The sequence below is a fragment of the Apium graveolens genome, chromosome 1 (genome assembly GCF_009905375.1).
Source record: "Apium graveolens cultivar Ventura chromosome 1, ASM990537v1, whole genome shotgun sequence".
Lineage (NCBI taxonomy): Eukaryota > Viridiplantae > Streptophyta > Magnoliopsida > Apiales > Apiaceae > Apium > Apium graveolens.
Window position 1 is genome coordinate 60,107,514 of NC_133647.1, and position 72,089 is coordinate 60,179,602.

The window sequence follows — 72,089 nt, forward strand, 5'->3', positions numbered from 1 at the left end:
ACTTTGAATATTGATAAGAATCAAACTTGTAAAACAGTGTTTACGGAAATATCGTAAACCACCACAACAAAAAGAAGCAATGATTATGGATGAATCATAAACTTTACTCAAAACTCAACTCTTGATATTAATACTTATTTTGTTGTCATATCAAATTAGATATCAATACGAACTTTGATGCTCACAATACCCATACTGAAGTCAACATCAGTAATCTATACTAATACCACCTTTGATATTTAACAACAAACTAAGTATTCTCAAAATCAGAAACTGAATCAAAGCCATAATTCACTTTTAATCCAAAACAGAATCAGTACTTTTAATCCAAAAAAGAATCAGTTGATAAATCATTTATTCTATGATTCTCAAAACAATAAAGAAATTTAGATATCAATTTAGATTGGAACCAATAACATTTCATGCTGTTTCCGATGATCAGTCGCGAAACAACACCGGTATCCCGCAGCCATACCGTAAATATAGGTACTACCCGTATCCCGAAGACATACGGTACCTATAGGGCGCCAGAAAAGGCATAACAAGCCTTGAAAGATATTACAGCTGGACTGATATCTCGATCACCTACGCTGTAACCCATAACCAGTAACCATTCCAATCTTAAAAACCTTTTTATTGAGAAAGTAGCTGAATCCTTCGACATCCTAAATAACTTTTATTCCCCCAATCACTTAGGCAGGAATACTTGCAACAAAATCATCTTTCTCAAAATCCAAAACATTTATAAATCCGATAATTGGATAAGTAAAATCACTAACTATTTTGAATGTAGAATAGCAGATGAGTATTTGCATAAACAGAATTATTTATTGAATTTAGCGATATGTAAAACATTTATCTATCTCGAACTGAATAGGGAAAGTAATACTTGCATGATAAAATTTAAAATAAATATCACTTGAACAATAAGTGATGATAGGAATACTTGCATAAAATGATTCGAAATAAACATCACTTGAACGATAAGTGAAGTCAGGGGTACTTGCCTTTGGGTTTTTAGCAGTTAGCACACTCGCAATAACACAAATATCTCATGATGCTTTCTCAAGACGTCACCATTTCTTTTTCTTAATTCTTTGATATGCCGCTAATTCGGTTACTGCGGTCTGATACAAAATCTTATCCAACTTTAGTCTTGATCCCCAACGTCTGGTTTTGTTCATCACGAACCATCTTAACTACTGAACCACTATGCAACTCTCCCTTTATCTTTTCCTTTGCTTGGTCTCACGCCCTAAATGCCCGATCACTAGCATAAGCAAAAAGATACTACTTTAGTATCCTTCTGAAATTATTATCTTATTTCTACCCTTTCGCGATATATATGTATATATATACATATGGCACATTATATAGCATATAACAAGTAGCACACATTATAGTTTAAAACTTACTACCAACTCAGAATATTATTTAACACGAGAACGCGTAACTTATGATAATATTTCTACGGAAAATTCAGCATGACCTATTCGTAATATGGACAATACCCTGGATAACCACACCACAAATACAACCCACAAGTCATTTCAATGTTCTTACCCAGACATATCCTATACGTGTTACGACTAACAATCATAACATGCATTCAAATCATTGAAATCAAATAAGTCAAATAGATTTAGATACAGGGGAATTTTAGAAAATTTTGGCATGAAGTATTCGTAATTAGGACTATCCACCTATTTTTCAATTCCACAATTTAATCTTATAACCAAACAAAATAAAGTTGTCTCAACTTGCAGCAACATAAAAGTAAACAAGCAAGAAAAGTACCCGCCCAGACTTGTGGCACCTAAACAATTAAGTATACTTAATAATTTATAATATTTGAACTTACGGTTATATAATTTAGCATTACCAATTCAACTTGAGTAACCACTTAAATAAATCACCTTGCACATATATCATATAGACTAGTAACTAAACACATATTCAAATCATACTCTAATAATTAGCAAATAAACTCAATCTCAAATAGGCATATACTAACATGTATTTCCATAAAATACATCACTATATATTCTCATTTAATATCAAGTTGCAAACAAAAGCTTTGTAAATAATTAAACATATAAAAACACATAACAAGTATCTTGGCTGCCCGATTTCACAGAAACTAAGTTCGCCTCTGGATTTTTAATAAATTCATAAATAGGTCTGTTGTAGTGAAATTTGGTGGAGACTTAACTGACTCACATATCTAATTACCATAAAAATTTCAGATGAAAGTAAGGTGTTTAGAGCCCCTGAACAGAGTCGTCAGTATGGCCAACAAACCCTGTCCAGAAATTCTGCGCACCTTACACTAAATAGATTGTATCTCAATTTGTACAAGTCTGGTAGTAACCAAATTTTACAGACATATAATTAAATCATAAACGTACAATTCTTATGTTTTAACCATCAAGCAGTTAGGTCTCAAAACGTCTCAAAACAGTCATCCAAAACAGGACAGTTTCCTCGAAAATGCTGAATTTTCTGCACTTAAACTTCATTAACAACTTTAATCAATTCTTAACCATTAACTAAACCCATAATCTCTATTATGCAAATAATCAAACACTTAGCATGCAAATATTAATAGTTCATATTACAATTTCAATGATACATTAGACTCTCTTTTACACTTATAATTCTAGAGAAAATTTGTCATGACTCGTTCGTTAATATCTTAACCAATCATCTACAATAAATTACACATTAATTTCGGATTAAAACCTCAATCAACTAATCTATTTTCGAATGCTAACCAAAACCAACATATATATACATACACCATTAGTAATTTAGTATCACTAATTAACAACATCACAACCATCCATTATCGAATTCTCAAAATTTATGCCCAACTACTATAACCAATTTTTTTTATACATAAACAACTAAAATTTCTAAGACTCGGAATAAAATCCAATAAATCGAGTTTATACAGATCTGAAATTTTATAACTTTAGCACGCAATTATTTTATTTACATCACGAAAATTAATCAGAAATTTTTCCCTATAGAAAATTAAAACCAATCATAACTCGCATCAATAACCGGAGTACGCGATCAGAAAGAAAAAAAAAAACGGAACAATAACTGAACAGAAACCCCAGCATATATACACGCATATATGTATACATGTATAAACTGATCTTTGCAAAAAAGAAAGGCTTTATACCACTGATTATAACCGCAGGTGAGAGGGAAAAACTAATTCGCCGGGAAGAAGAAGAGAGGTGGCGACGTCGAGTTCGCCGGTGGAAAAGCAGTCCGGCGGCTGCGGCAGAGAAGCAAGAGGAAGAAAAGAAAATCAGAGAGAAAAGAAAGAAAAAAAAAAGAATAGAGGAAGAAGAGAGGAGAAACAGAGATGGAGAGAATTCAGAAGAGATTGAGCGGTGGAGAGATGTCGTTGAGAGGTTTTAGGCGAGGGGGATGATGGACAGGGGAGTGTGTTCCCATTTTCTGATCTGTTTTGTTATTATAAATCATCAAATAATTTATTTTTATTTTTTTCTAACAAAACACAGCAATACACGCGTCCAGTATAAACATAACATTTTAACACGTATCAGACTAAATGACACGTACCCCTGCCAGCCTGGTCTGCTTCGTTTTTCGAATTTAACGGACCGTGCACATAAAACAATTTCAAAAATTACGAGAATAGACTTAAAATGTTAGAAATAACCCGAAGTAATTAAAAAATATAATTTTCAAAATTTTAAAATAATTTCTAAAACACACTTTGTACCCGCTTTATCAATTAAACGAATCGACGCGCGGATGACATTAATCCCAAAAATTTCCAAAATAATTTAAAAATTCTCGGAATATTCCAAACTTAAATAATTACGAGTTTCATAATTTTTGAAGAATTTTGGAATTAAATACGGATTTTACAAATAAATGAAATCAGAAAATCATACCGGGCTAAATAATTGTTGAAATATTGATTTCTAAATTTTATAAAATCCCAAAAATAATTATTGTAATTATAAAGTCATAAAAATAATTTTAAGGATAATTTAAATATTTATGAAATTAAAATTTCAATAAAATCACTTTTAAAGATAAAAACAAAACGATATGATTCAGTAATTAATAATAAAAATAATCCTCAATCACAATTGAGTCCCACACAATTAATATTACATACAACACATAGCAGACTGAATATCCATCCAATCCCTAATATTACTAAAAGAACTCAATTTACCGATATCAATAAAATGATCGGTTTTCGAATAAACTTTTGAAAATAATACATTTAAGTAAATATTTTCAGAAATTAATAAAGATCGATATAACACTTAACAATTAGCACATTACCATTTAATAATACCAACTCATCCAACAGGAATAAAATATTCAAAATTTTATTCCTTATAAATCATAAAAGCACATATATAAATATTCAAATAATATTTATAATAATTCTAAAAATACTGGATATTACATTTGAGATAGTAAATTGATCTACCAAGCAGCTTCTTCTCATCAGGCTTGGGAGTCTCTATGTTCCCTAAGCTCATTTCATTGACTAAAATTGGTCTCAATTGAGAGAAATGAGAGAAGGCCTTGTCTTGCTTCTCAATTGGACCAAAATTCTTCTTGATGTCCTCATCAAGCTTTTTCCATTTCTCTTTCATCTCTAGCTCAGCTACTTCTACCTTGATCAAGTCAATGCTGTCAAGAACTGGTGGTTTAGAGAAAGTAATTGCTGGAACATTCAATTTACTGACTTATATATTGTGCACTTTCTCCCCCTCACTAGCTGACTCTGCCTTGCTAACTGAAATGATTGCAAATGTCTCCCCTTCACTAACTGTGATAACATCTTTCTCCCCCTTTTTGTTAGCATCAAGTTGAGCAGAGGTGGAAATTTGTGCACCCACCCATTTCTGAAGCAAGAGTGTTTGTTGAGCTTGATGGAGTTGGATTTGAGTGATAGAAGTTTCTAGGGTCTTTAGCCTAGTTTCCAAAGAATCCACCTTGCTATTGAGATTAGAGTTTTTCCTGAGTTGCCTATTGATATCTAACATTGTTGTGTTAGGAAGAGTAGAGTCTGAAATTTCAGTGATGTCCTTTTTGACTTGTCCAATTTCTGTTTTGATCTCAAACACATCCTGATTTTGCTTTAGAGATTGGATTTTATGCAGGTGAAGAGACTCAAAGTGAGCTTGAAGAAGACTCTTGGTATTGGAATCTGTAGTAGCTTGAAGAGCTGTCTGAGTCTGATGGATTATGTGAAATAGGGTTGATTTGAAGTGATGTTCACTGTAATCTTTGCTAAACATCCATGTTGGAGTGTTTGTGCTTGAGCTAGGACCTGCATCTCCCCCTATGTCCAACAAATCCTCTTCATTATTGGAAGCATCCCCAAATGTGCCACTAGAACCTAACTCAAAACCATCACCAGCTGCATGTGGAAGTGAGTTGATTGCATCCTTGGCCCTTTGCATTGAGGCTGTTGTGTTCACCAAGTTGACAATTATCTCAGCAGCCACACTGTCCTGTTCAGCCAAAGATTGATAACCTGGAACAGGGTGAGTAAATGCATCGGCTTCACAAGAAACAGAGTTTAAGACAGCTTGATAATCTTGCTGAAATAGCTGTTTCTTTTCAGCCTCATTAACATCCCTTAACTCACTAATAATAAGCTCTTCCCATTCTTCTGTGCCTTCTTTTCTCTCATGTACTCTCTATTCTTACATCAAAGGCTCCCCTTGGCTTCCCACCCTCACCTTCACCTTCTAAGGTGGGACTCCTCTCACTCACTTTTGCCAAGCTAGAAGAAATAGCTTGCATTTGTTCACTCATTTCCTCTACTTTTTCCTGAGAGCAACTCAGCCACTCACTCCGTTCACTCCCTTTCCTCAATCCTAGGAGTGATTGTACAACTACCAGATCATCTGCACTTGTAATAATAGCTGAAAGTTCAAGTGGTGCAGTGATATTCAACGGATGAGAAACATCCGTCCAGGTAGTAGTTGAGAGTTTCAAGGGATGATTGCTGTTAAGCACATCCGTCGAGATACAATCACTAGTCAACGGATGAAGAATATCTGTTGAGATAGTAGAAATGGCAGAGTTTGGAGTTGAAAATACTGTAGAATCTGTGATGATTGATTTGAGATTTTGCATAGATTTCTCAGTAGCTTCAGAAATGAATGGCAAGTGAGCCAACAAATCATTTAAAAGATGATGCTCACTTACTTGAGATTTTGGCTTCTCTATGAGTGTTAAAGATGGAGAATCAGGAATTGAGGTGTGAATCGTGTCCACATCCAGGGACTTAGTGGGTGAGTTTTGTGTGTGAGGTGCTTCTATTGAAAGAGATTTTGGCTGTGACTCCACATTTACTGGAGCCACGTCAACTGACTTTGAGAAGGTACTATAAATGAGTCTCTAACTGCAGTTTGCACTATGTGTGAACCCTGTGTATCTCCAAGTGTTTTATATTTTTTCTTTCTTGTGTAAGTTTGGGGTGAGTCTATGTCCCTAACCCTTTTGGCCTGTGCTCTTGGCTGAGAGCTTTGTTCAATAGTTACATCCTTTTGAAAGGATGTAACTAGTAATGAGCTAGATTCCTTATTAATCACTAGAGTTTGTTGGGAAACTGTAGTGTGTCTAGACTTGGTTACACACCTCTCCGTCCTTATCCTTAGGGTTTCTTTGATTTTCACCATGTCCCTCGCCAGGCTCACTTCCCTTTACACTCCCCTCTTGTTTTTTAGTAGATTTTAAAACTAGTTTCTTTTGAGAGAAACTAGAGTGGGTTTTAGTGAAGCCCTCCAAACCCGGGTCAGAAGTTTGGGGTTCACAACACACACACACACACCCAATATATAAACATGTTTATGAAAGTAATATATGTAAAGACCCTACTTACCATTACCATGGATCGCAACAGGTTAAAGTATGAAAATAAGCCACAACCTTAACTTTTATTCCATCGTACCAAATCCCAACTAGTTCCTCTTAAAACTGATAATTATATCATTCTTACAATCTTACATACTCATCTACATTATAAAGCTCTTGTTAACTCGGTCCATCTTATCCTGGAATCCTGGCTTGCATACTGGACTGGGAATCCTTGTTACCAATAATTTCCTTTTTCAACTATAAAATAACATAAACAGATTTGCAAGAGTGAGCTAACTAGCTCAGCAAGTCATAATAACAATAACTGAGGTTCAACAATGATCAATTGGAATATTCAGAAGAATCAAGTTTCTAGATAAGCAATGAATAGGATTGGATATTCTCTTTTCGTTTTTAAAAACCAAGGTTAGGCTGTTAATCAGTCACGCACTAACCCCGAGCAAGGCTCCCAGCTTTGCTCTATATACTGGATCCAAGGCACGCATTGGCCTAATATGACCACGAATTTGGTCTGACCACGAATTTGGTCCACATTTATAAAACCATCCACTTCTAAAATAATTCAATATGATAACCATTGCAATTCAATAAACACAGAATCATGATTATCATTGATAAAGCATTTATCTCAGAGCATAAAATATTTCACATATATCACCAGGGTGTATTAAGGTGTAAATATGAAGAACAACTTCAAGCCTGATAAAGAATCAAGTATCTGAAAAATAATGGTTCAACGATAATACAGGGTATTGATCTTTGATGAGATAAGGTATTCCAGGGTGTATAAGTTTCTATATGCTTAAGAAATTCTGTTGAAATACTTGGTTTATGGTGTGTATGTATTTTTGGAGTAGTATTGTATTTGTATGGTTTAATATCTGGGAAATCAACCGTTGGTGGTTTATAAGAAATAAAGCTTACAGCTCAAGTTCAGTGATATGCTCAGGGTTCAAGGTTGAATAGTTTAAAGCGCTTGCAATATAATACAAAATTTATTTTGAATACTAGCAAGATGTTATAAGAAGTTCAGGAATATTTGCAATATACCTTGAAGAAAGATTCAGAAATACTTGCCTTATCCCAGATGATTTCTAACTTTACTTGTACTCATCTAACAGTTTTACTTTTTAGTCACTTTCGTTCTTTTTCTATGTTTTGCTTCTATTCATCAATCACTTGCCTTCTCTTTCTACGCTTTAATTTTATTTACGGATCACTGGTTTTTTTTCTATGCCTCGTTTACTCTGCTAGGCATCACAAGTATCTATCAATACTCAATCTTATAACATTATAATCGTCACAAAGACGTCATAAGCTTTCATCTACCCTTCGTTTACCCAAATCCGATTTACGGATTGAAAGTTATGACTAAAACAGTCAAACAAAAACCACATAGGCATATAACACATCAATCAGATAGCACGTAGCACATAGCACGTAAGATATTCGATCAAAATAATTTTTCAAAGAAGTTTCGGGGTCAAAATGATTTTCCAGGTATTTATTACGAATTTTTAAACATTTTTCGGAGTTAAAATAGGTCTCTGAATCATTTATTAATAAAATAATAGGGTTCGAACACCCGAATCCGACTTTAAAATAATTCTATAATAATTATCGAGCCTTGAAAATAATTTAAAATAATATTTTAAAACTCAAAACTATTTTCCTGAATTTTTAAATCCAAAAAGAATATTTAAATCTGATTATTAAATCAATTAAAATCAATTAATAATTTATTAAATTAATTAATCAATTAATATTAAATTAATAGATAATTAAAATTTTTAAAATTAATTAAAATTAATTAATAAAATAAATCAGATTTATTTTTAAATAAATAAATAATAAAAAAGAATTTCTGAATTTAGAATAAGCAAATAAACATTTTTCTGATTTTTAAAATAACAGAATATTATTTTTGAAATGTTTTTAAACAGGAGGGAATGAATTGTAATTTGTGTGAAAGGTGGGTGATGAAACTGAAGTTTCACCACCACCTTCCATCTCTGCCACCAGCAGCCATGGCCGCCGCCATCGAGCTCGCCAGCGGCAACCCCCAAACAGCCCAGATCTGCACCAAAAGGTGAAGATCGCCTCGTCTGTTTGTCCTGAGTCCAAAACCGGTGTTAAAACATTCAAAAAGATGCTATATTCGCCGAAAAATCCGGCCGAACTTTACGCCACCATCACCGACTAAACTCCGGTCAAGGCGTTATGGGGCTCCTCTGTTAAAACAGCCACCACCAACAGAATCCTTATAACACGATCTATTTACTGATGTAAGTTGTATGTATCCAGGTTTAACGGATCAAATATCCAGCCAAAAATATGAACTTTCCGGTGAAGTTATTCAAGAACACCAAAAACATTCAAACTCGAAGATCAAACCAACTTTTATGCATGTTATTGAACTCCAAATTTGACATATAATATACCAAAATTACTAGGAATAAAAGATCTACGTGATTCTAGCATCAAATCACACAAACAACATCAAGAACAAAAATTCATATTTTAATTACTAAATAATTCGAATTAAAATAATTAAATAATAAAATCACCTTGATTTCTGTATTAAAATGGAAGATTGATTATGAAAGAACTTTTCGAAAGCTTCGATTTGATATATGGCACGCTCGAATCAGAGTTCGATAACGCCTTCGTTTGTGCGTTTGATTATGAAGAACGCGATGAATTTTAAGGTTTTTCTCTAGAAACTATATAGTTTTACTGTTTGCAAATGATTATCTGTACAAGTTATAATACTGTATTGGCTATTTATATTTATGGAATATTAATACGTTTTGGATCGTGTTGGATCGATAAATACATTTCTTAGCCGCTAAGTAACTATAAAAAGGATTTGATCGGATAACATTTTGGATAAACAATATCCCGTTTTGGATACACATTATCTTGTTTTGGATGAACATTATCCTGTTTTGGATAAGCATCAAAGGTTTTGGATAATTATCAAAATCGAGCTTTTATAAAACGCTTTGTACGAAGATAATATTATCGAAAATAGTTATCTTTTCAAAAATTTTGTGCCGGGCCGCGCACGGGTTAAACCGTAATCCGGATCAAAAAAGTCAAAATATGAAAAACTTTCGGAATTACCAGATAGGTTAGGAAGGAGTTTTCATAAGAGTTTCGGGTTGTAAAAACGTAAAAACGGTTGAAGTTGGACAATTCCCGTCTTTATAAAATAGTTTTATAATTATATAAAATATAATTAATAAATTCACAAATCAATATAAAATTATATAACAGTCCAAAAATTACCAGAAAATATTGAAATTATCTATATTTTATTCTGGTCATAATAAAATTAAAATACTTATACTTTACCATGTATAAATATCCACATATCAACACCAATCATCAGATAATTCACCAAAACTCACATAATAATCATTTATTAAGAAAAATAATTACACGCTATGTCCCGAATATTACATCCTTTCCCCCTTAAAAGGATTCTGTCCTCAGAATCACACTAAGGATCAGATAATGATATATTCCAGTATCTCACTTCCATTTTTCTCAGGTAGATCACTCAACCTTACAACTTTTCATGAACTTTCACTCGCAGCATCACTCATTACTTAACAGTCTCTCGCTGACATCATATTCTATTAGTTGCTCCTATAACTCAACTCAAGTCTCTATTTTATATATAATGGAGCTTAATTACTTTTCCTGAATATACATATATAAACACCCAATGATCCAGCTATACGTGTGGCGGTGAAGCCAACTCACTTACACTTATCTTGCCTATTTTACTGTTTCAAAAGGACCAGCATAATGCCTATTAATTCTCTTTTCTTTCTAATTCTAGTAATTCATGCTCATGAACATTTCCAATAGTTACTGGTTATTGAACCTCATTCCTACCTGTTTCTCTGTTCAATTAACCTACTTCATAATCGCTCCCAATCGCATTCGAGGTTCATTAATCATCCCCTTAATCTTCTTGTCCATCTGCGAATGATATATTAAAACCAGGGTGTATTCAATTTCCAACATTCTCGAAATTACTTTAGAATTAAGAGTTAACGAGAAAATCTTGAATGGATACAATTAGCGTAAAACCGTATCATCATACCTTAATTTCCTTGAATCACAATCAAGTAGATTTGCTGAGCGGAATTCTCTTACTGCTTAGAATAAAATATACTAATCTGGAGGCATCACCCCCATATTCTAACCCATTTTATTATTTATTTTGGTTTTAGGGAGTTCTCATACGAACTGACTGCAATTCTCTTTCCTGACGTCTAGTCACATATAACACTTATTATTTCTTTATGCCGTATTATTAGAAAGTTTTCTTTTACATCTAGCTCTTGTATCACATTTGAATCTCTTAAGTTATCGGTGTTTAACCAAATTCCTACCTTTTAGTTCCTCCTTACTTAATGCCCGTTCATCTAGGAGTGGTATATACTATTCTTGTTCGACATATTCATCGTATTCTGAATACTCCTGTTAAATCTCAAATCAAATAATATCGATCATTTACAGTTAATTTCTGGATCCAATGACGTACCACCATTTCTTCAAGCAGCAACTAAACCACATATTGGAGAACTTTCTATTAATAAAAGAGAATGATTAGGTTTGGATAACCCATCAATAATGATGCCATTAACGCTTTTCTTACCTTTGGTTCTCAGGTGACTTCACTACGATGTCTCCTGGAGAAATGTATCCATCTAGCCTTTGATGTCCCGCCTGTTGGATTTTAAACGCAGCGAGGGCATGGCAAAACACTTTTACACATACAAATCCAAATAAAAGCATATAAATCATGAATAAAAATTCGAGGGATCAAATCTAACCTTTTAAAATAATTCGGAGACAACAATCAGAGATCCTTAGCAGTTGCTCCTCAAGTGTGAAGCACTCCACCGGTATCCACCAAGAAAACGACTTTTAGGAGGAGGAGGAGGTTGAGAGAATTTGGTTTTCTAAAACTTTTGGGTTTCTGGGGTTAGAATAATATATGGTCTATAATAGTGTATTTATAGGCAAAATTTTCAGCTGAAATTTTTCCATAATTATTATTATTATTATCCCATTTATTATTCTCATTAATAATTAAACACCTTTTAATCATTAATCCTTTTTCTAAACAATTTAGAAATAATTCTCTCTCTTGATTTAATTTCCAAAAATTAAATCCTTAATTAATAATATTAAGAACTTTTCTTAATTAATTTATAATCAATTAAATCTCATTTAATCAATTATTAAATTTGCCAATTAATTATTTATTTCACAAATAAATAATTATTAGCCATTATTAATTAATTCCTCCACCATAAAATCATTCTCTTTTTATGGTGTGACCCTGTAGGTTCAATATTAAGCCGGTAGTAGAAATAAATAATAATAAAACTATTTTATTATTATTTATATAAATTCTCTAATTTATTAAATATGATTAATTAATTAATCACATTTATTCTACATCGTGAGTGATGCTTCTCAACATATCGCGACTATCCGGATAATATGAATTCACTGCTTAGAATACCAAGAACCTGTCAGTGAATAGTTATCGTACAATAAACTCCTTCTACCCTACAATGTCCCAATTAAATACAAGGCATGGATCTCGTGTCAAGCCTATCTAATTCAATCACTTGCTTACCATTTACTATGCGTAGTTCTATGCAAATTAGAAACTCCTTTCTAATTTCATTTACTCTGGCCAGAGATTCCTGAACTAGCATAAGTGGATCAGCCTTGAACATTCGCTTCCTTCACTGGAAGGGGTAGATCCTTTATTGATCATACACTATCTTCGTGTACAAATTTCTATACCCAGAAGAGCCCTAATAATTGTCCCTGGAGACTAAGAACTAAACCAAAGCATAGTTCAGTGTACACAAGATGACTATGATGACCTCAAGTCTAAGGATACTTGTACAACTATCACTAGGTGAACAACTGCTGACACGTGAGTGAACTCCATCAGTTGTTCAGCTGTGCGAGTCATGTTCAGTGAACTTATTCTATAATAAGCACCTACATACTAGCTATAGTGTCACCACACAAATGTCTTTGAGAACAGACATCCTTCATAATGAAGCAAGCATAGTATGTACCGATATTTGCGGATTATTAATTATCAGTTAGTAATCCTATGACCAGGAACTATTTAAGTTTAGAGTTATCATCTTTTTAGGTCTCACTATTATGATCTCATCATAATTTATAAAAAGCTTTACTCTAAACTATGGTATATCTTATTTAAACACTTAAATAGATAGAGCCCGTAACAAAAAACAAAACAAGTCTTTTATTAATATCAATGAAATCAAAACAGATTACATAAAGAGTTATTCCTAAATCCAAATACCCGATTGGACTTAGGACATATTCCTTTCAATCTCCCACTTGTACTAAAGCCAATCACTTTGGTATCTAATACCCATCCTGTCATTATGACGATCAAAGTGACTTTCATAAAGTAGCTTTGTGAGTGGGTCTGATATGTCATTATGTGTGTCAACTCTAATTCAATATAATACAAGAAATGTTACAGCGCTCCCACTAACCCTTTTGTAGACGCATGGTTCATCTTCGTTTTTGATAAAATCAAACTCTTTGATTGTCTCATCAAAACGAATGTTCCATCTACGAGAAGCTTGCTTTAAACCACATATGGTTTGCAGTAGCTTACACACTAGGTTTTCATTCCCTTGGAAAGAAAACCATCTGGCTATATGCCAGATTACATAGTCGTAGTAAGCAGCAATCGCAAGCAAAATCCGAACTGATTTTAACAGGGCTACAGGTAAAAGGCTTCATCAAAGTCAATCCATTACCTTTGTTTGAATTCTTTTGCCACAAGCCTGGCCTTATAGGTCTCCACCTGGTCATCTGCTATAATCTATCTTTTGTATACCGTATACATAGATTCCATTCTGGATTTCATGGCACTATGCCATTTCTCTGAGTCAACACTACTCATAGCCTCATTATAGGTCACAGGGTCGTCATCATCAATGATCGACAGCTCATTGTCATTCTCAATGACAAGGCCATAATACCTCTCAGGTTGGCGAGACACTCTCCCTGATCTTTTAATGGGCTTTTCCACAAAAGGTTGTTCAGTCAGAACAGGTGTTTCCACTTGATCCGTAGTATTTTGTGCTTCTTGAACTTCATTAAGTTCAATTTTGCTCCCACTGTTTCCTTCAAGGATAAACTCCTTTTCCAAGAAGGTAGCATGTCTGGAGACAAACACCCGATGATCGGTGCAAAAGTAATACCCTAAAGTCTCTTTAGGATATCCCACAATACTACATTTTCGGATCGATATTCCAGCTTATCTGGGTCAACTTTCTTGACATAAGCTGGACATCTCCAAATCTTAACGTGTTTAAGACTCGGTTTCCTTCCTTTCCATATCTCATACGAAGTTTGAGGAACAGATTTTGGAAGGCACCATATTCAGTAAATATGTTGAGGTTTCCAATGCATCACCCCATAGGAATACTGGAAGATTTGCATAGCTCATCATGGACCGAACTATGTCTAACAAAGTTTGATTTCTCCTTTCAGATACCAATCTGGAGGAGTCCACTGGGAGACTATACCATTTACTTTGAGATAATCTAGAAACTCTCCGTTCAAGTATTCACCACCTCGATTTAATGGAAGAGTTATAATACTATGTTTGGTTGTTTCTCCACTTCATACTTATATTCTTTGAACTTTTCAAAGGCCTCAGACTTGTGTTTCATCAAACACATATCCGAATCCAGATCTATCATCTATGAAAGTAATGAAGTATGAAAATCCACCCATGGCTTGCTTAGACATTGGTCCACATACATCTGTGTGTACCATTCCTAGCAAATTTGCAGCCCTCTCTCCATGTCCACTAAATGGAGACTGCAGTGCCACTATAAAGTGAGATTTTCATCATCCCTTTTCTTTTATTAGTTTGTTCAATCTGAAGTAAATTATGTCAAATATATTCAGACCATTATTTAAAGTACCACTTCCATAAAGAATATTATCTCTAAGAATAGAACATTCATTATTCTCAATAATAAATGAAAAATCCACCCAAGTCTAACATGGGAATAATATTCCTCACAATCGAGGGAACAAAATAACAATTATTTTAAACAATAGTCTTGCCCGTAGGCATATGTAAATGAAATGATTCTACATCTTCAGCAGCAACTCTTGCTCCATTTCCCATCAGTAGAATCACCTCCTCTTCCTCAAGAGTCCTACTTCTCCTTGGTCCCTGCAACAAATTGTAGATATGTGAACCACAGGCGGTATCTAATACCCAAGTAGAAATGACATATTCACTTCTATCATGAACATACCTGAATTAGAAGCGGTAGTCTCACTACCCTTCTTCTTCAATTCTGCAAGGTAAACCTTGCAGTTCCTCTTCCAGTGCCCCACCTTGTTACAGTGAAAGCAAACAACTTTGCTCTTGGGGTCTTCAGCTTTTGGTGGAACCGACATTTTCTCACCTACTTTCTTCTTCTTGGAAGAGTTCCTCTTCCTTTTCTTAGGATTGGAACCTTCATCAATTAGAAGAACAGAACTCTTCTTAGGGGAAAAATTCGATTCCGCAGTCTTCAACATGTTGTGGAGTTCAGGCAGGCTGACATCCAACTTATTCATGTGAAAGTTCACAACAAACTGCGAAAACGAACTCGGAAGCGATTGCAAGACCAAGTCTTGGCTCAGCTCCCCATCCATGGAAAAATCAAGTTGTCCAAGACGTTCAATCAAATTGATCATCTTAAGTACATGGTCATTCACAGATGATCCCTCAGACATCCTACAATCGAACAGCTCCTTCGATATCTCATATCGAGCTGTCCTCCCTGCCACATCATACAACTCTTGTAGATGCATGAGGATAGTGTGAGCATCCATATGCTCATGTTGCTTCTGTAGCTCAATGTTCATGGAAGCTAGCATGATGCATTAAGCAACATTTGCATCATCTATCCACTTACGATACACAACATGTTCATCATTATGCGCATCGCTAGCAGGTTTAGTAGGCTTAGGTGAGTCAATCACGTATTCCAGCTTCTCAATCCTGAGAACAATTCTCAAGTTTCGAAGCCAGTCAGCATAATTAGGACCAGTCAATTTGTGAGCATCTAATATGCTCCTGAGTGATAGTGCAGAAGACATAACGTACAAAGTAAATCTGAAAATGATAAACACATAACAACACTTAGCAAATATTCGATTTCATTTCAAAACACTATATGAATCGGGTCTTTATTCATAAGTGGTTCCCACTAGTTTATCTAATTTATTCAACCCTCTACGTGAAAAAATTAAGCATTCATAATGCTAGTGGGAATAGGGATCCTACATTCCATCACACAACCCCGGCTGTGGCACGAAACGCCATGTAATGTTCAATAGGCAGACAACTCTTGTCAATTACATCTTATTTTATTCCCTAATCAAACTTTAGCCTCTTGAATAATTGAGTCACGGCTGTGGCACGACAAACTCAATATTCTAAGTCAAGTCTAAACCCAACATTCCGTACAATTGAATCAGTCCCCAAAGGCCCACGGCTGTGGCACGTAACGACCTTTAGATTCTTATTCAATGTACACATCTCTATGTAATAGACAAGTATTTCTTATTTCGAAATCAAAGCCCTCGGCTGTGGCACGAAACGACAATGATTCAAAAATAAGAACTACTTTCTACCATGTTGGAAGGCTATGACCGACACAAGCCCGTTGTGTCATTGGCCAATTACTACTTGATATTATTTAATTTTAGAGGGATTATATTACGTTACAATCATAATCATATTATAAAGAGATTCTTCCTTTTAAATTAAATATTTCAAATCAATAATCAATAATCAGACGATTCCCAGATCGGGTGGAGCATTGTCAAGAGGCGTCACTTAATAACCCTTTCTTACAGATAGAAATCTGTTGTTGACAGAATCATCCTTTCTCTCATATCAAAAATTCATATTCAATTACGTGTTTCACAAACACAAGAATCTCATGATTGTATTCATAATATTGTTATTAAGGTTATGAAACAATTTCACTATACTAGGTTGTTTAACAAACGCCTTATGTTCATTTAAGTTCACCTAAATCTATCATCGCATGATAAACTAAGCATATATCACATATATCAACATGAATAAACATCAAGGTAGGCATGTTACATCATCTAGCACATTAGTCTAAGCATTATACATCTCTATGTATCACATGAAGCATTTAAAAGCAATTAAAACAGTCAAAAACAACTTTAAAACACTTCATGGAAATATAAACAGTTCAAAACTTTTATATAAACTAAAATTGATCACTCCATTAGATCCGTCTCGGAAAAATGAATCGAACGGTATATTGCACGCCTAAAACGGCGTTACAAAACTCCCAGAAAATCAATTTTAAAATCAACAGACGGGCTGTAACGCATTACAGGAACGCGTTACAACCCCTGTAACGCATTCTGGTGATGCGTTACACCCCTTTTAAGCCATTAAAGGGTGTAACACATTCCGTGAAAGCGCCACAGCTGTGTAACGCATTCCTGGAATGCGTTACACCCCTATTTTTTTTTCTTTCAGCAGCCGTCTTCTTTCCTCGGTTTGCGCGCCTGACACCTCTGATTTCTGTCTGCCTTTTTCTTTTATCACAGATTCAGACAAAAGCAGCACAGCAACAGATATGCAGAATATATATATATATATATATATATATCTACATACTTACAATTTATATATATATATGATTATTTAATTACGAATTTAATTGCAACAACTTCAAAAATTCATAATAAAAAATCTATACATCATAAAATTATGAAAAAATACCCAAACGATCTACAACACTTGTAGAACCCAGATCAACATTCAAAATTATTATGAGAAACGATTTCTCATCAGAAAAAATTAATCCATGATATAACTTGTAAAAATCATAATTAATTCATACAAGCACATAAAATTCTGAAATTTTTACCACAGATCTATATGCATACAACCTATGCTCTGATACCATTGTTGGATTTTAAACGCAGCGGGGGCATGGCAAAACACTTTTACACATACAAAATCCAAATAAAAGCATATAAATCGTGAATAAAAATTCGAGGGATCGAATCTAACCTTTTAAAATAATTCGGAGACAACGATCAGAAATCCTTAGCAGTTGCTCCTCAAGTGTGAAGCACTCCACCGGTATCCACCAAGAAAACGACTTTTAGGAGGAGGAGGAGGTTGAGAGAATTTGGTTTTCTAAAACTTTTGGGTTTCTGGGGTTAGAATAAAATATGGTCTATAATAGTGTATTTATAGGCAAAATTTTCAACTGAAATTTTCCCATAAATATTATTATTATTATCACATTTATTATTCTCATTAATAATTAAAACACCTTTTAATCATTAATCCTTTTTCTAAACACTTTAGAAATAATTCTCTCTCTTGATTTAATTTCCAAAAATTAAATCCTTAATTAATAATATTAAGAACTTTTCTTAATTAATTTATAATCAATTAAATCTCATTTAATCAATTATTAAATTTTCCAATTAATTATTTATTTCACAAATAAATAATTATTAGCCATTATTAATTAATTCCTCCACCATAAAATCATTCACTTTTTATGGTGTGACCCTGTAGGTTCAATATTAAGCCGGTAGTAGAAATAAATAATAATAAAACTATTTTATTATTATTTATATAAATTCTCTAATTTATTAAATATGATTAATTAATTAATCACATTTATTCTACATCCTGAGTGATGCTTCTCAACATATCGCGACTATCCGGATAATATGAATTCACTGCTTAGAATACCAAGAACCTGTCAGTGAATAGTTACCGTACAATAAACTCCTTCTACCCTACAATGTCCCGATTAAATACAAGGCATGGATCTCGTGTCAAGCCTATCTAATTCAATCACTTGCTTACCATTTACTATGCGTAGTTCTATGCAAATTAGAAACTCCTTTCTAATTTCATTTACTCTGGCCAGAGATTCCTGAACTAGCATAAGTGGATCAGCCTTGAACATTCGCTTCCTTCACTGGAAGGGGTAGATCCTTTATTGATCATACACTATCTTCGTGTACAAATTCCTATACCCAGAAGAGCCCTAATAATTGTCCCTGGAGACTAAGAACTAAACCAAAGCATAGTTCAGTGTACACAAGATGACTATGATGACCTCAAGTGTAAGGATACTTGTACAACTATCACTAGGTGAACAACTGCTGACACGTGAGTGAACTCCATCAGTTGTTCAGCTGTGCGAGTCATGTTCAGTGAACTTATTCTATAATAAGCACCTACATACTAGTTATAGTGTCACCACACAAATGTCTATGAGAACAGACATCCTTCATAATGAAGCAAGCATAGTATGTACCGATCTTTGCGGATTATTAATTGCCAGTTAGTAATCCTATGACCAGGAACTATTTAAGTTTAGAGTTATCATCTTTTTAGGTCTCACTATTATGATCTCATCATAATCCATAAAAAGCTTTACTCTAAACTATGGTATATCTTATTTAAACACTTAAATAGATAGAGCCCGTAACAAAAAACAAAACAAGTCTTTTATTAATATCAATGAAATCAAAACAGATTACATAAAGAGTTATTCCTAAATCCAAATACCTGATTGGACTTAGGACATATTCCTTTCACCGCCTTAATTCTTGGGTAGGTATAACATTTATTTATATGTTTCCCCCATTTTCTCTTTATATCTGGTCACTACATATTTTTTTAGCCTTCGATACTTAATCTTACTCCTGGGATGCATTCCCTATCTCAATTTACAAATGTTTCCTAAATTTTTCACCTTAACTCTGTCCCACATAATACCCATATCTTACCTATATCCTGACATCTTATAGAGTTTCTTTATCATCCTTTTGATTCCACTTCCTTTCTTATTTCCGTTCTTCATTCTCATAGCTCATTCAAAACCGAACTCTTGATATTAATACTCATTTTGATGTCATATCAAATTAGATACCAATACGAACTTTGATGCTCACAACATCCCATAATGAAGTAAACATCAATCATCTATATTAATACAACTTTTGATATTTAACAACAACCTAAGTATCAATACCAATCAGAAACTGAACTAAAATTGTATCTCACATTATCCAAAATAGAAATACTTGATAAATCATTTTTTGTATGATTATCAATATAATTTGGAAGCAAGACGTCCTTTAATAAAACTTTATTACAGATGATAAAATCTCTTTGATTGTTTAATAAAATCCATATTGGTCTAGTTATTAATCTCTTCTTTATTCCACCTCCATTCTCTTTTATCTATCTTCAATCTTTAGTTCTTCAAAACATTTTTCTTACTTGTCCATACAAATAACTTTTTATTTCTCTTGTCCACTATAAAGGGCATATTTATCCAAGTAATGCCTCACATTCTTGCAGCAATTTCTGAATTCTACTGGTGTCCTTACCTTCTCCAAATTCCTCATTGCTTTGATTTCAGATTGAAAGTCACATCAAAATTTGACTTAATCTAATTGGAGTTGATTTCCATCTAACTGACCATTAATTGGTAAAATTAACCAATTAACTCACTTAATTGATCAATTGCACCAAGTGATGACTAGCTAAACGAAATCAAAGACAATATATATAGTCGGATTGGTTGTAACAACCTCTTTCAAGAACCGAGATCACAATTATTTGGAGTATCAACAAGAATATCAATAACACACGGAATTATACTTTTTATCTTTAAGAGTAGGGTAATATCCAAAAATTTGGACAGAATCTCCTTTATATTATTGATTACCATTCGGACTCAAGCCGACACCAACAATCAATCAAACAACCAACAATCAATCCATAAGTGTACCAATCAACTGCCACCTTCTAACTCACCATTTCACCATCACATATAATACTAACTAGTAAACCCATATTTTTAGTCCAACTTAAGATTATAGCGAACAATTCTTATTATACCATACCTTTTCTCATATCTTCTGATTATAACAGAATATCACTACTGAGTATAATTACAAATTAATCTAAAATTCTTCCAGTTCATGTTTCAATTCAAGCTCTCTCATTAAGAATTCATCAATCCTTGACAATATACAGTTGTTCTTATTAGTTAACTTGTTCAACTTCTGATAACCCACACATGGTCTCAACCAACACTCTCATAATCTTGTGAAAGAATTCCTTTGGTTTTAAAGCATCATTTCTTAAAAATGTTGCAGTTAAACCACCACACCTTCATCTCCACTTATGCCTTTTCATACTGAACTTCCTTCACCGGTTCGGTTATGAGCATCAAATTTGCCATAACTCATTTACTTAAGTGGAAAACCCCAACCATTTCTTGAAGAACACCCTTGAAGTTTATTCATAACTAGAATTTCTTCGATCTGGAATCTTCATGACAAATATCTCTTACATGATTGAGGTATGCTTCATCTTCCAATTTATTAATTGATTATTTGGTTATTATAAAAAAAAATTCATTTGCTTTTGTTGTCCAATCAATCATTTACCTTATCTAATATATGCAACTTTACTTTCTTCTTCCTCTAGTTAATTTAATTCATACGGTTCGTTAACTACTCCAATTCATGCCAAAATCTCATACTTGCAACATATCATGTATACATATTTCCGCCTATGATTTGATGTCCTCACAACAATCCTGTTATCGGTATAATGGTTCTTCTCTTCACGTAAATATCCACCATTTATTGGCTTGCAATTATCCACACTCATCATATAACTCCATCTGCTACACGGGTTCATTTCACTTCCTTTTAAAACATTCAAAGAATAGACCTTACACAAGAAGGGAATTTATGTATATGATTCGGATTGGAAACTTTTTTTTTGTAAAGAATAACAGTACAAGGAAACAATCGAAAGGATCTATAAATCAATAAATCATAATTGAAGAAGAATGAATAATGATTCTGATATTAATTAGACAACCATATTTATACTCAAGATGGCCAGTCTTTCATACTGTATGACATACAACACATGATTAGGTGGCGTCCCACCAGACTCTTCTTTATTCTGATAAAGAGTCATACCATAACACTGCTTATCTCAATCAGAAAATAAGTCTTGAGGGAAAAATGATTTTAGAAAGAAATATAACAATTTTCTTATCACCTCATAAAGCTGATCATGGAAGAAGTTCATACTTTATTCAAGATTCATAAGAGTATATAGTTTTATAGAAAAGAATGATAACATTGGTCGTCATCCACATCTCATCTATTTACAGCTACAACGCTTGTTCTATCAATATATCCCATTCCGAGTCATATATTAACTTTAGAAAGTTCTTTGAAATGCCTTCTTAAATCGATCATTAGAATGAATTCCCATTTATTATATCTTGTATCTTTAACGTCGCTTCAATGTTCAATATTTTTATAATTCACCCTATTTGCGTTCTTACGAGATTTACAATCATAAATTTAAATTTCACTTACGCTACTAATCATTCAACATATCAACTCCTTTGTTAATAACATTCTTCCTTTAGAAAAGTCTGGAGATTTATTCAATCTTCTTTGCTCAAACCCGGCTTCTTATAGATCGACATATTCTTTGAACTCTAATCGTCTCAGAAATTGGACGAATTGTTTCTCCGTACATTGGTTCTGTCGTTAAAATTATCAAACAATATTTGCACTCTTTTGTTAGGAACACTCAAATCTTCTCCATAATAGTGGTTCCACTTGGCCTCCTAAATGAACCATACTAACTTCTAGAACAAGTATTCTCCTGGATAATCTGAATCTTATAACAAACAAGAAACTCAAGTACTAGTTTGACAACCAAGTTTTTTTAAAAAAAATTGTTTTGTTCCAAGGACTTTTAATTTTTTTTAATAAATTCTCATTTGAAAACTATTTAAAATTTTGGAAATCACATCTGGTCGTCATTACTATATGAGTTGGTTGACGTCTTTCTCAATCACTACAAAGTATCAAGTTATGGAAATAATCAGATAAAAGCTCATTCATTTCCGTATATCCTCTACCCCTTATTGGGTCCATTTTTCCTTCATTGGTCGATAAGAATTCCAGTTACCTTTGCATATTATCTTATTCATAACTTCACTTCTAGTCTTTCATACTGGTAACACTCCCATCATCATCTCTTGCGATTACTAAGTATAACAAGTCTATCCAGTAATCATCAAATCTATTTTATAAAACAAGATCGACTAATATCACGTCACATTACTACTATACACATCATGTTTGGTCATAACATCATCATATACTTTCAAAAAAACTCTCGATTTCCAATCTTCCCAAACTCCTCTAAAATCCATCTAGCTCACTCCACAAGATAATCATAGGTGGCATACTTACTCGTAGCTCCGTATAACCTGGTAGCATCTATTCCCCGGAACACACGAATCCTCTCTTTAGATTTTTTTTCTCACTCTTCTTAATATCTCATGTACTCACCATATGCGGTAGCTCTCGAATCCATCCTCATAGGTGCTATTACTTCATAAGACGGGTTTTAAACTAATGGTATAAAACAAGGTGTAGGGGAGACAGAAAAGATGCACTCACAGCTGAATATTCGGTAGAACCAGAATCAGCATGTGGGGGATTCTCGAATAGGTAGTCTTGCATCAGGGATGGGATAATAGCTTGTAAAGGTGAAACCGTCGAATTAGGAGGTGATATATCTAACATCAGTGAAAAAGCAGGACATGAATCAAATGATGATCATCCGACTGAAGGCTCCGAATGATCAGATGATCCTGGGATAAAAGAATCTGCCATCGCCGCTATCTGACAATCGCGTCGCTAGATAAGAATCTCGAATCTCATCACGAATCATACCAAAACCTAGTATATAGTTGCACTCAACTTCTCGACGTTCTATCTTTCTATTTCCTAATCTTAATCCTAACCCTCTATCCATTCTTGACAATCTAGGCTTGTTTCAATGACTTATAACCTGTAGCTCTGATACCAAACCCGTGACGCCCTCCAAACCCGGGTCAGAAGTTTGGGGTTCACAACATACACACACCCAATATATAAACCTGTATGAAAGTAATATATGTAAAGACCCTACTTACCATAACCATGGACCGCAACAGGTTAAAGTATGAAAACAAGCCATAATCTTAACTTTTATTACATCGTATCAAATCCGAACTAGTTCTGCTTACAATTGATAATGATATCATTCTTACAATCTAACATACTCATTAACATTATAAAGCTCCTGCTAACTCGGTCCATCTTATTCTAGAATCCTAGCTTGCACACTGGACTGAGAATCCTCGTTACCAACAATTTCCTTTTTCAATTGTAAAATAACATAAACAGATTTGTAAGAGTGAGCTAACTAGCTCGGCAAGTCATAATAGCAATAACTGAGGTTCAACAATGATAAGTTGGAATAATTCAAAAGAATCAAGTTTCTGGATAAGCAATGAATAGAATTGGATATTCTCTTTTCATTTTTAAAAACCAAGTTTAGGTTGCTGATCAGTCACACACTAACCCCGATCAAGGCTCCCGGCTTTGCTCTATATACTGGATCTAAGGCACGCATTGGCCTAATATGACCACGAATTTGGTCTGACCACTAATACGGTCCACATTTATTAAACCATCCAGTTATAAAACAATTCAAAATAATAACCATTGCAATTCAATAAAAGAAGAATCATGGGTATCATTGATAAAGCATTTATCTCAGATCATAAAACATTTCACGGGTATCACCCCGGTGTATCAAGGTGTAAATATGAAGAACAGCTTCAAACCCGATGAAGAATCAAGTATATGAAGAACAATGGTTCACTGATAATACAGGGTATTTGTAACACCCTATTTTATAACAATAACACTACACGATATAAACAAGTCTGAATTATATTAAACTGCAATAATGTAACAAAATCGAATAAAAATCCATGGTTTAATCCTCCAATAATAATAGATAAAGGATGTAAAATTCACTAAAAGATGTTCTCGAATTTATTTAGTCCACTAAGTTGAATCTCAACTAAATACTGGGCGTCACTCATCACTTTCCCGCTTTACCCCTAATTACCCGCGGAAAGGAAACAATAAATAGTGAACCAAATGCTCAGTACGAATACAATCTAAATAATTTACGATATATAAATACGAATAGATTGTGTCTTACCAACACAGAGATTAAAAGTAAAAATGACAAAAAGGTCAAGAATATAGATATGAAACAATGTATCAATATTTATCGAATTAACATAATATAATTTAAGACAATGGGGCTAACAATGAATCATAAAGTAAGGCTGAATAGCAAATAAGGTGGGTACAAATATGGGCCTCTTACACAAAACTATACTTGCTAAACTCCAATCACCAGCGAAGTATATGACAATGGTTCCTTCTTCGGTAATCCAGAAGAAGAAATAAGGAATATAAAATACACCCCAACAATATAATAGCGATCATGATCTAATCACATCTCATACCCCAGAGACGCGCTCGTATACTCACCCACCGATACGAGTTGGTGCCTAGTTCACCTTGACTCCGAACTCCATGTGAACATTGTCCGTGATTAACCCACAAAGATCGGTCTAAGAGCCCAACAATAAGGTTACAAAGGTTGCTCGACTCGTTGTACGAAACGAAACAAAGTAAAACAATGTCGCAAAAAAAATGCGAAATAACAATATGAACAAGTCAAAGCAACAATAATTCCAAGAATAGGGAAACTGAAACGAAAATGAAAATGCGTACAAATAGGTACACATTGAGTATAATAAGCTCACAATTTTTATAAAATGGACCAACAATAAATTAAGGAATATTTTATTATTTCAAAATAAGAGAAAAATAGGGAATTCGTACCTGATATAAATATTGAGTTAACTTTAAAATATCTGGAATCAGGGGTGCTGAATAGCCTCTATTTAAATCTAGAAAACGAAATTTAGTAACGAAGTATTAGCACTAATTAGGATGTACATATATAAATATATAGCAGTCAATACTTATTTCAGAATTATACACATATAATAATATGTTATCAATGAAGCCGCTTGAAGCCCCCAACGATACTAATAAAATAATGATTTGACTAAAGAGCCTGAGCGGACTAGCAGAACCGTCACTGCAGGTCTATAATTGATAGTACAAATAGTAATACAACAAGCTCAAGTATGTGAAGTCCGAAATTAATAAGGTTGGTTTACTATTAATAACTAATAAATTGTCATAGTAATTAAATATTAGCTAACTAATTAAAATTAATAAACAACTAGCACAACCACTATATTAGTTCACTCGAATAACTAACAAGTGAAATAAACGGAAAGAAGCAATAGCCCGAATATATCTAATTGGATACACTAATTTATTAATATTAATAATTACTATCATAATCAATACTAATAAAAATTATAATAAAAACAAATCAAAAATAATCTAGTCGTCATTTATAAATGAACTCGGCAACACAAAACCACATATTTTATCAAATAAGTTAATAAAACATGTGATCAAATGACTAAAGGCCACTTGATCATTCTCTCTGTAATAGCATATTAAGCAGGATACTTGATTACAATACTGAATCATGCATGCACAACAAATAAACTAAATAACTGTAGTTAACTTGAACATAAGCAACCACATCAGGGGGGCTATACTACTTTAAGAGAAAATAGCAACATAAGTACAAAAGGTTGTTGTTTTTTTATAAAGAAAATAATCGCATGGTATTATATAAAAAAAATCATTTTATAAAAAAAATGATAGAAATAACTATAAAATTTTACTCTCAAAATCTAAGAGTTGTAAAATCATTAACATTGTAATAACCAGTCAAGTGTTGCATTCAAGTAAAATAATTATAAACACATACTTATAATAAATTACTAATGCACACATAATCATCCAAAATTAGTACGTCAATTCAAATAATAGAATCATACACATTAATAAACCGAATAAGCACATTGATAGGATAAATTACACAAAATATATTTTAAGAACTTATAATTATATGGCTGGATATGTAAACTCCAAAATAGCATATGCGCACCTAGAGATGCATCGCTGTAAATTTACACATAAATTATATAATCAATATCTCAAAATAAATATAAGATAATCAATTAATGATCAAGATAGTAATATCAATGGTATAACTCAATTATACTTACCTTTTACTTATAATACAAACTAGAGTAAACACTAGGCAATACCTCTACTCAGGAGTTGCTAGCCCTTGCCACTGCATAACAAAATTCAAAGTGTGGCATGAATATTTAACAAGTGTAAGTAGTGTACATAATAGACTACGCAACTGATTTGATACATACCTGATATCCCTTGCCTATTCGCTGTACACTCGGAAATAAAATAGTAATCTTATATTTATAGGACTTTTTAGATAAGTCCTATCCATTTAGAAATAGAATATAAATATATCTTTTAAACAAATTTTGGCTAATCACTATCACCAAGAATTTGATTACAACTCCAATACAAAATTCTAGACACTTTTAGAAGTGTAATATAAACATATTTTAACACAAAATTAATATTTTATAAATCTTAATAAATAAATAATTAAATAAAATATCGAGTATTAAAATTTCCCCCTTAAAAGAATTTCATCCTCGAAATTTAAATAACGCACCTGATTCGAAGAGGTACGAATATTTTGAGCGAACAGAATCCTCCATTTGCCAAGTAGCTTCTCGAATATCGTGATTTTTTCAAAGAACTTTCACAAAAGGAATAGTCTTTTTACGCATAACTCTTTCCTCTGTTGCCAATATAGCTTCAGCTTGCTCCTCACAAGATAGATCCTCGTCAAATGTATCTAAATGATACTGAACAATATGATGTGGATGATAAACATACTTTCTCAAAACTGACGTATGAAATACGGTGTGCACTCACGACAACTGAGGTGGTAATGCAACTCTATATGCTACTACTCCAACCTTCTCGAGAATCTCAAATGGACGAATATATCTCGGACTCAATTTACCTTTCTGACCAAAACGCTGAATGCCCTTTGTCGGAGATACCTTTAGAAAGACCTTATCTCCAACTTTAAACTCATACTCTCGTCTACTCTTATCCGCAAAACTCTTTTGTCTAGATCGAGCTTGCCTAAGTTTCTCCAGAGCAAATGATACTTTGTCAGTAGTTACCTGAACTAAGTTAGGACCTTCTAAAAGCTTTTCTCCTACTTCATTCCAACCAGTCGGTGTTCTGCACCTGCATCCATATAATGCTTCAAAAGGAGCCATACCAATGCTCGCCTGCCAACTATTGTTGTACGCAAATTCAACCAATGGTAAATACTCATCCCAATTTCCAAACCATTCTAGTGCACAAGCTCGTAACATATCCTCCAAAGCCTGAATCGTCCGCTCTGACTGTCCGTCAGACTGCGGATGAAATGATGTACTATAATTCAATGTGGTGCCCCATGATTTTTGAAATCCCTTCCAAAATTTTGAAGTAAATCTCGGATCTCTATCAGAAATAATAGAAACTAAAATACCATGAAGTCTAACAATCTCATTCCTTTATGCTAGTGCTAAATTCTCCAAAGACATGTTCCCACGAATCGGTAAAAAGTGAGCAGATTTAGTAAGCCTATCCACAATCACCCATATCGCATCATTCTTCCTCAAAGTTTTCGACAACCCAATAACAAAATCCATGCAAATATTCTCCCATTTCCATGTAGGCAATTCCAATGGTTGTAATAATTCACTTGGTCTCTGATGTTCAATCTTCACCTATTGACAAGTCAAACATTTTGAAACGAACTCAACTATGTCACGCTTCATACCACTCCACCAAAAGTGTTCCTTCACATCATGATACATCTTCGTCTCACCTGGATGAATTGAGAATGGAGATCGATGGGCTTCCTCCAATAATTGCTCCTTAAGTTGCTTATTATCAGGCACACACAATCGGCTACCCTTCCAAATTATACCATGTTCGTCAACGCGAATTTCTAGGTGCTTTCCTGATTCCATTCTCTGTATAAGATACCATATGTCTCCATCACCATCTTGAGCTGCCTTTATCCTAGAGATAAGACTAGGCTCGACATGCATACTAGCTAACATACCATCCGCACCTTCATGATAAAACTCCAAGCCAGACCTTTCAATCTCATGCTGAAGAGGTCGTTGATGTGTCATAAATGCTGCCAAATTTCCAGAATTCTTCCTACTCAGTGCGTCTACAACCTTGTTAGCTTTTCCAGGGTGATACTGAATTCTCATGTCGTAGTCTTTCAAAAGTTCAATCCATCGCCTATGTCTCATGTTAAGCTCCTTCTGTGTAAAGATGAACTTCAAGCTCTTATGGTCAGTAAAGATCTCACACTTATCACCATACAAGTAATGTCGCCATATCTTCAATGCAAATATAACAGCGGAAAGCTCCAAGTCATGTGTCGGATAGTTCACCTCGTAAGGCTTTAATTGCCTCGAAGCATATGCAATCACCTTTCCATGCTGCATCAGTACACATCCAAGTCCCTTCTTTGAAGCATCACTATAAATCACATAACCACCCATTCCAGATGTTAGTGTCAACACTGGAGATATCACAAGTCTCTTCTTCAACTCTAGAAAGTTAGCCTCACATTCCTCGGTCCATATGAACTTGTTACTTTTACGAGTCAATTGTGTCAATGGCATGGCAATAGTCGAGAAACCCTCAACAAAGCGATGATAATAACCAGCAAGTCCCAAGAAACTCCTCACCTCAGTCACAGTGCTAGGTCTTGGCCAATCGGTAATAGCCTCAACCTTAGTTGGATTCACTTTAATTCCATATGTTGAACAATATGTCCCAAAAAGGCAACTTGATCAAGCTAAAATTCACACTTATTGTACTTTGCAAACAACTTGTTTTTCCTCAATATCTCCAATACAACTCGTAGATGTTCCTCATGCTCTTCTTTAGACTTTGAATACACCAAAATATCATCAATGAATACAATCACAAACTTGTCGAGAAAATCTTTGAATACCCTGTTCATTAAGTCCATGAAAACTGTTGGTGCATTTGTCAACTCAAACGACATGACAAGAAACTCGTAGTGCCCATAATGAGTCATAAATGTAGTCCTTGGGATATCACTTTCCTTCACTCTCAACTGATGGTAGCCAGAACGCAGATCAATCTTTGAAAAATATTTTGCTACTTGCAACTGATCAAATAAGTCATCGATCCTCGGCAATGGATACTTATTCTTCACCGTGATTCTGTTCAACTCCCGATAATCAATACAGAGCCTCATAGAACCATCCTTCTTCTTCACAAACAAGACATGTGCACCCCAAGGTGAAACACTAGGCCTGATGAAACCTTTCTCAAGAAGTTCCTGCAGTTGTTCCTTTAACTCTTGCAATTCCAATGGAGCCATGCGATACGGAGCCTTTGAAATCGGTTGCGCACTGGGAAGCAGGTCAATAGAAAATTCCACCTCTCTTTGTGGTGGTAGTCCATCCAAGTCCTCTGGAAACACATCTGGAAACTCACAAACTACATTGACATCCACAAGTTCAGGAGATTCCATAGAAGATTGAATCACATGAGCTAAATATCCTTCACATCCATGTGTAAGCATCCTCTTGGCCTTGATGGCCGAAATAAATTTCCCCAAACCACTAGGTGTAGAACCCTGGAACTCGAACTCGGGTGAATTTGGATCACCAAAAATTATTTTCTTCCTTTGACAATCAATAGTGACCTTATGCCGCTCTAACCAATCCATCCCCAAGATGACATCAAAATCTTGCATTGGAATAGGTAAAAGATCCACAAATAACTTCCTATCATCAACTATGACTACACAATCATGGTACAGAGAGTTCACATATGTATTTACCCCAATAGGGTTACCAATAGAAAATTCTAATGAAAGTGTAGTAGGGGCAATGCATAAATATTTAACATAAGATGTAGAGACAAATGAGTGTGTAGCACTAGTGTCAAATAAGACCGTAGCATTCCTATTGCCAATCAAAAGTGTTCCTGTAATGGTACCTGGGGTATTTACAGCATCCTTTGCGGTAATAGAAAAGACACGTCCACCAGTTTTCTGATTATTTCTCCCATTCTGATCGTTCTGGTCCCCAGACTTCTTCAGTGGCTGCTTGCAATCTCGAATAGTATGGCCCTTCTCGCCGCAGTTGAAGCAGGATCTAGTAATCCAATAAAAAACACCACTGTGCATCTTCCCGCAGTGCTCACAAGATTTTCCTCTATTATGATTTCCAGCTTGAGTCCCTGACTTGTTCTGCTGATTACCTTGACTTCCATTTCTCTGTTGAAAACTGCGAGTGTTGTACCTCTGTTCATTCGGTTTAAATTTGCCGGCAGATCCACCATTTTTCTGAAACTTAGAGGAATCATCATCTCTCTTTCTTTTCTGATTCTGCATGTCTCGCTGTTTATGAAAATCAGTCTGATGAAGTTCTTGGTCTCTGGCACTGTCCACTAAACTATCCATCGTAGTGTAGCGATCAGCTATGATATGGTTACGAATAGAAGTCTTCAAGGCCCACTTAAATTTCATGATCTTATCCTCCTCAGTACCAGCAACAGATCGAGCATACCCAGCCAATCTCTGAAATCTGACCTGAAAGTCCGCCACAGACTCATCTTCTTTTTGAGCTATACTCTGATATTCTCGAGCATACTCCTCACGAATACTGACAGGAAAGTAACGCTGATCAAACTGTGCCTTGAACACATCCCAAGTGACAGTATTCTCATATCCAGCTGTGTGAGAAGCCACCACTGACTTCCACCAAATGCTAGCATCCCCCTCAAGACGGTATATAGCAAATCGGGCCTTTTCCTGCTCAGAACAATTTAAAACCCGAAATATTTTTTCCATGTGATCAATCCACGCTTCAGCATCCATCGGGGTCTTAGCTTCCTTAAAAAAATTAGGCCTTTGCTTCATGAATCGATCGAACATAGTCTGACCTTCCTGATTCTGCCCATTATTATTACCACGAGAATTCTGTTGTTGTCGGGCTGCAACTTCCTGCACCATGTCCATAAAAGTAGCTCGATCTATCACAATTTGATGATGGCCATTTCCAGTATTATTCTGACTTGCACTGCCTCGCGCCATCCTGTAAAACTTTTCTATAAGTGAAAAAATAACACACAGAAGTAATACGATATTCAAATAAAGAATCAAGATTTTTTTTACCCATGCGAAGTCAACCCAAAACTCACAGGTCAATGCCTAAAAGACAGTCTACAAAATCTATAATCGTAGCTCGGATACCAACACTGTAACACCCTATTTTATAACAATAAGACTACATGATATAACAAGATTGAATTATATTAAACGGCAATAATGTAACAAAATTGAATAAAAATCCATGGTTTAATCCTCAAATAATAATAGATAAAGGATGTAAAATCCACTAAAAGATGTTCTCGAATTTATTAAGTCCACTAAGTTGAATCTCAACTAAATACTAGGCGTCACTCATCACTCTTCCCGCTTTACCCCTAATTACCTTCGGAAAGGAAAAAATAAAGAGTGAACCAAATGCTCAGTACGAATACAATCTAAACAATTTATGATGTATAAATACGAATAGATTGTGTCTTACCAACACAGAGATTAAAAATAAAAATGACAAAAAGGTCAAGAATATAGATTTGAAACAATGTATCAATATTTATCGAATCAACATAATATAATTTAAGACAATTGGGCTAACAATAAATCATAAAGTAAGGCTGAATAGCAAATAAGGTGGGTACAAATATGGGCCTCTTACACAAAACTATACTTCCTAAACTCCAATCACCAGCGAAGTATATGACAATGGTTCCTTCTTCGGTAATCCAGAAGAAGAAATAAGGAATGTAAAATACACCCCAACAATATAATAGCGATCATGATCTAATCACATCTTATACCCCAGAGACGCGCTCGTATACTCACCCACCGATACGAGTTGGTGCCTAGTTCACCTTGACTCCGAACTCCATGTGAACATTGTCCGTGATTAACCCACAAAGACCGATCTAAGAGCCCAACAATAAGGTTACAAAGGTTGCTCGACTCGTTGTACGAAACGAAACAAAGTAAAACAATGTCGCACAAAAAATGCGAAATAACAATATGAACAAGTCAAAGCAACAATAATTCCAATAATAGGGAAACTGAAATGAAAATGAGAATGCGTACAAATAGGTACACATTGAGTATAATAAGCTCACAATTTTTATAAAATGGACCAACAATAAATTAAGGAATATTTTATTATTTCAAAATAAGAGAAAAATAGGGAATTCGTACCTGATATAAATATTGAGTTAACTTTAAAATATCTGGAATCAGGGGTGCTGAATAGCCTCTATTTAAATCTAGAAAACGAAATTTAGTAACGAAGTATTAGCACTAATTAGGACGTACATATATAAATATATAGCAGTCAATACTTATTTCAGAATTATACACATATAATAATATGTTATCAATGAAGCCGCTTGAAGCTCCCAACGATACTAATAAAATAATGATTTGACTAAAGAGCCTGAGCGGACTAGCAGAACGGTCACTGCAGGTCTATAATTGATAGTACAAATAGTAATACAACAAGCTCAAGTATGTGAAGTTCGAAATTAATAAGGTTTGTTTACTATTAATAACTAATAAATTGTCATAGTAATTAAATATTAGCTAACTAATTAAAATTAATAAACAACTAGCACAACCACTATATTAGTTCACTCAAATAACTAACAAGTGAAATAAACGGAAAGAAGCGATAGCCCGAATATATCTAATTGGATACACTAATCTATTAATATTAATAATTACTATCATAATCAATACTAATAAAAATTATAATAAAAACAAATCAAAAATAATCTAGTCATTTATAAATGAACTCGGCAACACAAAACCAAATATTTTATCAAATAAGTTAATAAAACATGTGATCAAATGACTAAAGGCCACTTGATCATTCTCTCTGTAATATCATATTAAGCAAGATATTTGATTACAATACTGAATCATGCATGCATAATAAATAAACTAAATAACTGTAGTTAACTTGAACATAAGCAACCACATCAGGGGGGCTATACTACTTTAAGAGAAAATAGCAACATAAGTACAAAAGGTTGTTGTTTTTTTATAAAGAAAATAATCGCGTGGTATTATATAAAAAAAATGATAGAAATAACTATAAAATTTTACTCTCAAAATCTAAGAGTTGTAAAATCATTAACATTATAATAACCAGTCACGTGTTGCATTCAAGTAAAATAATTATAAACACATACTTATAATAAATTACTAATGCACACATAATCATCCAAAATTAGTACGTCAATTCAAATAATAGAATCATACACATTAATAAACTGAATAAACACATTGATAGGATAAATTACACAAAATATATATTAAGAACTTACAATTATATGACTGGATATTTAAACTCCAAAATAGCATATGCGGACCTAGAGATGCACCGCTGAAAATATACACATAAATTATATAATCAATATCTCAAAATAAATATAAGATAATCAATTAATGATCAAGATAGTAATATCAATGGTATAACTCAATTATACTTACCTTTTACTTATAATACAAACTAGAGTAAACACTAGGCAATACCTCTACTCAGGAGTTGCTAGCCCTTGCCACTGCATAACAAAATTCAAAGTGTGGCATGCATATTTAACTAGTGTAAGTAGTGTACATAATAGACTACGCAACTCATTTGATACATACCTGATATCCCTTGCCAATTCGCTGTACACTCGGAAATAAAATAGTAATCTTATATTTATAGGACTTTTTAGATAAGTCCTATCCATTTAGAAATAGAATATAAATATATCTTTTAAACAAATTTTGGCTTATCACTATCACCAAGAATTTGATTACAACTCCAATACAAAATTCTAGACACTTTCAGAAGTGTAATATAAACATATTTTAACACAAAATTAATATTTTATAAATCTTAATAAATAAATAATTAAATAAATTATCGAGTATTAAAGTATTGATCTTTGATGTGATAAGGTATTCCAGTGTGTATAAGTTTATGTATGATTACGAAATTGTGTTGAAATACTTGGTTTATAGTGTGTATATATTTCTGTAGTAGTATTGTATTTGTATGGTTTAATATCTGGGAAATCAACCGTTGGTGGTTTACAAGAAATAAAGCTTACAGCTGAAGTTCAATGATATGCTCAGGGTTCAAGGTTGAATATAAAACAAGATTTATTTTGAATACTAGCAACATGTTATGAGAAGTTCAGGAATATTTGCAATATACCTCGAAGAAAGATTCAGAAGTACTTGCCTTATTACAGATGATTTCCAACTTTACTTGTACTCATCTAAAAGTTTTACTTTTCCATCACTTTCCTTCTTATACTATGCCTTACTTATATTCATTAATCACTTGCCTTCTCTTTCTACGCTTTAATTTTATTTACGGATCACTGGCTTTCTTTTTCTATGCCTCGTTTACTCTGCTAGGCATCATAAGTATCTATCAATACTCAATCTCATAACATTCTAATCATCATATAGACGTCATAAACTTTTACCTACCCTTCATTTTTACCCAAATCTGATTTACCGATTGAAAGTTATGACTAAAACAGTCAAACAGTAACCACATAGGCATATAACACATCAATCAGATAGCACGTAGCACATAGCACGTAAAATATTCGATCAAAATAATTTTTCAAAGAAGCTTCGGGGTCGAAATAATTTTCCAGGTATTTATTACGAATTTTTAAATATTTTTCGGAGTTAAAATAGGTCTCTGAATTATTTAATAATAAAATAATAGGGTTTGAACACCCGAATCTGACTTTAATATAATTTTATAATAATTATCGAGCCTTGAAAATAAATTAAAATAATATCTTAAAGCTCGAAATTATTTTTCGGAATTTTTAAATCCCAAAAGAATATTTAAATCTGATTATTAAATTAATTAAAATCAATTAATAATTTATTATATTAATTATAATTAAAAACTAATTAAAATTAATTAATAAAATAAATCAGATTTATTTTTAAATAAATAATAAAAAAATTCTAAATTTAGAATAAGTAAATAAACATTTTTCTGATTTTTAAAATAACAGAATATTATTTTTGAAATGTTTTTAAATAGGAGGGACTGAATTGTAATTTGTGTGAAAGGTGGGTGATGAAACTGAAGTTTCACCATCACCTTCCATCTCCGCCACCGGCAGCCACGGCCGCCACCATCGAGCTCGCCGGCGACAACCCCTAAACTGCCTAGATCTGCACCAAAAGGTGCAGATCGAATCGTCTGTTTGTCCTGAGTCCAAAAACGGTGTTAAAACATTCAAAAAGATGCTATATTCACCGGAAAATCCGGCCGAACTTTACGCCACCGTCGTCGACCAAACTCCGGTCAAGGCGTTACGAGGCTCCTTTGTTAAAACATCAACCACCAACAGAATCCCCATAACACAATCTATTTACTGATGTAAGTTGTATGTATCCAGGTTTAACGGATCAAAAATCCGGCCAAAAATATGAACTTTCCGGTGAAGTTATTCAAGAACACTGGGAACATTCAGAATTCTGTGAAGAGGCCAAGTTAGCTCTTTTCCACACATATACCTGAAGACCAATCTCTCTGGAAGATGCTTGTGAGCATCAATAACTCTTACTTCTTCTAGCTCATCCAGATAGAGATTTGGATCTTAAAATTCCTTGATGTCACGGATGAAGAGTTGATCTCCCTTGTTGACAGTTGGTTTGGGTTTGGGTAAGGCTCTGGATTGAAGTTTGACAGGCTTGGCCTTTTTTATTGCTCTTGACTTTGTTCTGGTTTGGATTGGGATGTTTAGATTAGGGAGTGACAGGATTTACCAGTCTATAGGTTCATCGTTGTGAATTATGGGTTTGCCATGGAAGTTTGTGTAAGAATAAATCTTGAACTCAGCATGTTCCATTGTGGGTAAGGCTGGTTGACTTGAAGTGGTAGATTGGGTTGGTATGTTACGACCGGCATTTTGTGTAATATTATTTGGGAACTCTGTATAACCTTAGAGTCGATTATAAATATATTTATTGATTGTACATTTGTGTGAATGGAATTTGCTGCATTATAAATTGCTTTATTTAAAAAAATGAATTTTTCAAAGCAAGAGTTTTATTAATTGCTCTTATTCTAGATTTATAGAGAATATTCTTTACTATGGGAAAATTATCTTTTAAAATTATTTCATTTACAAATCACAAAATTGATCTCATAAAATTTCTAAAAATCCAAGTTATTTATGGTACAATTTTTATAATTTTTGAGTTTTTATTTTATTTTATAAAAATAAATCCTTGAAAATTAGTTGTTTAGTAATTAGCAAATTACATGGATACCCTTGTATGCAAATACCCTCTCATTCAACTTAAAGGGATAAAAAGATAATTCCAACCCCACTAACTCTCATTTTACTAGCCAAATTACTTCTTTGTCCTTGCATGCAAAATGACCCAATTCTTGCTAGAGGGTTACTTTTGTCAATTACTAATTCCACTCACATTTAGTCAAATCAAAACCATAAAACAAGCACAAGTTGTCATGATCATTTCATTTTTCACTCCACACTCCACCCTCACCTTACTCTCTCCTCCCTCTCTCTCTCGGCTCCTCCCTCTCGGCCTCTCTTGGCCGAAGCCATACCCCCTCCTTTTTCTTCATTTTTTTTAGTCAAACATCCATCATATATTCTAGTAATCTTACTCCCTATATATTGTTCAAATATAATCCAAAGGGTTTAGAGTGAAAAGTTTATGTGTTGATCTTGCATGTCATAGTTTTAACTAGAACTCAAAATACAATCTTGATTCTCATGGATTTAAGGTTTTATTATTGAGGGAACTACAAGGAATGGTAAAATGCCAAGTCATGAGAGTGAAGCTCTTGTTTTTAATGGTCATTTCCCTTCCATTTCATTCGGCTATGACCATAAGGGAGTTGAATGAATGGTTCTCAATGATGTTTCTTTGTGGCCTTGTTGATTTTGAAAGTTTATGTGATGATAGCTTGGTTTTGGAAGTAAAAACTTGATAAAACCCTTTGCATGTTAAGTGATCATATAGATATGGTTAATTCTAGGCTTGCATGTTGATTTTATGATAAAATTTATTATGGAAATCATATTGTTTTGACTTGTAAATTCGAAGGCATGCATGCATAGATTCAACTCATGCTTTTCGAAAGTTCTTGATCACTTAGATTGATAATTGTTAATAGGCTTTAATTTCAGTTGATTTAAGATATTGATTTTGATTGTTCTCCTTGATATGAGATTTTAATTCGAATATATATGGAAGATTTAAGTTGTTATTTTCGAAAACTTGATGACTTGTAATTAGTGTATTATGTTAACTCTTGTTTTTCTATATTGCACCTTAGGTAAGGACGATCTCCACTAAGCCAATATTGAGTGTGGGAGTAGTAGTTCAGTATATTTTCTTGGTTGAGGTTAGGTTTGGGTTTTGATTGATGTTTGGTTGGGTTTGTCAAGTGAGAATCATGGTGGAAAGGGGAGCATTAGATTCTGCAGAATTTCAGTTTGGTACCATGAGGTTTAGAGTGACATTTCACCTTGTCATTGTCATGCACTTTGAGGCCCAAGTCACCAAAAGTTAGCACTAGGAGTATACATTAGGTTTTAGGTGTTTGTTAGAGGTTTGTAGGTCGTTTGGTTAGGTGCACGAGTGAAAACACAAAATCTGTCCAGCAGGGGACAATTTTGCTACAACTTAGAAATGGGAAGTTTTGACAATGTCATAGGTAGGCCCTCATTAGGACCTTTTTGGCCTTAGTTAGAGGGAGTGTCAGGGGAGTTTTTCCAGCCATAGTTCATAGGATTTGAGTTAGAATCATGTCTCACAAGTTAATTCAAATCAGGACCCTTTTCTGTCCAGAAAACAGGGGAAACATGGACTTTAAGCTTAGGCCTAGGGAGACCCAAGCTAGGCCCTTGAGCCACACCAATTTTGGGAGTTGACTTATGATCAGAAGATTCTAGTGTAGAAGTTTTAGAGGTAAACTTGAAGACTAAGAGTGTCAAATGCACCCAAGAAACCATAGATGTCATCCTGAAATCACTATAATGAGCACATTCACCTATCACATAGTTTTAGAGCACTTATGTGTGAATATTTGGTTGACCACCATAGTTGAAAGATAGATTAAAGTCAGTAGAGTGAAAGGCCCAAGTCATGGTCAATAGGAATTTGATGGTTTAGTAAAGGCACTTCGAGTTAGGAGGTCAAAATTTGGAGTTTTGTCTAGTTTAGCGACCAAGTGACTTAAGTAAGTGGAGTGAGATCATCCAAGCTTAGTGATGAAATATAGTGTGTGCTATATTATTTTGTACTTAAATATGGTATGTGAGCATATGTGGCTATGTGTACTATTATGATTATAAGGTGATTGTAACTATGTGTGTATAAAGGCCTAAGAGCTATTGTGTATAATTTCGATTTACAAATAGGTTGAGTTAGTGAGAATATATTATAATGAGGTTATTCTTATTTGTGTAGGATCTCGAGATGAGGGTAAACTTGCCATTAAAGTCGAGTAAAGCTTCCAGTTGCTCCTACCTGCCAGTCAAGTCAAGCCTTTCTCAAGGCAAGCGATTCAACCTACCTTTTTTTTACACTGTAAGTGTGCGATAACCAGTTCTTAAATATGATGCGAGTATTCTAATTCACCTTGATATACATGAACCAAGTGGTTTCAAATCTAACTTCGTATTATATGAAAATGCCATGAACCCTCAAGTGTTTATTGCATGTAGTTTAACTTTACTTGAAGATTGCTATGCAAGTAAATCAAAAGTTATACCATGCTAGTATACCAAAGTAATTGTGATGTTGAACCATGTACAAGTTATACTCAGTAACCTTATCTTGATACCTAAAAGTCAGTTATTCCTTAACGTTTGTTCATGATTTCTTGATAACCTTATCTTTACCCTAAAGCATGATACTCTGTTATACCTTGAACTGATGCTCACTTTCTTTATATTTTAATACTTATGTCTTATCTGGAACCATTACCTTGAACCTAGTTTGACTTTTTTCCTTCATACTATCCGATAACCTTGCTAAATCTCATTGTCAAAATCCTAGTAAATAGAAACCTTGCAATTCCCTTGATAAAGTATAGTTTAGTGGATCATGGTCTTGAAATTTAGTGGACCTATTCCCAGTACTTCAAAATTGATCTAGAACCCTTGATAAAGATGGTCACTGTTTAACAAATTAACTGTCAATTGACATCAGTTTTTAAAAATAAAGAGTTTAAAATTTGGTTTTCCAGTCCCAAAGGGGCACAAATATTTTCTTTAAATAGTGGATCTGGACTGAGACGTAAGTCCTTTCCGCTCTTAATTTGTAGGCTTAAAAGTTGCCTAGGGATCCCATTAATGTTCTAGAACCCAGCGAGGTTCGGGATTACTTCGCGGTTGTTCACCGGTTGTAATCCGTAGCGTCAGAAAATGGTTTTTGATAAAGAAATGGTTTTGAATTATTTTGCTACAAGTAAATGATGCCATCACCCAAAAGTTTATCTCTTTTTCTTATTAGCTCTTCCTTCACATTGTTATTCTTTTATTTTGTTTTAAGTATTGTATTGTATAGTGCTTGTTGAGCATTTGGCTCACTACTTGCTTTTACCCTGATATTACAGCTAGCAGATATGGTTAGATTCAAGCAGACAGCGCGTAAGACTTGTGATGCCGATTCGTATGTTCGAGCTCAGGTAGAATAAGTGATCGTTTTGTGTGAGGACTCGATATTAAAAATCAGGTTGTAATAGTTAATAGTGTTGGGCTGTTCCCAACCCTAAACTGTAAGATGTTGGATTCAGATGTATTTATTTCCCTTTGTTAACTATTGTAATAAGTTGTATAATATATATTGTTAAGTCGGGGCGTGACATGGTATGTATTCTTCCTTGTCATCATCAAAATCCAGCTTCCTCTTTGGTCTGAATTTCAGTCTTGGTTTCTTTGTATGCTTTGGTTCTTCTTATTTTTCTTTATTCAGAGACTTAGCTATCACAGTAGGCATTTCAGATTTTGTAGTTGCAGGCTTCTTAGCTTGGTTCTTGGCATCTAAGGCAGCTTGACTTTGCTGTTGTTTGAGCCTCACCTTTTCTTCTTTCTTAGCTTCTGCAAACTGTGGATGTCCAGCCATGACACAGACCAATTTAGCATTCCTTTAGATTTTAGCTATTCTCTTCTTCAAGACCGAGTCTCTGGGATCTTTGAGATGAGAAATAGATCTACCAAGCAACTTCTTTTCATCAGGCTTGGGAGTTTCATAGACTAGGTCCAATGGATATTTGCTTGAATTCTTTGGATAATTTCTCTTTGGCTAAAAAATCACATTGGCCTGTGGAGATCTTCTTGTTGAGGGTTGACCCCTTTCCATATTCCCTAAACTCATTTCATTGATTGACATTGATCTCAATTGAGAGAAATATGAGAAATGTTTCACAGCTTTGTTTTGTTTCTCAACTGGACCAAAATTCTTCTCAATGTTCTCATCAAGCTTCTTCTATTTTTCTTTCAGCTCTAGTCAGCTGCTGCTATCTTGATCAAGTCAATGCTATCCAAAACTGGTGGCTTGGAGAAGGTAATTGCTGGGACAATCACTTTACTAACTTGAATATGCACATCCTTCTCCCACTCACTTCCTTGGGTACGTGCATCTTTCTCCCCTTTACTGACTGGGACAAGTGCATCTTTCTCCCTTTTTTTGTTAGCATCAAGTTGAGCAGGGTTTGAGTTTGTGCAGCCACCAAGTTTTGAAGAAGAAGTGCCTTGTGAACTTGGTTGATTTGGATCTTAGTGATTGAACCTTCTAGGGCTTTTATCCTAGTATCCAAAGAATCAACCTTGCTACTTAAGTCAGAGTCCTTCCTGAGTTTCCTGTTAATGTCTCTCATTGTAGTATCAGGAAGGGCAGATTTTATCTTTTCATTGATGTCCTTCTTGACTTGTGCAATATCTGTCTTTATATCAATCACATCTTGACTATGTTGTAGAGCTTAAATCATGTGCAATTGTAGAGATTCCAGATGAGCTTTGAGTAGACTTTTGGTGCTGATACTTTTGGTTGCTTGAATCACACTTTGGGTGTCATGAATTACCTTGAAAAGTGTGGTTTGGAATATCTACATCTCCCCCTATGTCCATGCCTTCTCTTTATCATCCTCACCATCATCACCAAAAGAGTCTTCAGAACCTCCAGATGGATACTCAAAATCATCACCAGCTGTAGAGAGCATGGAATTAATTACATCTTTGGCCCTTAGCATAGATTGTGTGCACCAAATTCAGAATATGCTCAGCAGCCTCATTCCCCTTCCCAGCAAGAACTTGATAAGCTAGATTACGGTGAGTAAATGTCTCAGCATCATAATTAACAGAATCTAAAATAGCTTGTTCTTGCTGAATTAGATGTCCCTTTTCAGCCTCATTGACATCCATTAACACACTAACAATGGGCATTTCCCATTCATCCGTATCTGCTTTTCTTTCATTTTCTCTCTGTTTTTGCATCAAGGGCTCCCCTTGGCTTTCCACCCTCAAACCCTCACCTTCCCTATCTAAGGTGGGACTCTTCTCACTTTCTTTTGCCATGCTGGAAGAAATAACTTGCTTTTGTTCACTCTTTTTCTCTCCTTTTTCTTGAGAGAAACTCAGCCTCTCACTCTGTTCACTCCCTTCCCTCAATCCTAATAGTGATTGAATAACTACTAAGTCATTTACACTTGTAACAATTGTTGAAATTTCAAGTGATGCAGTGTGTTAGATATATTTGATAATGTCATGGCTAATATAATTTATGTTTAGATTTCAGATCTTACTTAACAGGACAAATCAGTACTTAACTGTTGATCAGTACTTATACTGGAAGTCAGGACTTAAGGATATCGGTACTTATGTTATCAGGAGATAATCATCAGAAGATAGATATCAGAACTTAAGTGCTGAAGGACGATCAGATAAGGACAGTAGCTGATTAAAGGAAAGAAGATCAAGATAAACATAAGAAGAGATATGCATGAAGAAGGAATTTCGTGAAGAATGGAATACTTGGAAGAAAAGATATCTGATTGATATATTTTAGGAAGCAGAATTATATTCCATATCAATTAGCGATTATCTTGTAACTGTGTAGTATATAAACACAGACATAGGGTTTACACTATAAGTATTATCATTATTCGAGAAGATTATTCATTGTAACCCTAGCAGCTCTCGTGATATTGTTCATCACTGAGAGGTAACAGTTCCATACTGTAACAGAGTTTATTGTTTCAATAAAGTTTGTTTTCTGTTACTTAAGTTCTTAAAGTTCGATTTGAGTGTACTATACACTGTATTCACCCCCTCTACAGTGTGTGTGTGACCTAACAAGTGGTATCAGAGCCTATCTGTTAACACACATACAGTTAAAGATCCAAACACAATCATGTCAGACACAGAAACTCCAACTAAGCCTACCAAAACTGAGGAACCACCAAAGACACAAATTCAGAGTCGGTATGAGACCATCAGAGTTCCCATACTGAGAACATCTGAATATCCCATATGGAAGGTAAGGATGACCATGTACCTGGAAGCAACAGATCTAGAATACCTTGATAGAATCAAGGAAGGCCCTCACAAACCAACCAAGCTCACTGTTGCAGTTGCAGGTGAAGCAGCAAAGACCGTACCAAAGGAGAAGAGTGATTATACTGCTGAAGATATATCATCAATTGCTAAGGATGCCAAGGTACGACACTTACTGCATAGTGCCATTGATAATGTAATGTCAAACAGGGTAATCAATTGCAAGACTGCTAAGGAGATATGGGATGCTCTGGAAACAAGGTGTCAGGGAACGGAGACAATTAAGAAGAACAGAAAGACAATACTCACTCAAGAGTATGAACACTTTGACTCAAAGATTAATGAGTCATTGAATGATTTATATGATAGATTTGTCAAACTTTTGAATGATTTGTCATTGGTTGATAAAGAGTATGATCTTGAAGATTCAAACCTTAAGTTCCTGTTAGCTCTTCCTGAATGCTGGGATTTGAAGGCAATGATAATAAGAGACAACTACAATCTTGATGAAACAACTCTTGACGAAATCTATGGAATGCTCAAGACTCATGAGCTTGAGATGGAACAAAGAAGCAAGAGGAAATGAGGAAAGTCAAGGACAGTTGCTCTTAAGGCTGAAGAAGAATCCCCCAAAGCAGCTTCCTCAAAGAAAGACAAGGGTAAAGCTCTTTTCATAAAGTCTGATACTGAGTCATCAAGTTCTGAGAGTGATGATGACTCAGATTCTGAAAGCTTGCCTGAGACTGATGCTGATGAGGAGATGATGAAGCTGTGTGCTCTTATGGTAAAAGAAATCACAAAGATTGCATACAGGAAGTTCAGGAAGGGAAAGAAGTTTTCCAGGAAAGGCATAAGTTCTGATAAGAAGAATTTCAGAAGATCTGAAGGAAGAGGAGGAAAGTCTGACAGAGGAGATTACACCAATGTTAAATGCTATAACTATGGTGAGAAAGGCCACATATCTCCTGATTACAAGAAGGTAAAGGGTGACAAAGGCAAGGCTCTTGTCACAAAGCAGAAAAGCTGGACAGACACCTCAGACTCTGAAAGTGAGGAGAACTATGCATTGATGGCAAATGCTGATAAATCAAGTGCTGAGAGCAGTTCTGAAGCTGCTGAAACAAAGGTACCTCAGACTACTTATGCTTTTCATACTGATGATATTAATGAGTTGAGAAGATATCTTAAAACCATGTTTGTTAGTTATAGAGATCAAACTTTAACATGTGAGAGATTAACTTCTGAAAATCTTGCATTTAAGAAAAGAAATGATTTCTTAGAAAAAGAGTTAGTCAAGTTCCATCAAACTCAGAAGGATAGAGATGATGCCTTTTATGTTAGGGATGAAGTGCTAAAAATGAATGAATCTCTAAAAACTGAGGTAGAAAAGGAAAGAGAGATTATCAGGACTTGGACTAACTCTGGCAAAACAACTCAAAATTTGCTAAGTAGTGGAAACTGGAAAGAGGGCTTAGGTTATGGAGAAGATAAGAATGGTAAAGGAACTGAAGAAATTAAGCCTGTTGATAAGCAAAAGCCAAAGTTAAAACCTGTTAAGTTTGTAACTGTAAAGTCTGAAAATGAGAAATCAGAAGTTACAAAGGAATTAACTTCTGACAAACTAAAACAGGAAAAGACAGCTGAAGTGAACATAGGCTTAATGACAAAGAAGCAGCTTAAGCATAAGCTGAAAGATGTTAAGAATGCAAACAAGGTAAAATCACCTAGGAAAAATAGGAATGGAAAGGAAGGTGTGAATAAAAGCAATAATTATAAACCTGTTCCTGATGCTTCTAGGAAAACATGTCATAACTGTGGAAGTTCTAACCATCTGGCTTCTTTTTGCAGGAAGAATAAGAATAATAACTCCTTACCTTCAAAATCAGGAGTTAAGAGTCAGTCTGTTAGATACAAACCACAAAATCCTTGTTTTCATTGTGGTAGTTTATGGCATTCCATTTATACTTGTAAGGAATATCATAGCTTGTACTATGATTATTATCAAATAAAACCTTCTTTGAAGAAAGTTTCCATTGTTCCTTCTAGTATAAATTCTGATTCAAAGTCTGATAGTGTAAGTTCTGATAAGAAAAATGTTAACATAAACTCTGATGCTAAATCCCCTGCAAATGTTAACAAACTTAAAAAGGCCAAAGGATCCAAGCAAGTCAGGATCCTTAAAACTAATAATTAGTGGTCTTTGAGATTGCAGGGCAACAGGAAAAATATTCTAGTTCTGGACAGTGGATGTTCAGGACATATGACTGGAAATAAGGCCCTGCTATCAGACTTTGTGGAGAAAGCTGGCCCAAGTGTTTCTTATGGAGAAGGCAACATTGGAAAAACATTGGGATATGGCAATATCAATCTTGGAAATGTCATAATTAAAGAAGTAGCTCTGGTCTCAGGACTTAAACACAACCTACTGAGTATAAGTCAAATCTGTGACAGAGGTTATCATGTTGATTTCTTTGAAGAACACTGTGAAATTGTGAGTAAATCTAAAGGCAAAGTTGTTCTGAAAGGATACAGGCGTGGTAACATTTATGAAGCAAAGCTTTCAACAAGTACTGATGGTTCTGCAATCTGTCTGATGAGTAGAGTATCAATTGAAGAAAGCTGGAATTGGTACAAGAAACTCTCTCATTTAAATTTCAACAATATAAATGAACTGGTCAAGAAAGATCTTGTGAGAGGATTGCCAAAAACAGTATTTGCTCCTGATGGTCTTTGTGATTCCTGTCAGAAAGCCAAACAAAGAAAATCTTCATTCAAGAGCAAGACTGAATCATCAATTCTTGAGCCTTATCATCTACTACATGTTGATCTATTTGGTCCAGTAAATGTCATGTCTATTGCAAAGAAGAAGTATGCGTTGGTCATAGTGGATGAGTTCACTAGATACACATGGGTGTATTTCTTGCACACAAAAAGTGAAACTGCATCTATCTTGATTGATCATGTCAAACAGCTGGATAAAATGGTCAAAGATTCTGTGAAAATTTTAAGGAGTGATAATGGCACTGAGTTCAAGAATTTGATAATGGAAGAGTTCTGCAAAAACCATGGAATAAAGCAGGAATTTTCTGCTCCTGGAACTCCACAGCAGAATGGAGTTGTTGAAAGAAAGAATATGACTCTCATTGAAGTTGCACGTACAATGCTTGAAGAAGCGAAGCTTCCAACCTATTTCTGGGCTGAAGTTGTGCAGACTGCTTGTTTTACTCAAAATGCAACACTCATTAACAAGCATGGAAAAATACCATATGAGATGGTGAAGAAAAAGAAGCCAAATCTGAAATATTTTCATGTATTTGGATGCAAGTGTTTTGTTCTCAAGACTCATCCTGAACAGCTATCAAAGTTTGATCTAAAAGCTGATGAAGGAATCTTTGTTGGATATCCACTTTCCACAAAAGCCTTTAGAGTCTATAATTTGAGAACAAAAGTGGTCATGGAATCTATCAATGTCTCTTTTGATGACAAGAAGATTACTGGTCTTGAAGATTTCATTGACCATGATCAGCTGAGATTTGAAAATGAAGACTCAAATTCTGATACTGAAAATCCTGACAGTCTAAGTCCTGATACTGTAAACTCTGATGGATTAAACTCTGATGTTATTGAAACTGTGGTAACTACGTCAAAGGAAGATGCACCTATGCAGGGGGGGCATACTCAAGATCCTACCACAGCTCAAGAAACATCAGAACATACATCTGGCTCTTCAAGTTCTGATTCGTCAAGTTCTGATAAGCCAAGTTCTGATAATGCTGAAAATCTAAATACTGAAGACTCCAACTTAGAGAGCATAATTTCAGGGGGAGCATCAGAAAATGAAAATGAAGATAGCATGGATAATGGGGGAGCATCCAGTTCTAGAGACAACCTTCCATCTGCAAGGAAGTGGACAAAATCACATACACCTGATTTGATAATTGGTAATCCTGATGTAGGTGTCAGAACTAGAACAGGTACTTCAAATGAATGTCTCTACAATTCTTTTCTCTCTCAGACTGAGCCAAAGAAATTTGAAGAAGCTCTTCAAGATGCTGATTGGGTGCAAGCAATGCAGGAAGAGTTAAATGAATTTGAAAGAAACAAAGTCTGGACCCTAGTGCCAAGACCAAAGAATAGATCTGTTGTTGGTACAAAATGGGTATTCAGAAACAAAACTGACAGTGATGGCATAATTACAAGGAATAAGGCAAGACTGGTCGCAAAAGGATATTCTCAACATGAGGGAATTGATTATGATGAAACATTTGCACCAGTTGCTAGGTTAGAAGCCATAAGGATATTTTTGGTTTATACTGCTCACAAAAAGTTTACTGTCTTTCAAATGGATGTGAAAAGTGCTTTTCTCAATGGAGAATTGGAGGAGGAAGTATATGTTGAACAACCTCCAGGCTTTGTAGATTCCAAACATCCAGATTATGTCTATAGGCTTGATAAAGCACTTTTTGGACTTAAGCAAGCTCCTAGAGCATGGTATGAGACTTTAGCTCAGTTTCTTCTGGAAAGTGGATTCAACAGAGGAACAATAGACAAAACATTTTTCTATCTCAACCATGGAAAGGACCTACTTCCTGTCCAGATTTATGTTGATGATATCATCTTTGGATCTACAAATGACAGACTTTGCAAGAAGTTTGCCAAACTGATGCAGTCAAGATATCAGATGAGTATGATGGGGGAACTTAGCTACTTTCTGGGCCTTCAAGTCAAGCAGAATGAAGAAGGCACTTTCATTTGTCAATCTAAGTACACCAGAAACTTGCTGAAGAAATTTGGAATGCAAGATTGTTCAAGTGCATCCACTCCCATGGCCACTGCAACAAAACTGGATAAGTATACTGGTAAATCAGTAGATGTTACTGACTACAGAGGTATGATTGGCTCTCTACTATATCTAACTGCTAGTAGACCTGATATCATGTATGCTACCTGTCTTTGTGCAAGATTTCAAGCGGATCCAAGAGAACCTCACTTAACAGCTGTGAAAAGAATCTTTAAATATCTTAAAGGAACAGCTGATATGGGCTTATGGTATCCTAGAGAATCAGACTTTAAACTAATAGGTTACTCAGATGCAGATTTTGCATGCTGCAAAATTGACAGGAAAAGCACAAGTGGAAGCTGCCAATTTCTTGGAGGCAGATTGGTCTCTTGGTTTAGCAAGAAACAAAAGGCAATTTCCACATCAACTGCAGAAGCAGAGTATATTGCTGTAGGAAGCTGTTGTGCACAGATTCTTTGGATGAAGAATCAGTTACTGGATTATGGGTTAACATATTTCAAAATCCCTATTTACTGTGATAATCAAAGTGCTATTGCTATGACAGGTAATCCAGTTCAACACTCTATGACAAAGCACATCAGCATCAGGTACCACTTCATCAGGGAACATGTGGATGAAGGTACAGTGGAATTGCATTTTGTTCCCACAGATCAACAACTAGCAGATATCTTCACAAAACCACTGTGTGAAGCTACTTTTACAAGATTGGTAAATGAACTTGGAATGATTTCAGGTTCTTTCTCTAAATCTGCTTAGTCTTGTTCTGTGTTATCAGACTTTATGCTCAGTATTTACAGAATTAATCTCATTGTGTATTCTGTGCTTAATTGATAAATGTTTTTAAGTACTGACTGTTGTCTGATATATATTTCTCAACTCTGATAAGTGATATGTCTGTTTAAGTAATTATTCAATCCTATGAGGATAACTGTGCTAGATACTGACCTAGTAGTCTTCAATAAATAAATGATTCCATGTAAGAAGTAATTATTTCAGTGGAAATCTTATGACACTAGCAAATTCTGATAATTGAGCTTAGTTGAGTTTACTTTGTATATCTTATTACTAAGTCACAAATTAGAATAATGCTACTCATCTGTTAAGTTCTGATACTAGTAAAACTGTTGAATGTACTAAGTGATGATAGACCTCACTTATCAAAAGAAAAAGCAAAAAGATCAAAGAATAACATCATGTACTCCTTTGAGATCTAGAGTAAAAATGTGGAAGGGACGACCCAAGTGCATTGCTGGTATTAAGTAAATATGCATTAGAAAAGCAAATTATTTTCTTGGTGACTTTTCACACTCTATGATTACTGGAGAAATACACTGATAAAAGCATAAATTCTGATACGCAGTCGTGACTCACTTACACTGAGAAGCCACTGTAACATAGAATTTGAAAAGATGCATAAAATTAGCACAAAATAGTTGAGGTGGACTCATGCATGACCTCATTCATCAGTAGGTTTCAGGATAATGACAGCTCTTTAGCAAAATTTTAATTATGCCTTATTTCTAAGATGTACTGAAGTGAATCAGACTTTACTCTTTGTCTGTTATTTAGCTTAATACACACACTAATCACTCCATATGAATGATGAAAATTACTGTGGTGGTCTATGTTATTTTAGATAAACAGTCACTGTGTCACTTTGCACAAATTCTGAGGACAAGTTCTAGTTACACGTTCTGATGATTAAGTTCTAAAGTCTATAACTCAGAACTTGTATGAGGATTTAGTAAGATGGGCATTCCTTTTTCGAGTTAAGAAATTATGTTCTGATGACTGTTAAGTTCTGGTATAGGTCTAAGTTCTGATTTCTCAGTCTAATCCTTTACTTGGCTTATTTGTGAATAAAATTTGGTAACAGTCTCAGTTCGAACTAGAATATGTTGAAGTGGAAGATTAATAGTCACTATGATTAGGACTAACGGTATTCGTACTTGAACAGTCCACTGTTACTTGTTTCTTGTGCGTTTTAAACCATGTTAACTCTTTCCAATGAATGTTATTCTTTTTCAACATCTAGGGAGACGAGGTAGAATTAATTCTACCTGTCAGCATTCAATTTCTTTGCGTCTTCTGGCATTTTCTTGCCTATATTAGCAACCACTTGACATCAGCATTCCCATCACACTTTTATCACAAACTCACTCTCGTGTTTCACTTATCATCACAAATGGATGCATTTGGCTGGTTCTACAATTATGGTGATGAGACTGTGCATGTCTTTTTGAATGGAATTCCAACTCCATACCCTATCACTAACATTCCTCACAATCTCTGGATTCAATTTCCAGAGGTTATCAAACGTGATCTGGTGGCCGTTCGAAGAAAACTTCATCTTCATCGTCTTCGCCAGCAAGAGCGAATCATCCGACTCGCCATTCTGTTTGTCGAGAGTAGGTAGAAGAAGATGACTTATTCTTGTCTTCTTCCTGTTTTTCTTCATCATTAGCTTTGTCAAGCTTCTTAGCTAGGACTAAGGCTGTTGATGTTAGGTTTAGAAGCTTAGGGAAAATCTTGTATAAGTATTGATGTAATTTCCATTTCATGAATATATTGTCTTGATATATTAATGAAAGTTATTTTTACTTCAAGATTTTGTCTCTGAGTTATTTTATCTTGTGTTGATAAATCCTGATTGATATTCTGATGACCATATAAATTTTGTTTTATATTAAGTTCTGATTCGTTTTCAGCACTTACTTATCTAATTTATCTTGGTCATTTTCATGTGATTTATTTTCAGAATATTAATGATGCAGTGAAAAATAATTCAATCAGTGATAACGGTTTAAATTTTGAATTAAAACTGTTTCTCTTGATAAATGGAACGATTTTTCCGTGAAACTAGGCAAATGGGTAAGTAATGATTCCTGTTTTCTCGAGCCCAGTAACTGTCCGTTATTACTGCATGTCTGACAGGTGTCCAACGGTAACATTTTTGTTCAGAGTATAAGTACAACAGAGAGAGGATTTCTTTAATCTTTTATTTCCTTCGTATTTTTTTTCTCTTTACTTACTTTTACTCTCTTTCTTCTCACGTTGGTTTTTCATACAGCCATCTTATCAAACACCTAACAGGCACTTTTGAATCTCAATTTTTCACATGGCACCTAAGGATTTAATCATTGATGGAGCTAAGTTTGTTCCAAACAGCTACGCTGCAATTCTTGATCATGCTGAAGCTCCATCTGAATTGCATTTTGTGCAAGATCTTCTTGCACACAGTGAGATTGGGTATGCATTAACTCAGCCTGAAGTCTTTTCAAGTCAACAAGTTCTGACGTTTTGGCGGACTGGGCACTTTGATGATGGTGGTAAACATGGCACTCCCAGTATTGTTTTTGAAGTGGGTGATTCATCTTATGTAGTCACTCCTAGTACAATACGCAAAGCTCTACATCTCCCAGACAATTGTACTTTTTCAACTCCAGAGGAATCAGCACTTCAGGAGTTAAAGGCTGATTTGGGATATGAAAAGAGTTTGGCAAAGCTTGGGCAGTTAAAAAGGGCTAATATCAGAAGAGAATGGAGTTTCTTCTTTGACTGCATCACCAAAGCTTTTGGGAACAAATGTTCGAATTTTGATGTTATCCCAATTCTGAGTCAGCACATAGGGTATGCTATTATCCATCAAACTCATTTTGATTTTGCAACTGGAATAATTGGTTCTATTGGGGATAGGATGGCAGAGGATAGAAATATTGTCTATTTTGCTAGATTCTGTCAACTTCTATATACTTTTTGTACTGATGAACCTCAATTAGTCAGTTCCTCAACCCCACCTTTTAGAGTTGCAAAACGATACTTTCATGATCTGGTAAATGCTGATACAAAGAAAACAGTGGTTAGACCATTACAGATTCCTCCGTCTGTAAAACAGATCCTAGTAAATGTTGATCCTGATACTTATAGATCTATTTACTCATACATTCAACGGCTGAGAGACATCTGTCGAAGTAGAAGTTGAAAAGTTCAATGGATAATTGTTGTTAAGCATATGCGTCGAGACACAATCACTAGTCGACGGATGAACAATATCCATCAAAATAGTGGAAATGAATGAGTTTCGATTTGAAATTATTGTAGAATCTATGGTGATTGATTTTAGATTGTCCACAGATTTATCAACATTTTCAGAAAGAAATGGCAAGTGAGCCAACAAATCATCCAAAAGATGATGCACACTTTCTTGAGAATTTGGCTTCTCCAAGAGAGTTAAAGATGGAGAATCAGGAATTGATGTGTGAATCATGTCCACATCCAAAGAGATAGTGGGCGAGTGTAATGACCGAGAAATTACGTTTGTATTATATCTTAATAAAGATGATTTATGTGTTTTATTATATCATTAATTGTATTGAGTCATAAAACCATAACTGTTATGTGCTACGTGTATTCTGTTTTGGTCAGAATGTGTTCTGGATAATTATCGGGTGTTTTACTGTTAATTAAATGTCTTTATATCAAAGGTTGTACGACCCAAATAGTGTTTTAATAGCCTATAATTCAAACAAAATCATTGGCCATATTTTTCCAAGTATGGCATATACCACACTGACATTGTGAACATCCAGAAGTTTTACAAATTTTCTCGTTTCCCAAAAATGTTTTTTCTGAGCCCCTTCGGGTGTCAAAAACCCCACAAAATCACATTTTTATTTTTGTAGGATCATGAAATTATCAAATATCATTTTTCTTTGCATTTCTGTATTATTCACATTTTTTGGGAATTTTTAGCATATATTTTGTATTTATTGGATAATTAAAAATTCAAAATTAATACCCAAAAATTATAAAAAATGGGGCCAATTAATTTTATTAGATGTATAATCAGGGTCTCAATTTTATTTAGGGGTATTATTTTTACTAGTATAAATAGCTAATTATTTACTAATTAATTATTAATTAATTATAGAAAAATCAGAAAAATCAAGAAATTATAGTGTTGGTGAAGAACAGCTCAAGAAATCAACCTCAGATTTGATTTTGATTCTGTTATCCAAATCCTTCATGTAAGTAGTCGTTGTGAAGCTTATCAAACCTAATTTATGTTTCTGTTGTTGATTTTAGCTATAGATTACTTGATTTTAATTTCGTAATTTAGGGTTTATGACTGAATTTGGGGGTTTTTGAATTAGGAATCGTTGGTTGATTTTGATGATTGGAATAGTTTTGTTATGTAATTTGCAACTGAATCATGTTAATAATTGTTATGTTCTATTGCTAGAAGCTATGAACCGAGGTCTTGAGTTTTGATGTTTTTATAATTTAATTTTCCGGATTTGATATCGATTATTAGATGTTTATCATTCTAGGAACAAATTAGGCATGATTGGGTCTTTAATTTCATGTATACCATGTTGAGTTTGGTTGAGAAATGATCGGTTTCCACCAACCGCCGGAAGGTCGCGGTGATGGCCGGATTTCTGGGTCGATTTCTGAAAGCAATTCAAAACGATCGAGTTGAGGCCTGTTTCGAGGTGGATCGGCGGTGACCAGCGTTTTCCGCCGCCGCCGGAATCTCGGAACGAACCGGAGCTTCAAACCCGGTTGTGTTCTTCACAACCCGGGATTTGACCCGGTTTCGATCATGAAAACCCAGAATGAAATTCTAAAAGTTGTTTCTGAATTTTTGATTTAATTTTATTTGGTAAAATCAGAAAATTAGTTTTTGTTAATTAGAAAAAATCAAATAAAATAATTTGATTTAAATCTAACTTATTTTTTAAATATTTTCTGATATTTTTTTCTAAATTCAGAAATTCGAATATTTATTTTTTTATTTATCTATTTATTTACATGTTTACTTATTTATCTAATTAATTAATTATTAGTTGAAACTTACTTATTTAAACGGATTAGTTATTCGATAATTAATCGGTTTAACCTAATAATTCATAATAAATCGAGTTGATTTCTAAATTTTAGAGATTCAGAATATAACCATTTATTTGTTATTTAATTATTCCCAAATTACTTATTATCTATTTAAATTGATTAATTAATAATAATTAATCAATTTAACTAAATAATTTGTAATCAATTATAATTAATTCCAAAAATTAGAGAGAAATTATTTTAAAATATGATAATTCCTGGATAAGTATTTAAAATATAATTAGGGTTTAATTAATTATGATTAGTTAATTATAATTGTTTAATAGTTGATTTAATCTTGATTATTGCGTAGTAATTAAACCTTCTATTTGTTTTAATCGAAACGAAGACCCTTAGACTCAGAAAAATGACCTGATTCCATTAAAATAGTAATAAACCATAATTTCTTCTGAGAGCAAGTCGACTTATGATACATATTCATTTGTAGACCCTATTATTGATATGTACGAGTCCAATAAATCCCAAAAAAATAGGAATCGAATCAAATATTGTTTGTTAATACAGATATAAGTCAAGTATCGATTCTAAAATTATTATAAGCCTAAATTAATTATGTGCCTTACATGCTATGTGATTTACATGATTACTCGAACTCTGTGTGTTAGATAATTATATACGAGTCAGATAGAATCATATGGGTAGATGATCAGGACTAAGTGGGTTTAGTATGAGATAGAAGTACGAAATGAGTCAACTAAATAAATGCCTTTTTTTGATAGAAACACCACCAGCAAGGCGAATCAAACCAGAGATAGAGAGTTGTGAACTAACCGAGGCGGGACGTATACCAGGCAAGTTTTTCCCGTATTCTAAGTTCAGAATAGTGAATCGCTTCACACTTTCCATGATAGCTATACCTTGATAATTCTTGTTCGCAAACACAGATACACTATTGTTGTTCCTTTATTCCTATTTCATTTCTTGATTTCTCCTAATTTATTGAATCCTTTATGCATGTTTCAATTGTTACATATATATATATAGATATACTCTGATATCTTCCGATGTTGGGATACATCGAAAGCATACCGACTGTTCCGAATGCTAAGCTATGGACTGGATGGTTACGATACGGGCCGGGTATAAACCGAAACCTTGATTATTAGGCTATAGTGCCTGGGTACCCTATATGTTGATGGGTCTATGCAGTTGGGTATAGATTCGCGCTATATCCTGACTGATCAACAGGTTATAGTGCATATGTTAGTTTTTGTGCCCAGTCTAATTCATTTGGTACTCGCCAGTAATGGCTTTCATTGTTCATTACAGAAACAGATGGTTGTTCAAACCAGCAGATTACCGATTCATTTATCTTTCTCTCTTTATACTATATATAAATGTTGCAGGCTTGTTGAGCAATTATGGCCCACCCCTATTATTGTTATTCACCTTGTTTTTCAGTGAAAGCTGAGAATGAAACTCATCGGAACCTGAGTAGTGAAGAAGCGGATCAAGCAGCGGGACCCTCTGGCACCAAGAGTATTTATTCCAATTTTAGAAGAGAGTTTTGAAATGCTAGAGCAGGTGTAGCAGGATAAGTTATAGTTATGGTTTGAATAAAATAGAACCTAGTTTAAAATTTATGTAGAAATATGGTTTGTAGTAAAGAAGTTTTGTAAGACAGTTTGTTTAAGTTCTTGTAATAAGAATTGGTAAGTTGTTCTTGTTTTTACACCTTAACCTTAAAAGATCCTGAGTAGTAGTAATAAGGGGTAGGTATCTGTTATTATTATTATTGTACGAGTTCAGTAAATTAGTTAGTCATAATAATACCCCAAATCTATATCCCGAATTTGGAGGGTGTTACAGTTGGCATCAGAGCTTAGGTTTTGGCCCCTGAAAACAAGAACGTTAGAGTAAAGATAAGATATGAAGATCACATAAGATAGAGATAATGGTATTAGGGTTTGGCTAGTTTCTTAGATTAGAAATTGTAAGTCTAGGAATGGGAATTGACCTTCTCTTGTGTATGGTTATTTAGTCAGATGGATTCGAGTTCATCAGAGAGGACTGCATCGGGACCGGTTGCACCACCAGTATCCATGCCACCACCAGCAGCCCAAGTAGATCTCTCAGTTGTAGAGGTACCTGATCCCATTGACTTTTCCATATTTTGAGCCGAAGATACCTCAGTTACCCCGCTCGAGTTTCCCATGTTTGAGGTTCCTGACATGATTGACTTTCCGCAGTGGGATGAGCTTGAGCCACAGGCACCAATGCAGCAGCCACAGCTAGAGGTTCCACTTCCACATCCTGAGATACCTCTAGCCCCTCAGATGGTTGACCCACAGGTTCCCCTAGTGTTAATCCCATCACCTATAGTAATTTATGCCCCAATACCTGTGATCTATCATTTTCCGCATGCCGAGTTTATGGACGAGGTTATTGATCAGCCGATGCCATTATCTACTCGAGGATCACAGACATACCTCTGAGAATCGCGTACAGTACCATACCATCAGTATGCCAGGATGAGGGAGGAGATGTAGACATGGAGGGATCAGTGCAGGGAGATTCTTAGTTTGTATGAGAGCAGAGAGTTTGGTCCAGTGAGAGCCTTGCAGTCATATTACATTATGAGAGAGAGGCTTAGAAAGATTTATTGAGCCGCTTCACAGGAGGTTGGGGAGCTCAGACAGGAGGACATCCGCACTGACGCAGTTTACTATCGGGCTATGAGGTTGGTGGAGGCAGTTTTAGAGTCGATTCAGCAGGAGATAGACCGTGTGCCACCAGGGTTTTGAGATCAGCAAGACAGCCAGATATATTGTACTATATGTGACATATGTAGATAGAGGCAGTATAGTATAGTGTGATTAGGTTTGTATGTGTGTACTATCTAGTGTTCACTTGCAGCAGCAGTAGCTATGACAGATCTGATGTAGACCCTTTTTGTATCAAGCATTGACACCTGAGGCTGATGTCTGTTTTATAAAATAAATCTTTGTTTTGTATCAAGCACTAACACCTGGAGCTGGTGTCATATATATATAAACTGAACTTTTCCAACTTCTCCTATATTTTAAAATTTCAGTCTTTTAAGCATTTACATTTACTTTGTTGTTTTATAGTTTTCCATATCTTAAATACTATTAGTATTTCAAATAATGTTGTATCATTTATTATTTTAATTTGTTTTTCAATTATTTCCAGGTGATTTATTTAAAGTCTGAAATGTTTTAATTTCCCGTTTTAGATATTTGGTAAATAGTTTTCTTTCCAATATCAACTGTTTAAATTTACTGTTTTAATACCATACAAATTGTTTCCTTACCCAGTATCTAATATTTAAATAAAATTATTATTAAAAGAACCATTTGTTTTATTACCAGAAACATGGAACCAAAAAGGAAAACCAGAAATGAATCATCCAATGCCAATACCGAAGGCCAAAATAGTAATAACCACCACATGGACCAAATGTTCCACTTGATGCAACAACAGATGGTGATGATGTAGCAGCAAATGCAACAGCAACAACAAAAGTTCCAGTAATAGATGTTGCAGCAACCACTTCGTCAGAACCACAAGCACCACCAGCAGCACCTGTTGTTACTTTCAAATAATTTCAGTCGCTAAAACCTCCAGAATTTGAAGGTTCAACAGATCCTACTAAGGCAAGGGCCTGGTTAAAGGAGATGGAGAAAGAATTTGCGTTGGTTAAAGTGGAAGCAGATCAAAAGACTGATTTTGTTAGTTAATTTTTGAAAGGAGAAACAAATTACTGGTGGGAGTCCAAGAGAACATGGGAAGGAGATGGTATAGTAACTTGGGATAGATTTACTGAACTTTTTCTGGAAAAATATTTTCCCCGGTAAATGAAGAATCAAATAGAAATTAAGTTCCTGGAGTTGAAGCAAGGAAATTTATCAGTCACTGAATATGAAGCCAAATTTACTGAATTGGCTAGGTTTGTTCCAGAGCAGATACATACTGATGAAAAGCAGGCCAAGAGATTCCAACAGGGATTGAAGCCGTGGATCTGTAGCAGAGTAGCGGTATTTGAGCTGACGACATATATAGTCGTAGTTCAGAAAACCATGATAATTGAAGGAGAAAGTGAAGCGTCCCAAAAGGAAAAGGGACCAGGGAATTTTCAGAACCGTTCTAACAGGAGACCGAGATTTCAAGCCCGGACAAATACCAACTTCAAAAGGACAGGACCAGGCAACCAGAGAACAGGTAGTCGTTTCCAAGTTCCAAATCAACAGGGAATGATCCGACCACCAATTCCCGATTGCAGAACATGTGGGAAGAAACATACATGAATTTATAATAAGCCAAACGTCACGTGTTTCAAATGCAAGCATAAGGGACACTACTCTGGAGAATGCCCAACAGGGAAAACAGAAGTCACTTGTTTCCAGTGCGGGAGAAAGGGACATATCGCTAAAGACTATAGAGGAACCACAATGGCAGCCAGTATTGCAAGGGTTTTGGCATTACCTCCACCACCACAGCATAATCAGCCTAGGGCAAGGACTTTTAACATGTCAATGGAAGAAGCTGTGCAGAGTCCCAATGTGGTTACATGTACGCTTTCCGTGAATTTTGTAGATGCACAAGTATTGATTGATTCTGGAGCTACAAGATATTTTATTTCTGAAGAATTTATTCATAAGTTATATTGTGAAATTCAACGGTTGGATTAGACGTTAATTATAAAGTTAGCAAATGATGATCAAATTACGGTAGATCAAGTGTGTCCAGGGTGCACTATCGAGATAGCAGGACATCACTTCTCAGTTGACTTGATACCTTTTAAGTTAGGAGAACTTGATGTTATTTTAGAAATAGATTGGTTAGCCGGTAATAATGCCCACATCGATTGCGCAAACAAGAAAATTAATCTGCAAACTGGAAAAAATGCAACGGTTACGTTTAAAGGCGAGAAATAGAAGCAAAAGTTTTTAACAATGATGCAAACAAAACGATTTCTATGCCCAGGGTGTAAAACTTATTTAGCCTATATGTTGGATACGAAAAAAGAAAGTCCGAGGATCGAAAACATTCCCATAGTGTGTGAATTTCACGAGGTCTTTCCAGATGAACTTCCAGGACTACCTCCAGATTGAGAGCTCAGGTTTATTATCGATTTGGCACCAGGTACTGAACCAGTTTCGAAATCTCTGTATAGAATGGCACCTGTCGAGATGAAAGAGTTGGCAACACAATTGCAGGATCTGGTGAATAAAGGAATTATCAGGCCTAGTGTATCCCCATGGGGTGCACCAGTATTGTTCATGAAAAAGAAAGATGGCAGTATGCGACTATGTATCGATTATCATGAGCTGAACAAATTAACTATCAAGAATAAATACCATTTTCCATGTATCGATGATTTATTTGATCAACTGAAAGGAGCATCATGGTTTTCGAAAATTGATTTAAGATCGGGATATCACCAGTTGAAGATCAAGACGAAAGATATTTCTAAGACTGCTTTTTGAACGAGATACGAACATTACGAATTTCTTGTGATGGTGTTTGGACTAACCAATGTACCAGCAGCGTTCATGGATTTGATGAACAGGGTGTTCAAAAAGTAATTAGATAAATTTATCATTGTATTTATTGATGGCATCCTGATTTACTCAAAGACTGAAGAAGAGCATACAGAGCACCTGATAATCACTTTGGAAACCTTGAGGAATGAACAACTTTATGCAAAGTTTTCAAAATGTGAATTCTAGCTAAAGGAACTATAATTTCTGGGTCACATAATCAGTGTTGAGGGAATTCAATTCGACCCATCAAAGATAGAAGCTGTTTTAAATTAGGAAAGACCAAAGACCCCGACATAAGTTTGGAGTTTCTTGGGATTAACGGGTTACTACATAAGATTTGTTTAAGACTTTGCGTAAATAGCTACGCCATTTACCAAGCTGACTCGGAATAATGAAAAATTTGTATGGAACGATAAATGTGAAGAGAGCTTTCAAGAATTGAAGAATCCACTAGTAACCGCACTTGTGCTTGTACTACCTGGTGATTAAGGAGACTACGTTATTTACAGCGACGCTTCCTATTGAGGACTTGGATGCGTTTTAATGCAACACGGTAACGTAATCGCATATGCTTCTAGACAACTAAAGCCTCATGAACAAAAATACCCAACGCATGATTTGGAACTAGCAGCTATTGTGTTTACGCTGAAACTCTGGAGATATTATCTTTATGTTGAGAAATGTGAAATCTACACGGACATAAAAGTTTGAAATATATGTTCACAAAGAAGGAACTCAACATAAGACAACGACACTGGCTAGAACTAATCAAAGACTACGACATATCAATCAACTATCACCCTGGTAAGGCAAATGTTGTAGCAGATGCACTGAGTCGAAAGAAAAGATTGAATATTAACCTCTTAAGAAGAATTAATTAAGGAATTCAATAAATTGGAAACTGAAGTTCGTATTCTAGAAAGCTCCACTGAAATGAACTATGCCATGACATTCAAACCAAAATTATTGGAAAAGATAAGAAGATGTCAGGAGGAAATATTGGATCATAAAATTTATAATTTAACAGGAGAATAAATTACAAGCCAGAAAGATGACAAGTGAATCATACGAGTTGCTTCAAAAATCTGGATACCCAACGTACCGGTACTAAAGGCAGAAATTTTACGAGACGCTCATAGTTTAAGATATTCAATTCATCCTGGAAGCACGAAGATGTACAGAGATTTGAAGGAGAAGTTTTGGTGTCCAAATATAAAGAAAGAAATAGCCGAATGGGTCATTAAATGTTACACGTGCCAACGAGTCAAAGCAGAACATCAACGTCTGAGCGGATTATTACAACCACTGGATATCCCAAAATTGAAATGGGAGCACTTAGATATGGATTTCCTAGTGGGACTTCCATGAACCAGAGAAAACCATGATGCAATTTGGGTTATCATTGATAGACTAACAAAGTCAGCACATTTTCTCCCAATCAATGAGAGGTTTTCGCTTGACAAGTTAGTACATCTATATCTTAAGGAAATAGTGATGCGCCATAGAGTTCCTGTATCAATTGTATCTGATCGAGATCCACATTTTAATTCGAGATTCTGGAGATAATTTCAGGTTTGCCTTGGTACCAAATTAAACATGAGCACCGCTTATCATCCACAGACGGACGAGCAAAGCGAAAGGATAATTCAAACAATTAAAGATATACTACGTGTATGTGCCATAGATTTTGAAGGCAGTTGGGACGAACATTTACCGCCAGTGGAATTCTCTTAAAATAACAGCTATCATGCTAGCATTGGAATGCCACCTTACGAAGCCCTATATGAAAGGAAGTGTAAATCACCTACATGTTGGGATGAAGTTGGAGAATGCAAAATTCTAGGTCCAGAACTAATCCTGCAGACCAAGGAAAAAGTAGAGCTTATTCAAAAGTGACTCGAAGTAGCAAAACATCGACAACATAAATATGCAGATCCAACCAGGAAGGATGTGGACTATAAGGAAGGAGAACATGTATTACTGAAGATATCATCATGGAAATGATTGACTAGGTTTGGCAACAAGGGCAAGTTAAAACCAAGATACGTCGGTCCATTTGAAATTTTGAAGAGAATTGGAAAGGTTGCATACGAATTAGCATACCGCCCCATATGCAACATATCCATAATGTGTTCCATGTATCAATGTGTTATGGATCAAAAACTAAGGTATAATAATTGTTGTATCTATTACTAGGGAACGTGAGCTTCGAGGCTCAATTTGACTGCTCTTGTGTTTCGTGACTCGATCTGCCTTAACAAGATGCCTACGTACCTCGTTGATTGCCAATGATCAAGTCAAAAAACGTAGTACTGATTGGTGGTGGTGAGACCCCTTATATAGATGTTGGGAGTCCTTGAATTGGACTTGGGTTAGGAGACTAGGTCGGCAAGTCTCTGAATTAGAATGGACTTTGGAATCCTAGTGTAACGACCGAGAAATTATGCTTGTATTATATTATAATAAAAATAAATTATGTGTATTATTATGTGATTAAATATGTTGAGTCATTAAACCCTAATTGCTATGCGCTACGTGTTGTATGTTTTGATCCGAACGTGTTTTGGATATTTATTGAGTGTTTTATTGTAAGTTATATATTTTAAATCAAAACCCGTACAGTTCAAACAGTGTTTTAAAATCCCATATTTCAAACAAAATCATTGGCCCTATTTTACCAAAAACAATCTATACCATATCGCTATTCTGAACCCCTAGACGTTTTACAAATTTACCTTTTTCGCGAAAAATGACTTTTCCGGACCCCTTCGGGTACCAAAACCCCCACAAAAATCACATTTTTATTTTTATATGATCATGAAATTATCATACATCATTTTTCTTTACATTTTTGTAATATTCATAATTTTTGGGAATTTTTGACATTTATTTTGTGTTTATTGGATATTTAAAAATTCATTATTAATACCCAAAAATTATAAAAATTAGGGCCAAATATTTTTATTAGATGTGTAATTAGACCCTTAATTTTATTTAGGGGTATTATTTTCATAAATATAAATAGCTGAATTATGGTTAATTTATTAGTTAATTATTATAAAAAATTAGAAAATCAAGAAATAATTAGTGTAGGGTGAAGAATAATCAGGGAATTCAACTACAGATTTCATATGATTCTGCTACCCGTTTTGATCATGTGAGTAACCAAAACGATCCTCCTGATCTCTACTTTCTATTCATACCATTAATTTTGTGTTTTGTTGATTTGATTTTCAATTCGATTTTTAGGGTTGATACTCGAAATTAGGGGTTCATGATTTAGGAATCGTTTGATGTTTTGGTTGATTCAGATAACTTTATCTCGAGTTTATGAGTAATTTCATATATTTAATTTGATCGTATAACCCCGGGAAGATGATTCCCGTGTTCATAAGTTTTAGTAAATTTTGAGTTAGATTATCTTAATTTTCAGATGTTGTTGATGTATTGTGATGATTGAGATTAATTGTAGAGAACTGTAGCTTTGATTTGGTATATATTTTGTGATTTTTGGTTCACGATTGAGTAAGAAGCGATTATGCGATGAAGTTCATCGGAAAAGATGGGGTTTTGGCCGGAGAACGTGATGGAGTGGTCGTCGGTTGCGATGGGGAGGGTGGCTGTACGGTGGAAGGAGAAAGGAACGGTGTTGCAGCTTGAACGAGTCGAAACCATCGAATTTTGGCTGGGTTTTTGGCTTTCCAGAGTTTTCCCACTGGCGTCGGGTTCTGTCCAAACAGTCGGCCTGTTCTTCGTCAAACCGAGGTCGACCCGGTTTCGACCCGGTGTACGATCCGGGTTTGATCTTCAAAACCCTGAAAACATTTCCTGAAAACTGTTTCTGATATTTCTATTAATTATTTCTATTTTATAAAATCAGAATTTAGTTTTGTAAATTCTAAAAATCTAATTTAAATTCTGAAATATTTTAATAATAATTCCTAAATTATTTTATTAATTTAGAAAATTCAAAATTAGTTATTTAATGAATTATTTAATTATTTATCTAATTATTTATTAGTTATTTAATTAATTAATAATTAGGTAATTAATTAATAATTAGGTAATTAATTAATAAATAAGGATTAAAAATAATCGAATAATATGAATAACAATTAGTTAATTAGTTGAATATTGCGAGTAACTCGTATTTATACAAGTAGTGTTTCGATAAGTTGAATTAGTATTCGAACGATAACTAATTTATTCGAAAAGTGTCGTAATGATTATTCGTATCGAATAATTAAATACAGATAATTAATTAATTAATTAATCGTATAAGATATAATAATAATAATAGTTCAATAGTTATACGAGGATCGCGAGTAGCTCGTATTTATACGAGTAGTTGCTCGTTGAGTTAGATTATAATTCGAGTAATAATTATTTATTCGATAAATAGCGTATCAGTTAATTGTATTGATTCATTATTTGTAAATAATCGATCTAATTGAGTAAGTGATAATAATTTGTAAATAATTGTAATAAATTATAATTAATCCTAATAATTAGGGATTAATTATTTTAAAATACAATGATTATTAATTAATTATTTAAAAATATAATTAAGGATTATTTAATTATAATTAATTATTTATAATTAATTATTAATTAATTAAATCTTGTTTAATTCATAATAATTAAACCGTTAGAGGTAGAATCCAATAAAAATAATTGTAGGTCATAATTTCTTCTGAAAGAGAGTTGTCTTGTGTTATTTAATTGTGTATATGCCCTAATAGAGGTAGAATTGAGTCAAATAAATCCTGAAAAATTATAATAAAATCAAATAGGGTTAGTTAATACAGGTATGAGTCTAGTATCGATTTTAAAAATATTTATAAGTCAAAAAACAATTATGTGCTTTATTTGCTATGTGCTTTCCGTGATTATGTGAACCTTACGTGCTATATAATTATATGTGTATATATGCGAGTTAGATATAAACGCATGGGTAGATTGATAGGGTTGTGTAGTATCAGTTCGAGATACGCGTATGTAGTAAGTTATCTAAACGACTATCTTTTATGATTGATTCAGTATCAACAAGGCCGATCAAGTAGGAGACCGAATGCGGTGAGTTGAACCAGGTTAAGTACACGGAACACAAGTTTTTCCCCTATTCTAAATTTAGAATAGTGAATTATACCCCATTTTCCATATCAGTTACACTTTGATAATTCTTGTTCATATACATTGTTACACAAATATTAATTCTTGTTTCTATTTCATTTCGATTCTTGATTTCTCTCAATTTATTGAATTCCCTATTCATATTCCAATACTTTTACCCTTGTTACATATACTCTTATATATCCTGATGTTGGGATACATCAACAGCTTTCCGATTATTTCGGATGCTAAGCTTTGGACTGGATAGTTACGATATGGGCTGGGTTTTACCCAGACTAATAGGCTGTAGTTGCCTGAGTACTCCTTATGTTGGTCGGGTCTATGCAGTTGGTTATAGATCTGCACTGTATCCTGACTGATCAGCAGGTTATAGTGCATAGTTAGTTCTTGTTTCCAGTCTTGTTCAATTGGCACTCGCCAGCAATGGAAAAATTATTATTCTATACAGAAACAGATTGTTGTTCAAACCAGCAGCTTATCGATTCATTTATTCTTCTTTCTTTATTCTATAAATATTGTTGCAGGCTTATTGAGCAATTTTGGCTCATCCCCTTTTATTGTTATTCCTATTATTTTACAGTTAAGGTAGAGAATGAAACCCATCAGAACCCGCATAGTCAAGAAGCGAGTCAAGCAGCGGGACCCTCTTATACCAAGAGTGTTCATCCCTATCCCAGAAGAGAGCTTTGAGTTACCAGATCAGGTGTAACAGGATAAGTAGTAATGTTGGTTTGAATAAAAGTTGTGTGCTGAGAATGTAGATTGAATAAAGTTTGTAATAAAGAGAGTTCTTGAGAAAGATGGTTTTTAAACTGGTTTGTAATAAAGTTAGTGTGTCATTCTTGTTTTCAACTCTTAACCTTAAAAGATCTTGAGTAACAGTAGTTCGGGGTAATTATTATATTTATATTCTGCTTGTGCAGGTTTAGTTTGTAGTTAATATTAATAATGCCCCAATTCTATACCCCGGATTTGGAGGGTGTTATAGTTGGTATCAGAGCATAGGTTTTGACCCTTGAAAACAAGAACATTAGGGTTAAGATAAGATAGGAAGATCATATAGGATAGAAGTAAGAATGTTAGGGTTATTTATTTATGTGATTAGGAGTTATGAGATCTAGGATTGTGATTTGATTGTTCTTGTGTTATTGTTATGATGTATCTTAGATGGCTTCTTCGTCATCATCTACGGAGCGGACTGAGTCAGACCCAGTAGCAGCACCAGTACTAGCCCCAGCATCAGTGCAGATTTTTCCTCAATTACCACCACCTCCACCATTGCCACCTGGACCAGCACCAGAGATACCCCCTCCACCAGAGGTACTATACTTTGTTGATTTTTCCCTTATTTTGAACCGGAGATACCTGAATTTCCACTTTTGGAGTTTCTGATATTTGATGTTCCTGATATGGTTGACATTCCATAGTGGGAGGATTAGAGCCACAGGTTCCTATGCCACAGTTTGAGATTCCAGAGATTCCACAGATGGAGCCAGAGTTAGAGCCACATGTATATGCACCCATATAGCAGCCTGTTTTTTTTCCTGCACCGCACATATCTTCATGAGCATCACACGGTTACATATCAGCAGTATCAGTCGGAGAGAGAGGAGAGGGTCAGAGGGTAGGATCAATGTAGAGAGATCCTTGGGTTGTTTGAGACACAGGAGGACGGTCCAATTCGAGCACTTCACCCAGACTACATCTTGAGAGAGAGACTACGCCAGATCCACAGGGCTGGTTCTCAGGAGCTTACTGACTTGAGGCAGCAGGATATTAGTACAGAGGCAGCATATCGCAGGGCGATGAGACTTACAGAGGCAGTGTTAGAGGCTTTACAGGAGGAGCTGAGCCGTGTGCCACCGAGATTCTGATTTCAGCAGACAGTGGAGTGTTGTATCTTGTATATTATCTGTAGATAGAGGCAGCGTAGTATTGTATGACTATTTTATATGAGGGTAGTTACTAGTTTTGACGGATAACAGTAGCAGTACAACTGACATATTATAGACTTTTATATCAAGCATTGACATATGCAGCTGGTGTCCTACCTATATAGATATAAGATGAACCTTTTCATATTTTTTTATTTTATTTTTCCAGTCATTTAAGTATTTACATTTATTTCACTATTTTACCGTTGCATATTTTAAAATGTTGTTTATTTACAATCATGTTGTACCCTTTACGTTTTAAAAATTTTAAAAAGGATTTATTTAAACATCGCACTGTTTTTTTTCATTCATTTAGATATTTAATAAATTGTTTTCTTTCCCCATATCAACTGTTTCAATGCTGTTTTAATATTATAAAGACTGTTTCTATTCCATAACACCTGTTTAGTAAATTGTTATTAAAAGAACCCATTGTTTTATTATCAGAAATATGGCACCCAAAAAAAAGCACAACCCGACTCGTCTAACGGAAATACCGAGGGCCAAAATGATAATAATCAGATGGATCAGATGTTCCATCTTATGTAACAGCAGATGCTGATGATGTAGCAACAGATGCAGCAACAACAGCAGCAGTTTCAACAACAAATGCTACAGCAAGCCGCTCATCCAGAACATCAAGTACCACCAGCAGCACTTGTAGTTAATTTCAAGCAATTTTAGTCGGTAAAGCCTCCAGAATTTCCCGGTTCCACATATGCTACAAATGCGAGAGCTTGGCTGAAGGAGATAGAAAAGGCTTTTACATTGGTTAAAGTTGAGGAAGATCAGAAGATGGATTTTGCCAGCTACTTTCTGAAAGGCGAAGCTAATTACTGGTGGGAATCGAAGAAAGCTTTGGAAGGAGAAGGTGTGGTGACCTGGGATAGATTCACTGATCTTATCCTGGAGAAATATTTTCCTCGCTTCATGAAGAATCAGATGAAGATCAAGTTCCTGGAACTGAAGCAAGATAACTTATCGGTCGCGGATTATGAGACCAAGTTCACTGAATTGGCCAGATTTGTTCCTGAGCAAGTGGATACGGATAAAAAGCGGGCCAAGACATTCCAGCAGGGACTGAAGCCATGGATTCGTAGCAGGGTAGCCGTATTTGAGGTGACGACTTATACGGCTGTTGTACAGAAGGCCATGATCATTGAAGGTGAAAGTGAAGCAGCTCAGAAAGAGAAGGGACCAGGAAATTCCCAAAACCGTTTCAACAGAAGGCCGGGATTTCAAGCCCGGGGAAAAGTGAATGCTAGGAGACCAGAACAGGGCAACTAGAGGATGGGTAATCGACTTCCAGCCCCGAATCAGCAGAAACTTATTCGACCTTTCATACCTGATTGCAGAACATATGGTAAGAAGCATACTGGGATTTGCAACAAGCCAAATGTCACGTGTTTCAAGTGTAAGCAAAAGGGACACTATTCTGGAGAATGTCCGATGGGAAAGACAGAGATCACTTGTTTCTAGTGCGGAAGAAAAGGGCATATCGCTAAGGACTGCAGAGGAGTGCAATGGCCGCTAGCATTCCAAGGGTTTGAGCATTACCTCCGCCTCCATTACCACCACAACATCAGCCCAAAGCAAGGACTTTCAACATGTCAATGAAGGAAGCTGTATAGAGTCCGAATGTGGTTGCAGGTACGCTCCCTGTGAATTCCGTAAATGCTCAAGTATTGATTGATTCAGGAGCTACTAGATCTTTTATTTCTGAAAGTTTTATCTCTACGATAGATTGTAAGGTTCAGTGCTTAGATGAAGTGCTAGTTATAAAATTAGCAAATGATGATCAGGTTATGGTAGATCGAGTATGTCTAGATTGTGATATTGAGATAGAGAGATGTCATTTCTCAGTTGACTTGATACCTTTCAGGTTAGGAGAGTTTGATGTTATTTTAGAAATGGATTGGCTAGCTAGTAATAATGCTCAGATTGATTGCGCAAATAAGAAAGTGAAATTGCAGACTGAAGAAAATACAACGGTAATATTTAAAGGTGAGAAACAAAAGCAGAGATTCTTAACAATGATGCAGATGAAATGATTGCTACGTAAAGGATGTCAAGCTTACTTAGCTTATGTGTTGGATACCGACAAAGAAAGCCCGAAGATTGAAGATATTCCTATAGTTTGTAAGTTTTCCGACGTCTTTCCAGATGAACTTCCAGGACTTCCACCGGATCGAGAAATCGAGATCACTATTGACTTGGCACCAGGGACTTAACCAATTTCGAAAGCTCCATATCGAATGGTACCTGTTGAAATGAAGGAATTAGCAAAATAATTGCAAGAACTTCTCGACAAAGGAATTATAAGGCCAAGTGTATCCCCATGGGGCGCACCAGTATTGTTCGTGAAAAAGAAGGACAGTAGCATGCGACTATGTATTGATTATCGTGAGCTGAACAAGTTAACTATCAAGAATACATATCCTTTGTCTCGCATCGACGACTTATTTGATCAACTGAAAGGAGCAACATGGTTTTTGAAAATCGACTTACGATCAGGTTATCATTAGTTAAAGATCAAGGCAGAAGATATTCCAAAGACTGCGTTCAGAACAAGGTATGGACATTATGAATTTCTCGTGATGGCTTTTGGACTGGCGAATGCACCTGCAGCATTTATGGATTTGATGAATCGAGTATTCAAGAAGTACCCGGATAAGTTTATCATTGTATCTATTGATGACATCTTGATTTATTCAAAGACGGAAGAAGAACATGCAGCACACTTAAGAATGACATTGGAGATGTTACGAAAGGAGCAGCTTTATGCGAAATTTTCGAAATGTGAATTTTGGTTGAAGGAAGTGCAATTTTTAGGACACATCATTAGTATTGAAGGAATTCAAGTGGATCCAGCGAAGATTGAAGCTATTTTAAATTAGAAAAGACCAAAGATGCCAACGGAAGTTCGAAGTTTCTTGGGATTAGCCGGTTACTATAAAAGATTCGTTAAAGATTTTGCAAAGATAGCCACACCATTGACGAAGTTGACACGAAAGAATAAAAAGTTTGAATGGAACGAGATATGCGAAGCAAGTTTCCAAGAGTTGAAGAATCGATTAGTAACCGCACCTGTACTTGTTTTACCTAATGATCAAAGAGACTTTGTCATATACAGCAACGCTTCGTATCGAGGACTTGGATGTGTTTTGATGCAGCATGGCAACATGATCGTATACGCTTCCAGACATCCAAATCGCCATGAACAAAAATATCCGACGCACGATCTCGAACTAGCAGCAATTATATTCACACTAAAACTCTGGAGACACTATCTGTACGGCGAAAGATGTGAGATTTACACGGATTATAAAAGTTTGAAGTATATTTTCACACAGAAAGAACTTAACATGTGACAGCATTGTTGGCTAGAGTTAATTAAGGATTACGAAATTTCAATCAATTATCATCCAGGCAAGGCCAATGTAGTAGCAGACGCGTTAAGTCGAAAGGAACGATTGAATCTATTAACATCTTCAGAAGACTTAATCAAGGAATTCGATAAACTGGAAATTGAAGTTCGTGTTCCAGAAAGCTCTACTGAAATGATTTACGCTATGACTTTTCAGCCGGAATTATTGGAGAAAATAAGAAGGTGTCAAGAAGAAGTAATGAATCTGGAAATTGACGATTTGACAGGAGAAGAGATTACCAGTCAGAAGGATGCCAAAGGAATTTTTCGAGTTGCTTCAAGGATCTAGATACCTAACGTACCGGAATTAAAAGCGGAAATTTTATAAGACGCTCATAGTTCAAGATATTTGATTCATCCCGGAAGCACAAAGATGTACAGAGACCTGAAGGAAAACTTTTAGTGGCCAAATATGAAGAAAGAAATAGCAGAATGGGATAGCAAGTGTTATACGTGCCAAACAGTGAAAGCTGAACATCAACGCCCAAGTGGACTACTACAACCACTAGATATTACAGAATGGAAATGGGAGCACTTAGCCATGGATTTTGTAGTGGGACTTCCAAGGACGAAAGCAAATCATGATGCAATTTGGGTTATCATTGATCAATTAATGAAGTCAGCACATTTCCTTCCGATCAACGAAAGGTTTTCACTGGACAAGTTAGGGCACTTATATCTCAAGGAAATTGTAATGCATCATGGAGTACCTGTATCTATTGTATCGGATCGAGATCCCTGTTTGAATTCAAGATTTTGGAGACAATTCCAAGAATGTCTAAGAACCAAGTTAAACATGAGTACTGCTTATCATCCATAAACGGACGGGCAAAGTGAAAGGACAATCCAAACAATCGAAGATATGCTACGTGTATGCGCAATAGACTTTGAAGGCAATTGGGACGCGCACTTACCGCTAGTGGAATTTTCTTACAATAACAGCTATCAAGCAAGTATCGGGATGCCACCTTATGAAGCTTTATATGGGAGAAAATGCAGATCACCTACATGTTGGGATGAAGTTGGAGAACGCAAGATTTTAGGTCCAGAACTGATTCAACAGACCAAGGAAAAAGTAGAACTTATCCGAAAGTGACTTGAAGCAGCGCAGAATCGAGAGCGTAAATATGCAGATCATTCCAGAAAAGATATGGACTATCAGGAAGGGGAACATGTACTACTAAAGGTATCACCATGGAAGGGATTAACTAGGTTTGGCAACAAAGGCAAATTGAAACCTCGCTACGTTAGACCATTTAAAATTTTGAAGAAAGTTAGGAAGGTTGCCTACGAGTTAGCTTTACCACCCCATATACAGTATATTCATAACGTATTTCATGTATCTATGCTTAAGAAGTATAACCCTGATACAAGGCATGTAATAGAATATAAGCCAATAGAACTTCAAGCATATTTGTCGTATATAGAGCAGCCGATAAGAATTCTAGATCGGCAAGAGAGGGTATTAAGAAATAAGTCTGTACCATTAGTGAGAGTTTAGTGGAGAAACCCAGTGGTTGAGGAATCAACCTGGGAGCTCGAGAGTGATATGTTAGAGAAGTATCCTCAGTTATTTACACAGTGTGATTCTGAGGACAGAATCCTGTTAAGGGGGGGGGAGAATATAACGACCGAGAAATTACGCTTGTATTATATTGTAATAAAGATAAATTATGTGTATTATT

At 34.9% G+C, this 72,089-nt stretch overlaps 1 protein-coding gene across 1 annotated transcript; it reads right to left on the minus strand.

Annotated features, from left to right (window-relative positions):
• Positions 1-4,754: 4,754 nt before the first annotated feature.
• On the minus strand, positions 4,755-42,579 carry LOC141672725 (uncharacterized). Its single transcript, XM_074479407.1, has 10 exons — positions 42,400-42,579; positions 36,249-36,359; positions 32,236-32,321; positions 29,863-32,129; positions 28,836-29,800; positions 28,570-28,757; positions 27,948-28,488; positions 27,752-27,833; positions 5,342-5,575; positions 4,755-5,047 (listed from the first exon to the last, which is right to left on the minus strand). Exons 1-10 carry the CDS (start codon positions 42,577-42,579, stop codon positions 4,755-4,757), a joined length of 4,947 nt encoding a protein of 1,648 aa, XP_074335508.1.
• Between the last annotated feature and the right edge of the window lie 29,510 nt (positions 42,580-72,089).

Bases quoted from the DNA above. Each gene is read 5' to 3' on its own strand.
- LOC141672725 (XM_074479407.1), bottom strand. From the start codon at position 42,579: ATGCCCATTGTTAGTGTGTTAATGGATGTCAATGAGGCTGAAAAGGGA. The intron at 32,322-36,248 runs GTGATGGTGAAA...TATATCATGTAG, and splicing joins GCCGGTGGCGGAGATGGAAG to TCTTATTGTTATAAAATAGG. The intron at 29,801-29,862 runs GTGAATTTTAGC...ATGGAATTAAAG, and splicing joins GTTTGCAAAGTACAATAAGT to TGAATCCAACTAAGGTTGAG.